Raw genomic sequence first — 72089 nt, forward strand, 5'->3', positions numbered from 1 at the left:
ACGGATACGCGTTGCGATTTACGGATTATCGTTGCGATTTACGGATACGCGTTGCGATTTACGGATACGCATTGCGATTTACGGATACGCGTTGCGATTTACGGATACGCGTTGCGATATACGGATACGCATTGCGATTTACCCATACGCGTTGCGATTTACGGATACACGTTGCGATTTACGGATACGCGTTGCGATTTATGTGTTCGCGTTGCGATTTTCATATTCGCGTTGCGATTATGGAAAATCGCAATGCGAATTTGTACTATCGCATCGCGATTTTCAAGAATCGCGTTGCGATTTTGGAAACTGATTTGCGATTCTGGGGATCGCGTTGCGATTTTTATTTCGCGTTGCGATTTTGTTGGTCATTTTGGCAAATCCAAAAAAAGTTGGTTAAAATCGTATATTATAACTTTTTTTTGGTCACTGAGGCGATTCTCTCTTCTTTTTAAATAAGATTTATATAATTTTCTATATTTTTGTCCTCTCTTTTTTCTTCTTTCATTTCAGCTCAATAAAAGTTCTTAGAGAAAATAACCTTAGTGACCAAAAATGCATTATAATATATGATTTTAACCAATTTTTTTTAGATTTGCCAAAATGACTAACTAAATCGCAATGTGATCGATAATTCGCAACGCGATCTCCGGTATCGCAAATCAGTTTCCAGATTCGCAACGCGAACTTCGACTATCGCATTGCGATTTACATATTCGCATTGTGATAGTCCAAGTTCGCGTTGCGATTTATTTCAAATTCGTTGCGATTTATTCCAAATTCGTTGCGATAGTCCAAGTTCGCGTTGCGATTTATTCCAAGTTCGTTGCGATAGTACCACGACCACGACCACGAGACGGGACTGGACGGCGGCGGCGACGGCATGCGAGAGTCCCCTTGTTCTCTATTACTCAACAAGGAAGTGGGAAAGCCAAGCCTTAAATACCATTCCCAATAGTGTTTCCAATACTATGTGGGATTGAGCATTACCAACACTTGTTCCCAATACTATGTGAGATTGAGCCTTAAATAGTGATATTATTTTTGAATGTTTTGCTTAAAATTGCAATAATCACGATTGATTGTAGATTGACTTTTAATTATGACATATTTAATCGTATAATACTAATGCAATTGGTTGCTGATTCAGTTGTTTTAAGGTGCATGATTGTTAATTGTTTCCTGAATAATCACATTGTATTGGAAACAAGTGTTGATAATGCTCAATCCCACATAGTATTGGAAATACTATTGGGAATTGTATTTAAGGCTTGGCTTTCCCACTTTCTTGATGAGTGATAGAGAACAAGGGGACTCTCGGGCGCCGCCGCCGCCGCCGTCCGTCTCGTCTCGGGTCGTGGTCGTGGTCGTTATTTAAGGCTTGGCTTTCCCACTTCCTTAATGAGTGATAGAGAACAAGGGGGACTCTCGCGCGCCGCCGCCGCCGCCGTCTGTCTTGTCTCGTCTAGGGTCGTGGTCGTGGTCATACGTGTCTTCGACACGTCCGCGCTAATACTATCTTTTTAGAGAAAATTCTTAAGAAACAAATGCAATACCACCGGTCGTTGCGATTTTGGACTATCGCAACGAATTTGGAATAAATCGCAACGCGAACTTCGACTATCGCAACGAATTTGGAAAATCGCAACGCGAACGAACTTGGACTATCGCAATGCGAATATGTAAATCGCATTGCGATAGTCGAATTTGGAAAATCGCAACGCGAACTTCGACTATTTCAATGCGAACTTGGACTATCGCAATGCGAATATGTAAATCGCAATGCGATAGTCGAAGTTCGCGTTGCGAATCTGGAAACTGATTTGCGATACCGGAGATCACATTACGAATTATCGATCGCATTGCGATTTAGTTGGTCATTTTGGCAAATCCAAAAAAAGTTGGTTAAAATCGTATATTATAAGGCATTTTTGGTCACTGATGTTATTTTCTCAAGTTCTTATAGACTTTTATTACATTAACAGAAGATATTTCGTAAAAAATGTTTTTTTGAAAAATATTTTTCACGTGATCCGTTTTACATAAAAAAATATTAATTCAGAAAATAATTTAAAATAAGCATTATTTTAGGTATTATTTTTTAGTCATATTTAGGTAGAAGAAAGACTAGGAAGATGCAACCGAAATTTTTATTCTATAAAGATATGGTTCTTGTTTGCTTAAAATAGAGATTTCAAATGTAACAGCTTTGGTGATAATAAAATGATATATAATGTTAAAATAATATTATCAACTTTGATTAAATAGTCATTTTGATTTTTATTTTTTTAGAGTACTTTAGTTCTTAATATTTTATTTTAAGATAAAAATACCTCTAATATTTGACTAAATAGGTATTTTAACCCTTATTCTTTTTGTTTGGAGTATTTTAACCCTCAAAATTTCACTTTAGGACAATTTTTTTTTATTTTGGGACGTTGATCGTTTAATAACCAAGAGTTTTCATCAATTGAAGGATCTTTTGTCCGGAAATAAAACGTTGAGAGTTAAGATGCTAGAAAGTTTAAAACAATTATTTAATCAAATATTAAGGACATATTTTTAGATGTATTGATTAATTAATTTACATAAGTGTTTACTATGGGTATTTTTTTTAGGATTTATCATCGTGTTCTATAAGAGTAATTGATTGTTTGTATACCACTTTTCTTTAGGTAATACATGGTTTGTACCACTAAACTTTCAATTGCTTCAATTATAATATTGAACTTTAGTTCTGACTTCAATTATAGCATTGAGCCCTTAATTTTAGCGACACAATGACATTGACAATTTTTTCTATCAATGTGATGATGTAGACAAAATAATGTTGTTTTGGTGTGGTTATTGATGCCCAAAATGACATCGTTTTAAGCATTCAACTTTATGGATGTATTATTAATAATAGTAAAAACTTTATGGATGTATTGCTTTGATATCAAAGTATTCACATTTAGCTCCTCTTTTTTCTCATCAATTGATTTTTCACAAAACCTACTCAAAATCAATGAAAGTTCATCTAAAATTGAGGTATGTTGTTCGTCTTTTTGAAATAATATTTTTTATAATTCGAATTTTCTAACAAATATCTTAAATTTCTTGAATCATATAAAGCTGCCAAACTCTTAAAATTGATATTTATTTTGTTTAATTTCGTCGATTTTGAGAGGTAGCTAAAAAGTTTATCGCATAAAAGTGATCTTAAAACTGATATTTGTTTTGTTTAATTTCGTCGATTTTGAGAGGTGGCTAAAAAGTTTATCGCATAAAAGTGAATCATTTAAAAGTTTTACCACTATTGATACATCTCTAAAATTCAATGTTTAAAGCAACATCGTTTTGGACATCGTTTTGGACATAAATAGTCACACCAAAATGATGACTTTTTATTCATGTCATCGCATAGTTTGGATTTTTATGATTCAATGTTATAATTGAAGAAAAAAACAATTAAAATTTAATGATATCATCGATGTATCACCTAAAATTCAATAATATCTACTATAGTTTACCCTTTAAAAAATACTATTATTTCAATTTGAGCGAAGAAAAATGGAAACTAGACATATTTGATTGGCCAAATGTCTTACCTATATTTAGTCTTATAATTAGCAATAACGGAGTGACCATGCATTTTCTGTCTTTGTCGTCTTCAACGCCACCTTTTACTCTATCTTCATATCCATCCTCTCTTTCTCCGCCGCTCTCCATTGTTGATATGTTACAATTAACACATTTTTTTCAAGTACACCCTCAATATCTTAAGAGGTCCCAAACCCCACGTTTAATATTGAAGAATCTGAAAACTTTTTTCTCTATCGCTGCAATGCATCCATTGCATTCATGGCCTTCATTGAAAATGAACCATCAATGTCTTAATGAAACCCGAAGGCCTTATCGTTGTCAAACTCGTCCAAGAACTTGAAAGCAAGCAGAATAGGCAGCACTAAATATAGAACCGAAGAGCTTCCGATTCTATCTGATTTCGATAGCCACGAGGAAGCACTAGTCGTCATGGATGGTGACCGTGATCCGATGAAATCTTCGGTATCGCTCGAGCCAGCAGAATCCAGGACGGGCAGCAACAGAGATTTGAACCAAGATCCAAGTTTTAGGCAATCTAATTTAGAGTTTTGGAGCGACAGGGGAGAGAGGAACAACGGCGGTAACGGTAGCTTCGAGTACAAGAAAGGGTGGCAAGCGGGGGAGGAATCACCGACGTGGAAGAAAATGAACGATCATCTCATGAACAGAAGGAACAACAGCAACGAGATTACATCAGAGATGGGGTTAGAGTTAGACGACCTTAAACGCGACCCGTCCTTAGCCCGAGACCCTAGAAACGTTTCTTTCGAAACCGGAGGCGTGAGTTTCAACACCCAAACGCAACAACAAGACGGAATAGTAAATGATCAGACCAACGATCAGTCCAGACGCGTATCGAATGCGTCGGCTCCTCTATCCCTCATCGGAAAATCGGGTTTGCTAGGAATGAAGAGTACCAAGTCGAGGCTTATAGACAGGTCAGAGGAAGAGGTACAATTGATGTCCGGTTTGTTAGGAAAATCCGGTCAGCTTAAGTCTGGTTACTCCGGTATGCTCGGGAAAGGATCGGAATACGAAGAAGAAGATGACCCTTTTGCAGATGATGTTTTGCCTGATGAATTCAGGAAAACCAATCTTGATGCATTCACTTGGGTTCAATTGGTGAGTCTTTTTGTTATTGTTGCGGCTTTGCTATGCAGCTTATTCATCCCTTCACTGAAAGTAATTGACCTATGGGAGCTTGCTCTATGGAAATGGTTAGTGTTCTTGCTGGTTTTGATCTGTGGACGATTGGTTTCGGGTTGGGGGATCCGAATCCTTGTCTTCTTCATCGAGATGAACTTCTTTTTAAGGAAAAGGATGCTGTATTTCGTATATGGTTTAAGAAAACCGGTCCAGAATTGCTTATGGTTAGCCCTAGTTCTTCTGGCATGGCGTTTCTTGTTTGACAAGGAAGTGGAGAGGAAAAGCATATTGCTTCAATTTGTTTCCAAAATCCTTATATGCTTGTTGGTGAGCACGTGTTTGTGGTTACTCAAGACACTGCTAGTAAAAGTAATGGCTTCATCTTTTCATGTCAGTACTTATTTCGATAGGATTCAAGATACATTGTTCAACCAATATGTGATCGCGACGCTCTCGGGTTCTCCGGTAATCGAAGCCCGAAGGATGGAAGAAGAAGATGAAAGAACCGCAGCCGAGATCAGAAAGTTGCAGAATGCCGGTGCAACCGTGCCTTCGGATCTTCGCGACGATGCCTTCCCACAACAGAGTAGTGGGATGTTGAAGAAAACATTCACCAGGTTGAAAACACTTTCTCAACAAGGTTCGTCGAAGAAAGAGGATGTCGGGATCGCATTAGAACATGTACATAAGCTCAATCAAGAGAACATCTCGGCTTGGAACATGAAGAGGTTGATGAAGATGGTCCGACACGGGACACTGACGACATTGGATGAACAAGTTATGGAGGATGATTCGGTGAAACAGATCAGAAGTGAACATGAAGCAACGGCGGCTGCCAAGAAGATTTTCCACAATGTGGCTCGCCGTGGGTCGAAGTAAGTAATTATTGGTTTAGTTTACAAAATGAAGTCGATCAAATTGAACTTGTTTAGGAACACTCTTGTTGTAACTTGTTTTGGTTGATAGATTTATCTACTTGGAGGATTTGATGAGGTTTATGGGAGAAGACGAAGCTTTAAGAACAATGGCTACCTTTGAAGACGCCTATGAGCACGGGAGAATAAGCAAAAAGTCCTTGAAGAATTGGGTGGTAACAATCTATATTGCTCCCTACGTCTACATATTGGGACATGATACAAGATAAACACCTACTTATTTTTAAAATGCATCAAAATCTTTTTAATATAATTGAACATTATTGTATCTCCTCAGTAAATTACATTTCCAATGTCATTCGTCTGTACAAGAGATCCGAAACTTCTAGAGTTTTCCCTGAGATATCTTAAGGCTCACCCAAAGATAACCCCCACTTCATATACTTGGCTATAGTACCTTGACACCACTGTTGTCAATTTCATCACCAACTAATCTACTATCTCACAGTTAAATTTATCTACCTGTAAATCCATCAGTAGTCATCAATTCTAAGACTGTCAGGAATATATATATATATATACCCGTACAAACGAAGCTGAGAGACAAGAACTTCAACCCCAGACCCACTTATCATCATCTTCTGACTCCTATCATTTTTTTTTCTTTTCTTTATATCACTACCATAATGATTCTACGTCCAATCCGGGGAAAAAATGGCCTGCAACTACCATCATTCTATATAAGACCATTAACAAAAATAGTTCAAGTCCCAAGAACTAATGATAACCTAACCAGGGATGAATGTAAAGTATTGATAATTTATTAAAAGATCGAGCAATTAACTTGTAAAGTATGATTAACTTTAGCTATTCGTTTCAGTTGAATGCCTACAGAGAACGAAAAGCCCTTGCCTTGACCCTAAACGACACAAAGACAGCAGTAAACAAGCTTCACAAGATCATAAACGTCATTGTCGGGACCATTATACTCGTAATATGGCTTGTGGTTCTGGAAATCGCTTCCTCAGAGCTTATCGTACTCTTCAGTTCCCAGCTGGTCCTCGCAGCCTTCATCTTCGGGAACACCTGCAGAACCATCTTCGAATCCATAATCTTCTTGTTCATCATTCACCCTTTCGACGTCGGCGATCGGTGTGAGATCAACGGAGTGCAGGTACAATACAAATTTAACACCATTCGTTGAATCATTTTTTGTGTGTTTATAACATGTGATCTAAACATGCATTGGTGGTTGTTTTAGCTTGTGGTGGAAGAGATGAACATTTTGACTACTGTTTTCTTGAGATACGACAACATGAAGACGGTGTTTCCCAACAGTGTTCTTTCAACGACGCCTATAGGCAACTTTTATCGAAGTCCAGACATGCTTGATCTGATTGAGTTCGTGGTCCACGTTGCTACTCCGGTCGAAAAGATTGCTCTCGTAAAGCAAAGAATAATAAAGTACGTGAAAACTTATTGGGTAAACGATACCTATTCCTTTAGTTTGGTTTTGGTCGCTCAATATTTTTTTTTTCAAAATCATATCTAACGTCAATCATCCGTCGTTAAAAAATTAATAGTGATGTTAATATTCCGCGATGAGGTAATATCACGTCATCATTGAAAAAAATATCACGTCAACTGATCTATTTATTACGTAAACCTTGTTCATCATATCATCTATGATGTCAGATCGCGGTGATAACATGAATATATTTTTGTTTTGTTTGCAGTTATATTGTTAACCGGAAGGATCATTGGTGTTCTGATCCAATGATCGTGGTAAAAGATCTGGACAAATTGAACCGGATGAAATTGGCACTTTGGGTGACTCATAAAATGAACTACCAAGACATAGGGGAGAGGTTGGAAAGGAGATCTCGACTGGCTGAAGAAATGGTCAACATCTTCAAAGAATTCGACATTCAATACCGTTTGTTTCCCGTTGACATCAACGTCTGCAACTTGCCTACCTCCTCTCGTTTCCCTTCCACATGGACCACCGCCGAAACTTCCGAACACAAAATCGATTGACGGTCAAGATTAAAACATTTAGGGTGATCAAATTAATTGTGCTAACACGATAAGGTTAAATATTTTATTTCTAGAATTAACATTAATAGTGAAATATGTGTTAGTGTAGACTGGGACGACATCAAACTCCCTCCTCTCCAAATACTTTAAATGTCGGTGAACTTGTTTTTTGACAGTTGATCGATCAATTTTGATTATTAACTTACAAAAGATTAATAAGATAATGATATGTAATACCATACTACAAATTGATCAAAATTTATCAACCACTATATAATGGTCAAAATTAATTATCTTTTCAACTAACTGGGGCTAAATTGAATTAAAAAAATTTACAATGAGTTAATTGATTTTTAAAATTTTTACTAAGGACTTAATTAAAATATTTTCATCATCTAAAATGTAAGCGTGGAAAGGTTTTTAAATATCAATATTAGACGCTAGATTTCAGTATCTAGAGGATTGAAATCAATATTTCAAAAGATCTTTGATTATCAACAGACTCACTACTAGTATTGGAGGCACTGTGCTCGTGTACACTGGCTCATCGATGGTGAAAAAATTCTTCTTCTTTTCATGCCTGTGCAAGAGGTTGACGACGTAGAAATTTCATTCAAGGCCTATACAATTATGTAGGTAGATCATCTTGACGATATACATTGGAAGATTATTGATTACTTTACACATTTATTTCGTTCGTCGAATCCAACATCACCCCCATAAAACTTCAGGTATTGATAGCCTCCCTGTAAACTTTTTCTCACCTTAAATTCCTTTGCTCAAATTCCTGGGAAATGATCACCTGCGGCAGCCTTAATATATGACTAAAAAATGCGTTATAGGTTTTGTTATTATTTTTTTAATAAAACTGGTAAAAAATTATTAGAAACATTATTATTTCTACCGGTTTTGTTATTATTGGACGCTTTACCAGTTTTGGTAACATATCCGGTAAAGTGCTACATAAAATATTATTTTTTCTACCGGGTTTTCTACCGCGTTTACCAATACCGGTAATTAACAAAATAACAAAATCGGTCGAAATAATAATATTTTAGGTAATTTTTTACCAGTTTTATTATAAAAATAATAACAAAACCGGTAGCGTCTTTCTTTAACCATATATAAAAGGTGTTGCACCGTAAAATTTCTCCAAATTCCTAGAAAGCTAGCACCCAAATGTTCCCCGATTGCATTTTGCTTAACTGTTCGTCAATTATTCGTTAATGTGTCAAATTCCTTTTCATTCTGCTTAAACTCCATGCGTTCTCATTAAGATAACGTCGCTATATATTCAACTGTTCATCGACATTCGAATTTTTCTTGTCGCCAATTATCATCGTTGTCATCGGACTCCTATTATCGATCATTCTATTATTGTCGTCTAAATCCTTGAAACTTGATTAGAGAATTAGGATTTTAAAGATTTATGAGTTAAAATTCTATGATTTTAAAATGTTTTGTGTAAAATAAAAAAAATCAAGATTTTTTTTCAAAATTTATGAATGTTATTTTTTAAAAAATGTAAATGCTATTAAAAATTAGGTCATATGTCAAATATTGGTTGATTGACTAAATTTAACTGACTTTTTTAACGGTTGTAACTGATTAAACATTTAAAATGATAACGTCAAAAATATTAGACACTTACTTTGACAAAAAAAAACTTAAGTACCTAAACAATAAAGATGTATAGTTTAAGCAATTTTTTATGATTATACCAAAGCTAGATACGCTGACGAATGCCACGTGCAAACCAATGCCACGTGCAAACCATAGTTGAACATCAAGATTCTTCCCAAAAAAAAAAACATATAAAATTGAGGAACGCCAATAGTGGATTATAGCCCCCTCCCTTGGGCTTCACTCGAACACTCGAACCTACGTGAAATCGAGTAATCTCAGTAAACCCATAAATCTACGGAAAGAGAAAGAACCTTCCGCCGGTTTCATTCTCCTTTTTTATTCTCTCTCTCTCTATGGACTCGCTCCGATTCAGTGAGTCATTAACAACATAAAAAAGCCCATTCCTTTAACTTGTTTTGACATTGATTGAGAAATTGATTGAATTTAATCTTTGTTTTTCTTTATATCAAATAATTCTCCAATTTTTCCCCTTAAATCGGCGATGGGTAGTAAAAGGCCAAGGGCGAGTGTCGATACGGCGGTGGTTGATGTTTGGCAACGGGAAGTCGGGGAACTTTCAAATAGGAAATTCGCCCACCGGCTTGCTGCGTCCGAGGTCTGATCCCCTTTTCGCACAAAACTTGTCAATATTTGTGGTATCTTCCTATTGTTTTCAGTGGGTTAATTATTACAGCTTATTTGTTGATGAAATTGAAACTGGGTAACACGAACTACATAAATTGCTGTGTTTGATTTTGGTTATCTTTGATTGATGGGTGGGTGGATTCTACTTGATTTGTGTATTTATAGCTACCATTGATCTGGATTCGAAAAACTCAATGATGGGTGACAAACAATGGAGTAATCATAAAAATGTGTTCTTTTAGAATGATTTTGTTAAAAAAATTGATCTCTTGCTTTCAATGTTCTCTTGAAGCTGAATAAATAAATAAATATTTTGGAAATTTATATTTAAAAGTTAAATTCAAACCCCCAGCATTTTTTAAATGCAATTATTTTTTATCTTATATAATATCTCATATTTTACTGAGAAACTTAGATTGTACATTTGGTGGCTTTGTGTGTTGAATGAATGGATATGCTTATCGCACTGTTTTGGCTTGTAAGTAGTGGAAAAATGTGTGAAAAGTTGAAGTCACAAATTTATATCCTTTACAAAGTCCCATGTTATATTAGGTTTTGATTTGTTAATTGGTTTATGTCCCAGGATCTTGTGCTCCGATTTGAAATTTTCAAGAAACTTGAAAAGCATCGAGGTTGTGTGAACACTGTGAGCTTTAATGCTGATGGTAACATTTTAGTCTCCGGCTCCGATGACAAGAGGATTATACTATGGGATTGGCAAACTGGGCATGCCAAGCTTACTTTCCAGTCAGGTCATGTGAGCAACGTATTCCAAGCAAAATTCATGCCTTACGCAGATGATTGTAGCTTGATTACCTGTGCTGCAGATGGACAGGTGAACTGCTTATTTAGGCATGCAGCATTTTTTTTAAATCTGTAGGATAAATTGTAGATTCTTCTGTTATATTGTAGGTGGTGATAACCAACAAAGTCCTAAAATTTTCTGTTAAACTGCAAAAATTTTATTTGCCTCCCGGATGACCATTATTGCATCAATGACTTTTTGTCTCTTAATTTATGAAGGAAAATGAGGCTTGGAGTACCAAAAGTTTTTTTAAAAAAAGTTCTAAGGAGTGAGAAGCTAATATGTAGCATGTGCTTAAGCAAAGACCACTATATAGTAAATTGAGGAATACTTATTCTAACTAAGGACTGTTTCCTAATTGTAGGTTCGATATGCTCAACTGTTGGAGCGTGGTGTTGAAACTAGTCTGCTGGCCAGACACGAGGGACAAGCTCATAAATTGGCCATTGAACCAGGAAGCCCTCATATTTTTTACACTTGTGGTCAAGATGGACTAGTGCAGCGTGTGAGTTGTGTTTTAAAACTTTATTCAGTCATATGTGGCTGAATTGGGTAAAGTTTTGAGAAGATCAATTCTAATGTCAGATTGTCTGCAATTGATTTCCCCCCTACTTTTTCTAGACCCGTTGTTCTTATGAAATGGCTACCGGCTGTATAATAGCGGTGTCTTATATAAATGAATATAATGTCAACTCCATTCTCATATTATTCTTATTCTTCTATGTTGATCTGGATATTATAATCTGATTTGTTCTATGATGATCTAGCTTCTATAACCTGATTTTTGTCTGTACTTTTGCATAGCTGACTTATAGAGCCCTTTTATACTTTGCCGTTCAGATTGATCTTAGAACTTCAGCAGCTACAAAACTTTTTACATGTCATCCAATTGATGATAGCAAGGCTTACATGCCGGTTGTTCCTCTCAATACTATTTCAATTGATCCAAGGAACCCAAATCTCTTCGCAGTTGCTGGATCAGATGAGTATACTCGCCTTTATGATATTCGCAAATATAAGTGGGATGGCTCAACTGATTTTGGTCAGCCTACAGATTATTTTTGCCCCCCTCATTTGATTGGTGACGATCAAGTTGGTATAACTGGCTTGGCCTTTTCAGATCAGAGTGAGCTTCTTGTTTCCTACAGTTATGAGTTCATTTATCTCTTTACCCAAGATATGGGATTGGGCCCCAATCCAGTTCTTCCTTCTCCATCCTATGCATGTAGTGAAGCAAGTGAAGTGGGACCTGACCACTCTGCTATGGAAGCTGATGAAAAAGCTATTCCTCAAGTTTATAAGGGACATAGAAATTGTGAGACGGTGAAGGGTGTGAGCTTCTTTGGACCCAACTCTGAGTATGTGGTTAGTGGATCCGACTGTGGTCGAATATTTATTTGGAAGAAAAAAGGTGGAGAGCTTGTTCGTGTTATGAAAGCAGATAAACATGTGGTCAACTGTATCGAGTCTCATCCTCATACTGCAGTTCTGGCTAGCAGTGGAATTGAAAACGACATCAAGATATGGACTCCAAAGGCTATTGATAAAGCTGTGCTTCCAACAAACATTGAACAGGTATGCCTTGTCCTAATCTCTTGCATTGTGATAATAATGACAATAGCAGCAGCTGCAGCAGTGCTGGTATTACTGTTTGGGTTATAAATAAGGTAGCTTAAGACTTGAAATGCATTCTTCTTTAGCACCATGGTTATTGACACTAGGATAAAACAGTGGAAACATCCCAAATGCCTGTTACAAAACGTAGTGAGCTAAGATCCAATGACAGTTTTTGTTTAGTTGTCCTTTGAGATAAATTTGTTTAATCTCTTTAGTCCATCCTTTCTTTCACTATAAAAATACTCATGTTCTCCTAGCTTTCTGTGAAAGTTAAGAAATGAGAAATCTGACAAGAAGGAAAGTTGGTAATTAGTGCCAACATTAGCTTGCTATTTTTTATTGTCTAAATTCCCACGGATTGGTTGGAAATGACAATATCCATTCTAAAGATGCATGAGAAGTAGAGGAGCTGATCTCTCTGCCATTACTTCTTTGCAAAAGGTTTCAAAACGTGGCCTCTTTCATTTGTTGCCCTTTTCTGCATTCTACGAAGATGATGATGACGACGACGACGACAATGATGATGACTTTTCTGGTGGTGGTATTGTTGAGTATTCTGATGATGAGGGTTGGGAGGAAGATGACTCTGATGATGAGGGTGTGGAGGAAGATGACTCTGATGATTATCTTGATGTTTATGATGACATTGATGATGATGATGATGTCGAAGACAACAATGATGGTGATGATTACAACAGTGAAGATGTTGAGGGTGGTGATGATAGTGATTGTAATGATGATGGTGATAACGATGATGAAAGCAATGCATGCTAAAAATTCTCTTGGCTGTTATGATGATACTGACAATTAATGATTTAAATTTTGCACTTTCTGTGTCCAGTTCAAACCAAAACCTCGGGGCTGGATGTATCGACAAATGACACCGCATGACCTGATGCTGCACTTTTTTTCATTACAAAGACAAGGGACTAGCCCAGAACAGAATGAAGAAAATGCATCGACAGTAGGCAGAGAACTTCTAGATCTTATATTGGCATTCAATTCCAACAGCGACGACGCTTCGGATTGATGGAGGGAATGGTCCAGAGGACTCTTTTAGTTGAATGGTTATGCTGTGGTAACTATGACTAGAAATTGTAAATAACATAAAACCTAAACCGGGTGGAGTTTTACAAATTTGTGTTTACTGCTGCTTTTATAATATTCGACTTTTTTTCCTCATGCATGGGGTTCTTCTACTCTGTTTATTTCATTTACTTATCAGTAGTAGCACATGACCTTTCACTGGTTTTGTAACACCTACAGACCGACGTGGGTGATCTGATCCGATCAGGGGTGTCACATTAGGGTCACCGGAACGACCCACCGTAAAAATACTATAAAATTTAAATTTTTTGTTAAAACATCTAAACTCATAAAATAATTTATAAACAAAACAGTGATTTTTAACAATATTTAAAAATAAAATAAATTTCACTCGGATATAAAAATAAAATACAATATACATGCCCCTAAACATATGCACCGTACTCCACAAGCAACGTCGGTTGAACTCTCTTATCGATATCGATAGTTGCACTGATTCAATCCTTTTAACCTGAAAAGGTAAGTAACAAAGTGAGATTTGGAAAGCTCAGTGATACAATACTACTAAATGATGCTAAAATGCATGCATATAACAGATAAATATATTTCCTTTTGATTCAGACATCTACAGACTTTTATGCCGAGCTGAGGTTCCACTGATATCTCAGATAGTACAAGACAATAAACTTTCAGTTCATAGGAAATGTTTCAGATGACTGGGTTCAGGAGATCAGAATAGGGTGTCTAGTGTGTTCCCACAAAACCAGTGAAAATGTACAAATCTTTTTAAAACAGTAGCAGTTTAAAACGTATTTTAAAAAATCATAGTAATCTCTCCAACCGAACGCCATATATAGTTCCCCAGAACTGCATAACCTAAAAGAGCACCTTGGGGCCTGAGAGCCTACCCAAGAAAGATTCTCAAGGCCGCAGAACCTACCCAAGGGTCGCATTAGGTCCATAAGGAATTACCAGTCGGTGTTAAACCTATTCAAGGAATTACCAGTAACGACTGAACCTGCCAGAGTCTTCAGTCATATCAGAGTCCCAGAGTAACCCGTATAAAAATAATTTCAGTCAGCAAACAGAGATACCATAAATCAGAGCAGTGATCAGAGATTAGAATAGAAATAAGAGAAAACATCTGTGTGGTCAGGGAACACACTAGAGATTCCATATATCATTCGGAGGTACCTGATAATCTTATCAGGCAGGGGAAACACGGATCCTCAATATATCGATAGAATGTCGGAAGTTAGAATCACTATCGAAAGAGTTCATTAGCTGACATGATCATCAGTTATTCCGAATGTGATTTATCAGGATCATATAGTATTCAAATATTTTTCGAAGGCCCTATGAAATCAGAAAGGTATTCAGAATCCTTTGCATCTGAGTTACTTGTGTTTTCAGATATGACAGGAGTAATTCCATTATTCAAGAAATCAGAGGCATTTTAGGCATTAGGTTCTAAGAGAATTCTTGGTAATTTGAGCTGATAAGGGAGAAACATAGATTCAGAGCATTTACGATTTGTGTTGATCTATAAGAATATGGAGTTAACCTGAAATGTACAAATCACATCAATGATATCTGTCAACCAGTCAAATCACACTACAACAAAAGTGTTCTGTAGCGGTGTTTGGAGAACAAACGCCACAAATTTCGGGGATATAGCGACATTTACAATTAAAACGCCACAAATTGATACTTTAGCGGCGTTTTTCCAAAAAAACACCGCAGTTGAGTGGTAATTTGGTGGCGTTTATAGCAAAAACGCCGTAATATAGTTATTTATAGTGGCGTTTTCTCAACAAACGCCGTAAAATAGTAGTACTTTAGCGGCGTTTATGAAAAAACGTCGCAACAATATTGTATATAGTGGTGTTTGTGATACAAAGGACGCTATAGAGTGATAAATTACCGGCGTTTATCAAACAAACGCCGCAAAAGGAATATTTATAGTGGCGTTTTTTCATTAAACACTGCTATAGAGTATTAATATAGCGGCGTTTGTAGTAAAAATGCCGCAATATGGTTGTTTATAGTGTCGTTTTGGGAAAACGCTACAGCAAACCTAATCAATAGTGGCGTTTATTTTAAAAACGCCGCAAAAACATGTATTGTAGTGGCATTTTTATGTAAAAACGCCACTAAAAGATAAATATATGCTCCACCCTTTTCTTCTTCCCAATCCCTAAAATCATTTCAACGTTGTTATCTTCAAAAGGGATTTCTATGGTACAACAACGGCGCTCACACGATTCCAAGCAAAGTCGTATTCTGTATGTCCCGTGACCAAATCGGCCCTCTCACCGGCGAACATTTATCTGACGATTGCACGGTTTGATCCATTCTCTCACTACTTAACTTTTTCATTTACTTTTTGTTTGTATTCTGAAAATGGGTAAAACCCTGAAAACTAACGTAATTTAGAACAATAATAGCATTCGAATAGGAAAACAATATATATACATACTGTTTTACTGGTTTACTGCTTGGGAGCAATGTTTTTTTGCTTTCGAATAGAAAAGTAATAGTTTTCGAATAGGAAAATAATACCTTTTGAAAACTTGAAAAAATGGTTCTGGTACAAACAGCAGGTGTTGCCTTGAATAAGGGAAATTATCGTTGGAATGTCCACCTAGCATATTTGCTCTAACAATGGATCAAATTATCGTTGGGAGACTATGGGTCCGAGCTTGCCGTCGAAACTCGATAATGACCCGAAAGGAACTCATATTGCTCCAAATCCTTCCATGGCCGATCTCATAATTGAAGGTAATAATCGGTGAAAGTTTCTGCCGCTATATTTTAATTTTGTACTCTAAAATTTCATAGCTCGCACGCATGTAGGATGTTCAAAGTTTATTGAGAACGATGATAGAGGAGTGGATAAATACCTGATGCTTAGAACCGAATTTGGTAACTCTGTGGCATTGAAAGAATCTTCAATTGCAAAAGCAGTATTTATCCTCAATGAAGACGACGTTGCCTCAACTGTTACTCCAAGTAAACGTTTCTATCATCTATTTAATTTTTTTTAATGTTTGATTCTGTTCGCAAGCCACTTCCAATCAAGTTTGATACTGTAGGTGGAAGGTCTTTATCTGTTTTAAGTGAAGCACTGAAGCGCGCAATGAGTCTTCTTGGTGAACCAGAGGTTGGAGATTTATTTAGTGAAATGGATGAAGTGTATCTCCATATAGAGTTTACACGGAGGAAAAACTTAATGATACATCGTCAAACAAGGAAAACAGCTTTCCTACGTCCTTTCCCCACGAAGGAGCACAACTAAATTCTAGTGAACAATATGGTGAAGACTGTTTTTGCATAACTTTAATGTTTGTAAATTTTAATGTATTTTGTTGTTAAGTACTTTTATGCATAACTTATGTTTTAATTAAAATGTCTGGTTGTTGTTAATTAGATAAAACTACATGATAGTAAAGTTAGTTTATATAGAACATAAATTAAATATTTAAAATCTGTTAATCTTATATAAACAAAGGTATTTAGCAGCGTTTGTATCCAAAAACGCCGCTATAGACCTGACCTTTTGCGCGTTTATACATAAACACCGCAATAGTGTTAATATATAGTGGAGTTTGATCATACAAACGCCGCAACAGAAAGTAATTTTGCGGAGTTTTTTACAAACGCCGCAATAGGGTTACTATAAGGACTGACATTACATAAGAATGTCGTACGATTTTATATCTTCATTTATTTATTTATAATGTTATAATCTTTAACATGTTGTCCTTCAATATATTCATTAATTAATGAGTTTTTTTATTACATATGTTTGTTTATTACTGTTGAACTATGTTTCGATATAACAATTTAAGGCAAAATGGTTTTTGGACTTGAATTGAATTTAAAAAATGTTTTTGGACTTAATTGAATTTATTCAAAGTTTTTAAAAGGTTTCAAAAATAATTCAAAATCAATTAAAATTCGGATTTGAGCCAAAAATATTTTAAGGGGTTTCAAGATTGCCCAGGGGGTATAGATTCCCCCTCAGGGGGTACAGATACCCCGGGTACAGATACCCCCCCAGGGGGTACAGATACCCCCCTGCAGGTTTTTGCCTCCGAGAAAAACAGAATGTCTAGGGGGTACCGATTCCCCCCAGGGGGTACCGATTCCCCCCTGTTCAACAGCCCAACGGTCATAATATTTGAATATTATGAAGGGGTATCGATTCCCTATGAAGGGGTACCGATTCCCTCTATTCTGGGCAACCATTTTGAGTATAAAAATCATCCCCAAACGGCTCCAAAACATCCCCAACGGCTATATACGACTTCAAACTCATTCCAAGCTATAAATACAAGCTGAGGACACTTGAAGAAGTAAGAGAACAACTATCCAAGCAATCAAACACAAGAGAAGAATTTTTCATCCTACCTTAGAGAGGTTTTCTTGTTTACTTATTTTATCCTTTTGTAAAGGGGAAAGGTTCTAGCTTATCCCGTGTAAAAGCTAGGGAAAGGTTCTAGTTTAGCCCGGAAAAACTAGGGAGTTTGTAAGGTTACTCTTTATCCTCAAAAGAAAGAACAAATTAGTGAATTTGTTGGAAAATCCTTGGTGAGGAGCTAAGGTAGTGGACGTAGACTTTGTTTGAGAAAGTCGAACCACTATAAATCGCTGTGCAATTCTCTATCTTTCAATCTCCTTACTCCCTAAACACAAAACCGTTCCGACCCCTCTTTGCAAATCGTTCCGGTTGTCGTTTCGAGCTTCCAAAAATCCCAACAATTGGTATCAGAGCCTAACTCATTAAGAAGGTTTAACCACCTTGAGACGATCCTTGAAGAAGCTCTACCAATTCCCGACACGACCGAGAAGATGGCTTCCACCTCCGGTGCTTATTATCTTGAAGAATATCCTATTATGGATTCACAACCGGTCAACAAGCCACCTTTCTTCAATGGAGCAAATTATGCACATTGGAAGAATAAGATGATGTACTTCATTCAATCATACAATCTAGGATCTTGGTACTCAATCATGGACGGTTACTCCTTTCTACCCGGCAAGTACAACGATTGGAGTAGAGAAGAGCAGAAAAATTTTCAGCTTAATTCTAAGGCTATACATATTCTATTTTGTGCTTTAGGCCCAAATGAATATGGAAGAGTCTCATCTCGTTCCAGTGCCAAAGAAATTTGGGATAAGCTCCAAGTCACTCATGAAGGAACCGACGAAGTGAGGGAATTAAAGAAAAGTCTTCTCAACCATAGCTACGAGAACTTCAAGATGAAACCCGATGAAGACATCAAAGCTATGACAGATAGATTTTCTATGATTGTCAACGGTCTCAAGGGATATGGAGAAGTAATCCCAAATGAGAAGCTTGTGAGGAAGATGATTTACTCTCTTCCAAAGGAGTGGCAATCAAAGAAGACGGCCATTATCGAAGCAAGAAACCTAAAGTCTCTCACTCTCGACGAGCTAATTGGTTCCCTTCTCACTCATGAGATGACGGTGAAGGAAGATGAAGAAAGGGAAGAGAAGAAAAACAAGAAGAAGAAGAAGAAGAATGAGGACGTAGGCATCAATGAAAGCTATCAAGATTCAAGTGATGAGGTTGATGAAGACGATGATGAAGATGAAGTAGTCAACCTATGCCTCATGGCCACTCATGAAGAAGTTGAGGTATCTTCTAACTCAAATGAATTTAATTCATTTACTTTTGATGAGTTACAAGATTCTTATAATAGGTTGTATTTGGGATTTGAGACCATGAATTCCAAATATACGAAATTAATTTCAAAACTCAAAATTAAAGATAATTTGATTTTGAAAGCAAAAGTTGATTTTGAAAATCAAAATCAAATTTTGAAAAATGATTTAGAGCTTTCAAAAATCAAAATAAATGATTTAGAAAAGAAAAATTTTGAGTTAGAAGTTAAGCTTGAAGGCTTAACAAAAGAAAAAGAATTAATTTCTAAAAATAACCTATTATGTGTAAAAATGGAAAAATGCTCACATTGCCATTTTCATGGTCATTTGGAACATACTTGTCCTTTGAAGAAAGGAAAACATTTTAAAATTAGACAAGTATGGGTTCCGAAAGGAACAAGGGGCATTGAAACTAACGTCCAAGGATCCAAAGCAATTTGGATACCAAAATCGAAATGAATGTCTCTTGTAGGTGTGTGTGAGCAATGGTGATGAAGATGATGATATTCAAGATGCTCTAGCCACACATGAAAAAGGAATGGGTAACCTCTAAGCTTAATGCTTTTAATTTTGGTTATTTGGTTGCTCATTTAATTTTAAGCATGCATGAGTTTTGATTTTAAGTAATTATGTATTATTTTTAATCTCATGTATGTTAAAAAGAAATTATGATGAACATTTTAATGTCTTAATAATTTTTCAAAATTTTTAGTTCATCATAATAAAATTTTGGTCAAAATTGGTTGTAATGCAATTGATATCTCTCTAACAATTGATATCAATTGTTCAAATACTTTGATTTTACAAATTTTAAAAATTTTTGACCTAAATTTGAATGTTTATGCATGTGGTTTAAATGAAAATGATATCTCTCTAACAATTGATATCAAAATTTTCAAATGCATAACATTTTTGGAAAACTTTATGCATATGCACTTAATTTTAACAATTGGTATTAATATCAAATTTCAACAACTGGTATTGCATAAAGTATTTTAGACTTGGATATATTGAATTTCATGTGCCTCTAACATGTTTGTTATTATTTGTAGAAATTCAATATTTTGTTTAAGTGTCATGAACTTAAAAGCTTAATTTTATTTGGAATGCATTTATTCAGGGGGAGTTTTGATTTTTCAAATGATTTTTAAAATGTCAAATTTACTACTTACTCTCCAAAGTTATTTTGAATTATTTTTGTTTATTGAATTATTTTTGATATAACAAAAAGGGGGAGAGGTTATGGTTTGAAAAATTCAATTTCTTAATGAAAAAGGAGAAAATGGGGAGCTTAACATTTTCATATGTTTTCCAACAACTAGTATCTTTTTCATTAAACGTTTTACTAAGGGGGAGTTTTGTCAAAAACAATTTTTCAAATGTTTTGTTATATCAAAAAGGGGGAGATTGTTGAACTATGTTTCGATATAACAATTTAAGGCAAAATGGTTTTTGGACTTGAATTGAATTTAAAAAATGTTTTTGGACTTAATTGAATTTATTCAAAGTTTTTAAAAGGTTTCAAAAATAATTCAAAATCAATTAAAATTCGGATTTGAGCCAAAAATATTTTAAGGGGTTTCAAGATTGCCCAGGGGGTATAGATTCCCCCCCAGGGGGTACAGATACCCCCCCCAGGGGGTACAGATACCCCCCTGCAGGTTTTTGCCTCCGAGAAAAACAGAATGTCCAGGGGGTACCGATTCCCCCCCAGGGGGTACCGATTCCCCCCCTGTTCAATAGCCCAACGGTCATAATATTTGAATATTATGAAGGGGTATCGATTCCCTATGAAGGGGTACCGATTCCCTCTATTCTGGGCAAACATTTTGAGTATAAAAATCATCCCCAAACGGCTATATACGACTTCAAACTCATTCCAAGCTATAAATACAAGCTGAGGACACTTGAAGAAGTAAGAGAACAACTATCCAAGCAATCAAACACAAGAGAAGAATTTTTCATTCTTATTTCATCTTTCTCTTGTATATATTTTGTTCTTGTGAGCTCAATCTTGTAAACACCTACCTTAGAGAGGTTTTCTTGTTTACTTATTTTATCCTTTTGTAAAGGGGAAAGGTTCTAGCTTATCCCGTGTAAAAGCTAGGGAAAGGTTCTAGTTTAGCCCGGAAAAACTAGGGAGTTTGTAAGGTTACTCTTTATCCTCAAAAGAAAGAACAAATTAGTGAATTTGTTGGAAAATCCTTGGTGAGGAGCTAAGGTAGTGGACGTAGACTTTGTTTGAGAAAGTCGAACCACTATAAATCGCTGTACAATTCTCTATCTTTCAATCTCCTTACTCCCTAAACACAAAACCGTTCCGACCCCTCTTTGAAAATCGTTCCGGTTGTCGTTTCGAGCTTCCAAAAATCCCAACAATTACATATATCATGCCGAGGAGAAAAATTATTGATTTGCGGGTTGTTCGAGCTTCTGAAGACCATGAAGAAAGAAATAACGAGGAATCAAACGCACCAGAGTCCTCCGAAGTTCCTGAAACTGTTGAAGAAGAAGTAGAAATTCAAGGTAATCTTCGAAACTTTATTTACTACTTTGTTCATTTTCAACACTGACATTTAATAATTTCTTATATAGTTGAAAATACTGGAACACGCAAGACTCGAGGATGTACAACTTTGAAGGAATTATATCAACTTTCTCTTGGGCATCGTGTCAAAGTTTCAAGAAATGATGTCGATCAACCTATTGGCCCAGAAGCACGTCTTCTAGCAGGTTACTTAGGCATAGTTGGATGTAATGCGAATCTGTTACCGATCAATTATGAGTCGTGGCGCGAAATGCCTAATAGTAACAAAAATCAGGCGTTGGATTTTGTTAAGGTAATAATGTCATTATTATTATATACTCTATACAAATTCAATACTAATGTATACTTACGATGCACACTTATTTGCTATATGGGAGAAATTTTCTTTAGATGTCTCTGACAATTATGTGAAGCAAGCGTTAGGGAAGAAATGGAGGGACCACAAGATCTCCTTAAAGAAGAAATACTTCAAGAATGATCTCAGCCTAGAAGAAAAGTTACAAACAGTCCCACCTGGAATGCTCAGGTACCAATGGGAAGATGCAGTCAGATTTTGAAGTTCACAAAAAGGACAGTTATGATGTATTTTTCATTAATAATTGTAACGAATTATAAATCATAATTAAAAGTGTTTGTTTGACATTGTAGGACCGAGAGCATGTTGGTGTTGCTAGCAGGCAACAACAAAAATTTACGCACACGGCGGGATCGAAGAGCTTTGCTTGTATAGCTAATGAGGAGGTATTATAGATTATTGACATTGTTTTTTGTATTCCATGTACATACTAACTCATAGTAATTATATTATGGTGCATTGTAGGAAAATACATCCGGTTCTAAAGTTGGTCGAATCCAACTATTCGACATGACACATACGAAGAAGGATGACACTCCTATGACTGCTGAAGCTGCATAAATTATGGTACGTTTATTGGGTAGATGTTTTAAATTTACCTGACTTTATTTATATTTGTTCCATGACATTTTTTCCATTTTAATTATTTATTCACCTTATTATTAGGAAAAATTGAGGGAGAAAAGGGCAGAGTATCACGCTACTAGTTCGAGTCAAGGTCTTGTTAATGATGATGACATTGAAAACCGATCTATTAATGACGTTTTAGGTCCTGAAAGATATGGCCGGGTGCGCTGTCAAGGATCATTTGTTACTCCCACCAAATATTTTGGATCCAGTTCATCATAGTACACGTCATCACAGTCTCAATCTTCCCAATTAGAAGTTAGTCGTTTAAAACAAAAGTTGGTTGATATGGATCAACAAATGGCTAACATGAAAGTGGAAAATAAAGCAAGGGAAGCAGCGACAACACAAAGAGAAGCAACATATCAGCAGAGATGTGAAGACTTTGAAAAACGACTGAATGATATGATGCAGATGCTATAGAAAACTCAACCTCAAAATCCACCATCATAGTTTCATTTATGTTATCAACATTATGTTAATGTTACTGAACCGTGTTTAACTGAACTTATATTACGTAAATGAAAACTTTTATTTATTATATTGGATTTGATGTTGCTTGTTATTGATATAGATTTTGATGTTATTGTTGTCATGTTTCTTGGATAATGAAACAGGTTGAAAAAATAGATTTGGGGTAATCGACAATAATTTTAATTGGTTAAATTCTGTGTTATTTAGCGGCGTTTGTAATAAAAATGCCGCAATATGTCATATATTTAGCGGCGTTTGTATCTGAAAAACGCCGCTAAATATTAACACTTTTAACGGCGTTTGTATCCTAAAAACGCCGCTATATACCAGACCTATTGCGGCGTTTGTATCCTAAAAACGCTGCTATATACCAGACCTATAGCGACACTTGTATCCTAAACACGGTGCTATATACCAGTCCTATAGCGGCGTTTGTACCCTGAAAACGCCGCTAAATACCAGATATATTGCGGTGTTTGCATAAAAAAATGTCACGAAATATCAACACTTATTGCGGCGTTTGTGAAAAAACGCCGCTAAATATTAACACATATTGCGGCGTTTTTAAGACAAACGACACTAAATATAAGTACCTATTACGGCGTTTTTTGTTAACAAACGTCGCGAACTTTAGCGGCCCTATTTTCAGCGGTGCATTTTGCGGCGTTTTTCTTAATGCCGCAAGTGTTTTTTGCGGCGCTTAAAAACTCCGCTATAGGTAAAAAAAAGCTGCAAAAGCCAGTTTTGTTGTAGTGTCATTGCACTTCCAGAGTATTCACTTTTTAACACAAACAACTCTTGTCCATTGATCATCTTCATAATCATCGATGAATGGGTCTTAGGGAGACGAACATACATTTCAATGGTTTTTATTTCATTTATACACTTCAACGTTATCAGAAAATGTCGACGTACTTGATTCGTGGTTTATAACCCTTACGGACGATATATCATGTAAGTTCATCAGCGTTTCCAGACTTATCCAAGTCACTCACTTAAACCTAAGTCATTGAAGTTACTTAGGTCATTTAGTAGTAAAGGTTACCCCGATCACTTCGGAGTTTCTAGAGTAGTTCTATCGTTTCCGAAATTCAAATACATATTGTACTTCCATTCAGTTTAACTTGGTTATATAATATAGTCATATTGACATCCGAGGTTGATTTCTTCATTTCAGAGTTGAGGATATTAGTTATTCCAGGGCTTGGGCGTGTTTCGAATCGTATTACACTTCAGGAGCATTCCAAATAAATCAGGAGTTTGATCAGTGATTCCAATATTCCAATGGATCATGATAAGTTATCAGTTCGTCTCCATTATCATAGTCATCCATATTCCTTTTTACACTTTAAGGGTATTATCGTCATTTCATTCAATTCTGTCAGTGTCATTATTTTTGATAACTTAGACTTGAAAACATTCTAGTTCCTTTAGAATTCAGAGTACATTGTTCATTTGATCACTGGAGGTTATTTTCATTACTAGGGATGTCTTGGTCCTTTTACAGTACAAGGGCAATTTCGTAATTTTACATCATAATACTATTCTTGGTAATTTCTTATCTAAATATTTTCATCATTTAATTTTTAACGAGATTAATCAGAATTTACGCGTTCTGAGATTGATTGATTTACTGATTAATTAATTGAACTGAAATTTGTTTCTGATTAGTCTACCAATTTCTTTTTCGAGCCGGTAGAATCTTATATTGTGTTCATTATTTATTCCAATTTTTGTATGAGTCCAATGATAATTAACTACACCTAATGGACCAATCATTTTCATTCATGCATTTATCATTATCAATGGGTTCCGAAAAGCATACAAAAGGTAGTAAATTATTACATCGATTTCCATGCTCCACCGATCGAACATTAAAACTCCATTCGATCGTCCTCGAACTTTAATTCAACGTCCAATAATTCATCGGATACATACCAAACGAATTTACGTCAGAAACTGAACTTAAATGAGAAACCAACTTGAATCCGAAGATAAAACTTTGAAAAAATGCTTATCGGGTGCAAATTTGGAAAAACGGAATTCGGATTCGGAATCATGACATCGAAAAACATAAAATAGGGCTTTTTAAAAAATTTGACTTTTTCGGTCAAAGACAACGGTTTGACTGATCAAAGTCAATGGTTTGGGTCGGGTCAAACGAGTCGGGCCGTTTCATCCCGGAGCATCTACACACCATCAACAAGTCATGTCAATTCAAAATTTAACCAAAATCGAAAGAAAATTAACCAAACTATAAACCTAAAACTTACCCACGGTCGGATTGGCGATGACGCATCAACAAGGAACGAAACCGGTTGAGTTTTGTGCACGTCACCGTTAAAGCCGATGGAAACAGCTGTGAACGGCAACACCGACTAGGTCGACCAGAATTCGATGAAAACAACAGTGAAATTTTGGGATTTCCATCATGTGAAAATCGTCGATTCACGGTGATATAAGGTGTTTCACAACACGACGATGCTCGGGCTTTGGTCGGGGGAGTACGACAGTTCGAACAGGGGTGGCAGTGTATTGAAGGGCGGCCGAACGACGACGAATTGAGACGATGACCGGGGGGTGTAGTTGGGGTTAAGGATTACACGAGTTTAAATTTTGGGGATTTTTGGGGGTTAACCGGGTTTTAGTTTACCAGGTAAAATTGGGAAATTCAAGGATAAATCTCTGAACTTCCCACAGGTTAAGAAACCGAACTGCAACTTTGAAAATTTTACAATTTGATCCATAAATTCTCCCTTGATACGACTTTAATTAAATACTTAAAATTATTGAAAATTTTACCCCTAAATTAGGGTGTTACAGATTTTCTTATATCTAAACCCCTGTACCGTTGCTATTGTTTTTGCCTTTGGTATTTGAAGGAGCTCTCCCTATCATCAAACTTTGAACCAAGGCAACCGTCTGTCCAACAAAAGGAAAAAATGTTTTATGCACAAAACTACAAACGACTTTAAAAAACAACGATGTTATCTTGTCATTGTCCTTATTGTCCTAGATTAATAGAAGAACAAAAAAAACAATGGATTGCAATTTGATAAGTATATTGACATATATAGCAGTGTAACATATTAGAAAGTTCATATCAAAGTAATTGCTATGCAAATAATACTAAAGCCAGGGGAATGAAATGGTGCTTCTTCCGAAACCGGAGAGTATTTCAACATTGTTTTTGTTGCTCCTCTTTCGAGATATACTTATCTAACGCGTATTCGACCGATTTGACAAGTCCAAACATTTCAACATAAGAAACTCTTTACAGAAAATCACCATGGTCGCAGGAAAAATTCAAGGAATATGGCCAAAAACATTTCCTCGACGCTGAAGCTACCAAAGGCATCAGCAAAAAGGAGGAAGCCACACTGAACCAGCAAAAATGTCAAGTGATTGGTTCAAGAAATTAATGAGAGAGCACAAGCTAGAGGCGTTGTTGTCGCCTTTTTCATCGACTTCTTTTATGCTTGCAAGGGGTCGATACCCAGGTATTATTGTCCCGGCCAGATACAACACGGTAGGGCTACCTTTCGGCCTTTGTTTCGGAGGATTAAAGGACGCCGACCCGACCCTGATCAAGATAGGATATACCTTCGCGCAAGCTACTAAGATCAGGAAGCCTCCTTCGTTGAAGTACTGAAGTTCATTAGTGATGACCATTAAGCTTGGTAGAAACAATAGGGTTATCCACCCGTGTCAAATTTGGTTCAGCGAAGACCATGCTTAATGGTTCATGTACCCTACGTCAATTATAGTCAAATCTTAAATTCTTTCATTCTACGAACTGAGGATAACATTTACATATTTTATAAATATTATAATATATTAAATAATAATAATAATAATCGAATAGTATAATTACTCATGTAATTATACAAATCATCATTCTTGTCCTTAAAAAATAGAGAAACGTATAATTAGAGCCTTTAATTACATTAATCGAGCGGAACTCATAAATCAAAATATCCCTCATCTATATAATTACATGTAATTACATTCAATTTCTATTTGATTTTCCGAACACACTTCTCATATATATGATTAATTTTTAATTTTTAATAATATAATTATTAAAAAATAAGACAAGATAAAATTTATAAATACAGAACAAGTTCTTAAATTCTATGCATCCTTGAACTTCTTTTAACACTACAACAAACCTAAAGGAAAAGCGCCACAGAAACCTAACATGGTAGGATTATTCTTAGAAGTTAGAAATACTATATTATTGGATTCGAAAGTGGATATTATATTTAAAAATAATCTTTTATATATATTGGAAATATATACAAATATCAAACATGAATTTTTATGCTGAATAGTTACAAAATGATATTCGTTTAGAATCTTTTTAACCATTAACAACACACACCATAAAGACGCAGCTGTTCGAATCCAGAATCTCTAGGAGAACAACATTCCCTCTTACCACGGGGTTACTTGATGAATTTTAAACATAAATTTTTAAAAGAATAAAAAAATATAATTAAAAAATAAATGTTGCACCAAATAACGTGAATAATTTATTCTAATTAATTATCCAATGATTAATGATAATGAGAGTGCATAAAGTTTGATGGGAAAATGATAATTGATGCCAATCATTGAAAACCTCTGCTCATTCTATCATATAAATTAAAAAAGAGAGAAGGCATTGTTAATTCACATATCAAAAGGCATAAAAGAAGGTTGGTGCATCTTATTAGTATATAAAATAGGTTAATTAAACACTAAGGTATGGAATCAGAATTGAAGTTAGCTGAGATTACTAGAATGATTGATCCCAAAACACAGCCGTTTCACAGCTCAACAATTTGACAATTTTCATTCACACCATATTATCTCAATTGCTTTCAATTCTGCTCACCCAAACAGTGCTACTAACAATAATAATATATATAGAGTCAAAATAATTTTGGATCATATCAATTTGGATTTTTAAAATTTTACTCACCATTTATATTAGAGGCCAGTCTTGAATTCAAATCATTTCGTGTTTGAATTATTTTAAATTTTACTTATCAATTTGGGTCGTGTTTGAAGATTTAATAAAAATAGGTGTTTCTCTTTAATAAAAAATTCTTTAGGTATCAAATCGTATTTTGAGTTATAGTTTAGGCACTAAAAAGTGCATTAAGCCTAACTTTTTATAATAAATCAAAGTTAGAATTTGAGTTCGTGTCTATCAAATTTGATTTTCTAGTCCGAGTATATTTCATATACACACACGTTATTATTATCGGATAAATTTGCAGATATATTAGTTTTTCACCTTAAATAAATAAATTCTTAAGAATTTTGAATAGAAATAGTAGGAAAAATCGAATTCGATAGGCTTTGACCTAATTCAATATGATTGAGTTGTATTTGTTTTATAAAATTTAGGTTTCCGGGTGGGGATGAGTATTCTCTTAATTTTGACCGGGTCAAGTTTAGAGAGAATTCGTCTTGTCCTAGGATAATTACGAAAAATATATTTTTATGTATTTATATTATTAATTAGGTTTTGGTAAAATTATATGTAAAAAATTAACATATAAGGTACTAGAATTATGGTATTAAATAAAAAAATTAATTTAATTTTATGTTATTGAATTGAATAAATTAATATTTATTTAATTATTTTTCTGTTTTGACAAAAGAAATATGAAAAAAATGGAAATTATGCTAAATCGAGTAGGGTTTTAGTTGTCTTTTTAATTAAATTTTTGAACCAATTTAAAATAGATAAAAATATTTTTAAATTCAAATCAAATTTTATTATTATAGTATTTGGATTAAGTTAGAAACTGTTAAAAAAAACCCCACAATCTCTGATTCTGAGGCCCTCCCTTCACGTAAACGAGTTGCTCAATCCAGCGCAACAAAAGGTTTTTTTTTTTTCATGAGAAGATAGTACAAACTTGAATAAATTAATGAATAATGGACAATAAAACAAAGGGTAGAGTACACGAATGGTCCATCAATTATAGTGTGTTGCTTTGTTGAGTCCTCCAATTATTAAAAGTTACAAATAGTCTCCTAACTATAGAACACTACTTTGTTGAGTCCCTCGACTATTAAAAGTTATAAATCGACTATTTATATGTTCCAAACTCATTATTCTTTGTTAAAAAATTAATGATCGTCTGAATTGGATGTAACATGTTGATTGAGATATGATAGAATCACATTTTAATTAATTATGTCTAACGGCACCGTCGTTGCTTTCAAGCATTGGCTCAACGTCATAATGTTTCAAACACTAGCTCGGTGACATAATGTAAACAAAGAATCGATCCACAAAATATAGCTTGAGTAATTTTGAGATTAGATTTTATCATATCCTAGTGAGCAAGTTAATGTCCATCTCAAACGACAGACAATTTTGTAACGAAAAAAGACGAGTTTGAAATATATGAATAGTCGAGTGACTATTTTATAGTTTTTAATAGTTGGGGGACTCAAAAAAGTAACGCCTTATATTCAAGGGATCATTTTGTAACTTTTAATAATTAAGGACTCAATAAAATAACACCCTAAAATAAAATAATAAAAAAACCAGAAATGTGTGTGGATTGTTTCGATTTACAAGTAAACGAGTCTGGTTGACAAATGAGGCAAGCCAAGGCCCTCAATGCAAATACATTATTGGCTCTTTTGGCTTTCGTATGCCATAGCACATGCATCCATTAGATTATATATGCTCAGCTAGGTTAACAGACATTTTCGGTACTCTACCAACATTATCAACTACCATCCATTTTCCACATTTTTTAACGTAATTTTCAGTTGCAATTTAAACTCATTGTTTTTAATTATCGGAATTTAATCTATTAATCGATTAATCCAAATCAGATATTATATAGGCTCATTTATAAAGACGATCTTCTCAACTTAGTTTATTTCATTTGTAATGTCATAATTCGAAGCCTTAAACTTAAAGAATTTAATATATCATTCCATCGGACCTATCGGTGAGAACATATTTTTTAATATTTGATTTGCCAACCTTGCACCGATGTGAAAGTTCCAATGCTATATATAAAAGCCTCAAAGTTTTTGGACGATAACCAATACAAAACATAAACTCGTTGAGGAAGAAAGAAAATGGAAGCAAAGGCATCACCGAAGAGAGAATTCAAGCAGTTGAGAACTCGAAACCAGAAAGCTTTACGAAGCAGTTTGTTGGAAGTCATCGCGAAGGCTAACAATGGCGGTAGCGCCGTCGTTTCTCACGTCGACAACGATGGAGTTTTGAGGGTGAAGATCGTTGTGAGGAAGCAAGATTTGAAACAAATGCTGGGAAAAATTAATGCCGGCTGCCGTGGTAATAAGGTTAGTGCAAATTATCTGTGGCCGCCGCCGCTGTCTGTCGAAGAACGGTTAAACCTTCTTCGAAGAAAACATCTTATGAAAGCATCGAACGCAGCTAAGAAGAGCCGCCATTGTTGGAGTCCTGAGCTTCAAAGCATCCCGGAAGAATGAAGAAGAGATTGGAATATTTGTTTAACTTTAACATGTAGATACTTTAAAACTTTAAGTTCGAGTCTCATTTAACATAATTAAATAATGTGAAAATTTAACTATTTTATTCTGATTTAATTTTCATCATATGATTATAGGTAATTTTTTACTCTGATTTTTAATTTGAGTGTATGTGGTATATGATATTTCAAGTTATATAATTATTGGATGTGTTATTCATGACTGTATTTATAACTCTTCGATAAAAAATTGACATTTTGTGAATTATATTTCAATGTTTGTCTAATTTTTTTCATGTGCATTTGATTGTCATTCTAAAGAGCTTATTTATTTCCTTTGAATTTAGCAACAACACTGCATTGGCTCTGCAATTTGAGAAAGAGGGAGTACAAGTATCTAATTTAATCCGATATAGAGTATTTTTATGCTTTAATGAACAAAGCCCAAACTTATTTTTAAATTAATAAAAGATGGAGTACAAGTATCTAATAAAAGTATTTTCAAAGTTTACTCGTATTTTAAATTTAAGGTAAAGTACATAAACGATCTCCCATTATAGGGTATTACATTGTTGAGTCTCTCGACTATTAAAAATTATAAAATAATCCTCCGACCATAGGACGTCGCTTTGTTGAATCCATCTACTATTAAAATTATAATATGATCACCTGACTATCATAAGTTTCAACTTCATCTTTTTCTGTTAAAAATACTGACAACAATATGAGTTGGACGTTAACATGTTGACTGTGATGATAACAAATAATCTAAAAATTTTAAACGACTATCACATATCAACCAATAAGTTAACATCCAACTCAAATTGTCATCAAATTTTTAACAATAAAAAAATGAATTTGAAACATATCGACCACGTGTCTATATTTGCTTATATGTGAATCACAGCTCCAATACAGTCTGATAATGCACAAACTATACCGACGGTGTTGATGCTGATAAACATCTCTGAAGAACCACAAATTCTGTAGAACAATGACAAGCTCGGACAACGACGACGTTCTTATACTTGATAATTTGAAAGTTTATCCTTAACAGTTGGCTCCAAAGCAGACATACATTGGTCCCACGCCCCATTCCTAAGCATCTGCAACAACATTTATTCACTTGACTCGGTAAATGAACATACTCCAATGCATGCTATAATTATGTATCCTTAAAAATATAAACCACCGAAAAGCACTCAAGTTCCCTTGTTTACTGGATAAATAAAAATGAATAACAGAGAAGAAAAAATCAATCAATAAAAATGAACTAAACAAGAGTTTCACAGCCATAGGGTGGTAACCTATATGATTGCAGAAGAAAAAAGGACCGTTCACAGAAATATAAGACGCAAACAGGACTGCCTACATGTTTGTAACCCTGCAAGACCTGAAAATTTTCATTATGTAGTTCTTCGTTCCTTACTTCCTACAGACAGAAAAAAGTCAAAAGATCAAACTTTAGTTTAACATACACATCCCTAAAAATACATTTAATAACAGAATCCTTACATGCCAACTTGCAATAGCTTTACACATGAAAACAAGTGAACTCAGAGCCCCTGATGGATTTGCCCTGACCTGGAAAAGCGTACATCCAAGAACAGATTAGTTTATTGATTCACTGTTGATTAACATCAATACAAAAACAGATGCATACCACTGCACATAGACCTCGGAAGGCATCCTCTTTTTCAATATCATCTCGTATCCTGACAAAGTTATTTGTCAAATGAATTGACAGAAAGCTTGCTAATAAAGTAGAATTCGGATTCTGCTCTAATGAGTGTATTTAATGGATTGACCCAAACAGGAACTTAGCTATACATCAAACCAACAAGTACAATTGACAAGAACAAATTATACTTACATAGACAAAGCAATACACCATGATTGCATGAAATGCTCCATGTGTAGTAATACAAGATCTGAACAGACCCATGCAAGTCTCCCTAGAGTAATTGCACTATTTTCAACAAGCGACTTGTTGAGCCCCTGCTAATCATTCAGAGATGAGATTATGGAATCAAAATGACTAATACAAGAACTAACATACAACAAATAATTATGCATATACCAGCATGCATGCTAACAGACTTCAACAAAAAGGGAATATTACCTCTGCATGTTGGAGGATCAGAACCAAACACGAGATCACTGACACGACAATTGGAGAAATTTCTTGACGTACCTGAAATTAAAAAGGCGAGTAGTAAAAAATAGGATTCAAAGCACCCAAGGGGGAATCAACTTATGAAGGCATGTCAATAAAACGGTATATAATCTAATTTTAACATGATGCAGAATGCAGAAAATACATACCTTAATTGCTAGCTCGCAGATAGCCCAGCATGCATTATTTGCTACTGAAATGGTTTCCTTTATCTTGGGAGTATTCTGCATTGGACATATACTATGTAAAAATGTAAATATGATAAACGGAAATAAGGAATCCCAAAATGAGTCCTTACCAGTTGCTTTGCTGCTATATCAAGAAACTCAGACAAACGAGGATGCAAATGAACAGGGCACACCTAATCAAAGTCAACATTTGAATACAGTTAACATACACTACCTAAACACTATAAAAATATAATAAGTTTGAAGTTGCTCAGCTAGGACCATGTTTAAGGCTTATCTAATAAGAGATTTGCAAGCTTATTGTCCTTAAAGGAAGAAAGGAGATGTTTTATTCAGTCTATAGCTCTAAACTAGCATAATTGGTGGGTTCATTTTGAACGTACTCTCGCAAGGTCGCCAAGAAGTGCAAAGGCACTTTGTCGAACATTAGATGCATCATCCATGCAACACTGCAGAAGCAAGTTCCTCAAATCGCTCTGTGAAGCCTGCATATAATAGGTCGATGGGAGCAAAACAAACATCACAGGTCACATTGCACGTATCAAAAATTATATAGTTGAGGGAAATATCCAGTTTGCACACTAAATATCAGGAACAAACGGACAAGTCCTCAAAACATAGGTACAATGACAATTAATCTATTAAACATCAAGGAAGGAAGTATAATTTTTTAAGGGATATATGGTATAAGGAAGTTTCCATAAATAATAGTCCATTGGCTCATTACATTCATCCATGTGTTCTCTGCAATTGCCCACTTCAGTTCAAGATACGAAAAAAGGGTGCAAGGAGAAAGCAAGTACCAAACTCTCTATTCCACTACCAAGTCCCGCTGTTAGTCCAGAGAGCAAATCAAGCGCACATACAGTGAACCCCTTATCATACTGAACCCCAGCTGAAACAGGATCAACCTGCAATACAAATTCCATCAATTTCTTCAAAAGACTAAAACTCAAAAAAAGTAAATAGATCACTGAAATAACCATATATGGCGTGAACATTATGCAAAGAGAAAACCAGATTCCATGAATTATCATGCAGTGAAGAAGGGGCTCAGTTGCTTTGACGTTCGGCCACAGGTGGGTGTAACATTACTATGCAAATAGAAAATAAGATTGAAAAACCATGTGGTGGTGTATCAAAAGTACATGCAAAAATTTCACCGTTGGATAATATAGCACATCCATATATTGATTTCTCTCTACATCTATTTTAAGTTTATGCTTCTCAAATCAAATAAATTCAAACATATATTGTTAACGCGACACAAGTTTAAAGGAAAGCACTGTACTTGACATGACATATATCACACAAGGAAATTTCAGATAGTCTTGGCTAAGCGTTTCGATCCCCAAAACCAAGCACATAATAACATGACAGAACAGAACATGAATTAAACAAATAATCAAGGCACTAGTCGATATGCTGCTTGATTGAGTAGATCAATTACAGTGGACAAAATATCTATAAAAGCATCAGTCAACCATGAAGGGGAAAGCACAAATGAACAAATTGAGGTTGGAAAATAAAATCAACCTAAATTGTTGATTAGTAGAGAAGTAAAAGAGAACTCTATAAAATCCTTGGCCAATTGTTGACTCTGGATGATATTTATGCACCTTTGGAATACAGGAGGAGCGAATTGAGAGAACCCAGTACCCAATGCCTGAAAAAGTAAAAAAAATAATCCCAGTGTTAACTTTATTAATAGAGTGTACAGTAATCTTGTTCAAATATATAATCCAATATCATGTTGAAGAATGCTATGGCTCTAATCTGACAGCAGATTAAAAAATCATGCAGATTAGACTGACCCTAAGATTAATAAGAAGTTCAAGTCTGTGCACACTCCCATCTTCTATGTTACAGTATGCAGAGGAAGAAAAAGGCAAACACCATTATGCCAAAAACAACATCCTGAAGGGAAACCTCAGATGCTCAATGAGTAGATTGAAGAAAAACCAGCAACAGATGTAACTAGAACAGAACAGACATTTCGTTTTGTGATTCACCGCCCCAGACCACACAACAAAGGCATACCCCAGAGCCATGCCTTTTTGTAATTATATTATACTTATCATGTTGAAATATCAACCTAGGTACTCCCAATATCATAATTTCAAGTACCTCACATCAAGATCACTGATTGTTTTAACTTATACAGTTGTTCTCTTCTATTTGCAGTACGCATTACAACTCTTATCAGAGGATAGAGTGGACGGTGGGTCAAAGCAGCAAAGGCAACGTAATTACAGCTAGAGCTGGGCATATGGGCTAAGGCCCGCGGGCTACCAGTTTAACCCGTGATCCGTGCGTGCTTCGGGCCTCAAAAATTAAAGACTGTTTAAATTACGGACTTTTTAGCCCGGACCGTTAAATCCGCGGGTTTAATGGGTATAACCGCGGGCTACCCGTTAAACCCGCTAAAGGCCGCTTAATTTAAAATTTATAAAATTTTAGAGAAAATAAACTTAAAGAATTTTATAGAAAAAGAAAATAAATTACTTATAAATATGATGTTACTTATAACTATTGTAGTTCTTAAATTTATTAGGGCGTTTGTCATAATTTTACTGTTGCTTGATATTTTTTTCATTTAAATATACATCATTATCATTTTGGTATTTAAAGTTTTTTTTATTTAATTTTGACCTTTATTTTTTTCATGAAATATGTTATCCATTTTGTTATTTAATTATAAAAAGTCACATGATATTCTAATAATATATCACATGACACGTAATATTTGAACAAATTAATGACTTATATTTTATCAATTTTAGTATAATTGTATCTTTCAAATTTACTCTTATACTGTAAGTATTTTATTTTATATTTTCATATTATGTTTTAGTATTTCTCTAAAGTATCTATAAAATACAATTATTATAAACACTTGACAACTTTCTTGTTAGATTTGTATAATGTTTGACTTTTTTGAATTTTTATGTTTGAATTTCTACTTTCAGACACTTCTTTGTATTCATATTATAGCCTTGAATAATCGTGTTTTATAAAAGTATAATGTGGTTATTGTTTTATTTGTTTTTCAATTTGGTGATATAAGTGAATATTATTTTTTTAATTTGAGTTTAAGTAATTATATCATTATATATATATTAATGATTAAAAAATTAAAAAATATTATTTTATAATCATTTTCGGCTATTTAAAATAAAATTTAAATATTATTTATTATTTTGACAGTGCTACCTTCATTTTCAAGTTGCTCGATCATTTTTAAAGGTAGTAAGTTAAAACATTATTTTTTATTGTATTTAAAACATTTAAAATTATTTTTATTAAACGGGCCGCGGGTAAACTCGTTTAGCCTGCGGGTTAAATGGACGGGCTACGGACCTTAAAATTCAAAACCGTTTATGAATGCGGGCTTTTTAGCCCGCTCTGTTTAAGCCCACACCGTCAAAACCCGCGGGCTAAACGGGCGGGTAGCCCGTATACCACCTCTAATTACAGCCAACTCTATATCAGTTTAAAGCCTCTTCCAAAACACTGTTACATGTAAGTATCAATTTATTGCGGACCTCAGCTAAAATAAAAGGTTAAATACAAACCAAAACATCAAGATTGAAAGACAATAACACATCTGTCCTTAAAAAATTATAAATAAAAAAGTCAGAAAATCGTAAATCATAGTCAAACATCGTAAGAAAATTATCTCCGAATACAAATTACATATCTAAATTTATCTGAGGACCCAAAGTATGGCAGATTAGCATAATAAATAAAGTATTAAACAAAAAAAACAAAAAAATAATAAAACAATTTATAGAAAAGATTGAAAACGTTCTAAAAGGTAGAAAAAAAGTGTACCATGAAAATATGCCATAAAACACAAAAGAACTTTAATCCTTACTTTTTAATTTTAGGATAAAATGATATTTAGTTGGACAGAAATTGTTAGTTAACTAATAGTTAACACTTGGTGTCGTAATAAGTCTTATATGTCTAAAGTGATAATGTGACATAAGTCATATGTATATATACATATGTAAGTGATGAGATAACACATAGTATGTGTTTAATGTGATGACATGACATATGTCACATATACATAAGTGATGTTGTGACATATGTCATGTGTGTGACATATGTCATGTGTACATATGTGATTTTGTGGCATATGATGCATATACATAAGTGATTACGTGACATATAACATGTATGCCTAAATGGTGACGTGATATATGATATATCATCACTTTAAACATTATGGATTTGTCATATCAACTATAGATGTTGATCATTAGTTAATTAACGGTTTTCATCTAATCCATGAATATTTTATTTCTGAAAAATAAAAATTAAAGTGATTATTTTAATTATATAAATTCATTTTATGACGATTAACTATACTTTAAGTTATTCAGATTCATATATATTCGATGTTATTCATATTTAAATAATTCGAATAGACTCAATCAACAATCAGTTGGTCTAGTGAGACAAAGTTAATATATTCTTTAAGCAAAGTCAGATGTTCGAATCCTAACGTTTACGAATGAAGTAAATTGGGTTGGGAGGGTCGCCTCGCCGCGAATGCATTAGCTAAACTATACATGCTGAGAGACTTCTTTATGCGAATGTTTGATATTGTTTTAACCTCAATCCAACCTTCACTCAGACGAGACATTTTAGGTCTTCCATGTGTTAAACTATCTAGTAGTTAGATAAGACTTTCTTCTTTCATTCAAAATAATAAGAAGAAGAAAATGAAGGTTCAAATATCATAAATGATTTTGGCAATGTCCTTCCTCCTCTGTCATGCATTTTCTAGCACAACTTTTAAGGGCCAAATGTCCTGATGCATACACAATCCGTTCCCACACGCTTTTCTTTGGTTTTATGGTTAGAGACAGACATAATTTTATATTCAGCTTACATTCATTGACGTAATGAGTAAAGCTTCTCAAAGTGAAAAATGTGGTTCCGGATCCGGTATAGATGGTAAGTGTAGAGAAATGCGGCCACCGTCACCGCCGAAAACGATACCAAGTTCAACTTCCAGAAATGCTGAAACCCAGAGAATCCTTAATTTGCATCAATCATATAAAGCAAGCAAGCAGGGATGATTATGAACGCTTCTTAATTTGAAGCTAAAATTCTAGGAAGAATTTTACCTGTGGATTGGATATTACTATTCCCATTACATAAGCCATTAAGTCAAAGGTAGACTGCAGTGAGTTTTGAACTCCTCCCACAATGCAACGATCGGATTCAGGAACATGATCCTGTGTTAGCATAAAACAAAATGCAGTAACACCAAAAGAAGAAGAGAGGATTTAATCATATATGGTACCTGCATTTGTTGGATGACGGATAAGTCGAACATCCACAAACCGAGCCTAGAGGTAGCAACTCCGGCCATCAGCATATATGCTGATAACTGGCTGTTTTTGATCCATATTGAAGCCACACATACCAGCAGGCAAGTCCACTGAATCAAACCTCAAAAGACAAATAAGATCTCTTGGTCTGTTTTCTGTATGGAGTATCAAAAAGAACTTAAGTGTACAATGGCTAGTGTTGTTTATACCTGAGACCAGACAGACCATAATCCGGTTCTGAGCGTCGAAATATGAGATTGAAGCACAGGGTACAAAACCGTTGCTGCTATTCCAATTGAAGCACTGATTCCACGAGCTATTCCGATTACATATGCAGGAATCCCTTTCCATTGCAAGACTGCCGTCATCAAAGTCCCGAAACTGAAGAAAATACCATTCACCGAGTCCCAATGTTCAATTACTTACTTTCGTTACTTCTCTGAGTTCAAAGCTCAGACAAAAGTAGAATTCATAAGCACTCACCTTAGGACAGTGAAAAACAACAAAGCTAAAGCAACTCCTGCTAAAACGACATCTTGCTGCAAATATACTTTCCATGCATCGATGTAGGGAACCTTCGAGATCCACTCAATGATTCTCCTTGCAGAGCTTTTGCCAGAGGATGCTGCATTCTCTCCTTCATTTAACAAAGAATTATTTCTTTCTTGAGAAGTTGATATGGTGTCTTCCACTTGATCACTTGGTGAAACTCTTGAAATCAGCCTTCGGCTGCTGTTTATGCCTAAAGCCGGGATCCCATTGTATACCGACATAAAAAGCCAATATTCCACCCATACGGTTATAGTTGTCCACAACGCAAATGCCATAGCGGATGCTTTTAGTGATACGAAGCTGATAATGAGGCCGCTTATAACTGGTGCCACTAACTTGCAGGTTAAGTCAATTCGTCTAATAACCGAGTTCATATCAGTGAGTAAACTAGGAGGATTGCCTTCTGATATTACTACCAACCTGTTATTGAAAAACAAAACAACTTCACTAACCATATTTTACAACTCAAACGGATAGAATTGAAAAAATTGAGATGACAAAAAATATTGAAACACAGAATTTTAGAAAGAAAGAAAGAAAAAAAAACTTTAAATATGAATGGATGGTAGAAAAAAGCATGCTCAATTACCATTCTCTTTCAACCAGGATGGTACCAGCTAATGTTGAAAGCACACCGACAGCTCCAGAGATGTTTGTCAATATCACCAGGGCGATGAAAGCAACGATGTTCGTGAACTTCAGGCTTGGAAATACCAGTAAGGCCATTACTGAACCTCCAGCAATTATGAAGGAGAGATTCTGGGTTACCAACCATAGTTGAAGAACCTGCCAACATAATTTTACATGTTTAGCCACTCTATTTATATAGCAGTTATTCGGAAATCAACAGCAGGTTCAACATGCTCGGTGAAATGAGTTCGTGAAAACCAACAATCAGCAACTTTTTCTTGTTGTTTGATAATTTGATTGGCTTGATGTTCACAAAAAGGGAGATTACATGGAAAGTGGAAACTGAACCTGAAATATTAAATTCAATCTAAAGCAAACCTTTGCATATGTCAGCCTATCCACCCATCGTCCAATGATGGGACCAAATAAAGCAGAAGAGGATGATTCCACAACACCATAGATAGCAACAAGGAGTAAAGAATCAGGCCAAACACTGATCATATATAAACCCACAGAGAATTCCCACATTCTGCAAACAATGAAAAGAACTCAAATTAATGAATCAAACAATAGTTCCTCTATAGTGGGTGTAATAATTGATATAAACAATACAAAAAATCAGTGACCGCTGAAGAAATTAGGAAATCAAGAGTTCGTTTTAGTCATGAAAAATCAATATGAAAGAAAGCCTTTTTTTAAAACGGGTTTTAAATCTATATCGTGAAAATCAATAAAGAAATGAAAGAGGAACCTGGCGCCCCATCTAGCAAGGAAATGAGCAGAGTATAGGTAGTTGAGAAGAAATGAAGGCGGAAGTAGTTGTCTTTGGTGATAAGGAAGCAAGGTTGTTGTATCCATTGACGATCATATGTATAAATTTGCATCAGTTGCTTGTTCTTATCATCTTTTTTCCTTCTGGGATTGAAGGAATTTCCTAATACCATAGGGATAAATGTACGCATTGATGATTATTAAATGGATTAATGAATACAACAGTAGGCGATGGTGTGGTTGCTGAATTAGTCAAACGCTGATCTGAGATCATAGACTTCTTAGTAAATTATTAATACTATCAATTTGACAACGCACCAATGAAATCTGAATATATCATATTCAAAACAATCTATAATATACATATATACAATCTATTGAGTTTTCGTCTGGGGAGAATCTTTTTGTTTTTTTCCTTCAGAGGACAGAGGGAAAATGATACTAAAATGTAAAAATCCCATCAATGCATCCGCCATGGAGTGAAATTGTAGGTTAAATTCTAATTTTTGTCCCTCTACTATGCTCAAATTTGTGATATAAATGTTATTTATTTTTAGGCTTAATATAAAAATAAGTGTTCAAACTATATCATTTTTCTTATTTAGGCGCCTTAATTTTTTTTGGTCAACATAGGTGTCTAATGTTACAAACGTTGTCATTTTAAATACCTTGGTCGTAACAGCCACTAAAAAGTCTGTTAAGTGATACATATCATATTTATAGAATTTTGAAAATTTTATTTAAAATAAAAAATTAAAATTATATATATTTTTTTAAAAACCCTCAAAATTTTCTCAAATCTTAAAAAAATTCCAAAACATTAAAATTTTTAATTTCAAACCCCTAATACCGGCCATTATCGTTGCCGCCATGGTCCTGGTCGCCGCCATCGACGAACAGCCACCCCAGTAATCGGTCGTCATCCAAAAACCCTAAATTCTTAAACTTAAATCCTTAAATCCCTAAAATTCAAAGTATTCAAATCCCTAAAAATATCTTGAATCATTTTGATCGAATGCTTGGCCGACCAAAACAATAAGACAATATCTGCAATCTTTTGCAAAATGGGGGGAAGGGGATGTTGGAGAAAAAGTGGAGGGGGAAGAGGTGTCACTTAACAGATTTTTTTAACGGTTGTTATAATCAAGACTCTTAAAATGATAATGTTTGTAATGTTGGACAATCATATTGACAAAAAAATAATTTAGACATCTATATAAAAAAATTGTACAAATTAGATATTTTTTATATTAAGCCTTATTTTTATAAGGACTGCCCTCATTAATTATTTATGTGGATGTTTTTCTTAATAACACACATCATGCTATCATATTATATAATTTATTTTGTGTTTTAAGTTTTTGAGGGGGAAAACAATATTAGCATCTTAATCGAAATAGTTAATCGTAATTTTTCATACTTTTGAGAAAAACTAAAATAATTAACTGTTTAATCTAACTAAAGACGTTATAGAAATAGAAGATCAAATTATACAATACAAGAACTAAATCTTAAATTTGTATATAGTGCTTTTATAAAGCTAATTTCCCAAGTAAAATATTATATATGTTTTCTCTTTGGATAAAATACACAAATGAATTCTGAGGACCAGACTGCTATGGACCAGGTGTGATGCAGGGGATCCGAGACAGATGATGCTGAGCTGTCAGATTGCACGTTGATGGCGCTGAGATACCATGAGTTGGCAGATCAGCGCAAAGGCGGGAATTGATTGTGACATGTTCCTCATTGGGGTCGTTTTGAGTATGTTTCAGTCTTTTGGCCATAACTTTGGCTACAGGTGTCAGAATCGCGCATAAGATCCCAATCCGGAAAGCTATTTTCGACGCCATGTGGCCTTTTTTTCAACCTCAAATTCTGCCGTTTTCCCCTCCGAATCACTAGATTTAGTTATTTTTTACTATTTATGGTATATTTCGATTGTTAATTAGGAAGTCAATTTAAATCCGATTTAGACCGGATTTTTGGGAGATTGCTTATTTTATTTCGAATTTCAATTTTGAGTGATTTTCGGGATTTTGCTATTTTTGGCAAAATTCGAATAAAGACGATTTTTTTGCTATAACAGTCCGGCTTGTGGACTGCTTTTTGGATGTTTTTGATTTTATAATATTTTATTAAACCCTAGAGATTTTTTTTCTCTGGTTTTTGGGCGAATTTTCTCTTGTAAATCGTCTGTCGGAGCTAGCCTACAGGATAATCACTATTCTGTCTGGCGTCAAGGTGCCACGGATGAATTAGCACTGTTCTTCAAGCCTTTTCTTCATCATTTTTGTTGTTTTTCAGCAGCCTGGTCAGAATCAGAATCAAGTGAGACACCAAAAGAAAAGAAATTCAACAAGAGGACGATAGTTAAATATATAACACATGGCCGGTTTAAGAGGTACAACCAGCAATGGATTGTGTAGATCCCCAGTAACACTTCCTGTAGCAGCAATCTCCAAAGAAAAAAATAATAAAATAGAAGTTCAAGAAGAAAATAGAACAACAAAAATAAAATAAAATCACACAAAAGAACTTCACTTACAGCTGCTTCTCTAGTAGCCATGACTACTAGAGCAGACCCTTTTTTCTTTGAGCTTTTAATTACAATATCCTCCACATCTCCAAATCTGGAAAACAATTGCCTTAGCTTCTCCCAACCTTGTCTTGATTCAAGCCCAAACCCCAGCCTGCTCGCACCTTTATTTGCGTGCATCGCACGTATCCTCGCAATCTCCTCTTTCAATTCTCTCTTCTTCCTTTTTAGCCATCATGACAGGATCTGGAGCGAAAGAAGCACATTCTCTATCTTCTAAATCCGACATCATTTTCCTTCTCTTTGAGTCTTGCTGAGCAAAACGACGTTGCTGTTCAAGTTTCACCCGAAGGAGATCATCAAAGAGCTTGCGGGCTTTTTCATCAACAAGAATTTCGTACGAGGATTTGAGCTTTATGAAATTTTCATGGGCATTAAGATCATCTTTTCGTTTATCAGGATGAATATCACGGGCTTTTTCTCTATAAGCCTTGGTACTTTCTTTTGCCGTCAAATTGACTCCTTCCTCACCAGAAGGTAAACCCAGGACGCTGTAATGGTCAACTTCCATAGCTGAATCTAATTCAAAGGAAATGAAATCAGTAAAGTGTTTCAAAGATGAATCTAATTTCAAACAAAATACAAGTCGGTAACAACATTTCAACTAGTGGAAGTACAGCTATGCTTTGGCCTCTATTTCGCTGTTACAGTGCCTTCAGCCACCCACTAAAGACCGCAATAGCAGTGTGAACAAATTTCACATCAATAGCAGCACGTTAGTTTAGCATGCATCATGGATATCTTTAAAATTAGGCATACTATCATGCTATTGAATTCTTAAGAACTTTGCAGCCCTGTGAATGAAAGAGAGGAGAATACAATTACTTTACATTTATGGGTTTTGGTAAAGTGTGGCCAAATTAAGATACTCTTTAAAATTGGTTAATTTTCTGTTTATAGTAATAATTTTATGTTGAATGCAATAGTTGATAACTTTATTGATGATTGCCGATAAACTGAGTAAAGATATTACTTAAAAGCATGCATAACGATCCTTGGATATAAACCTGAAAGGAATTATTCGATCGAGAACCATCCTGGTTGATTTGTTTTCTCCTGAGCTATGTGAAGCTTGCATTATGATCTGACGTAGAAACAGTTGGATTGAATCATTTCCTATTGGTAGATACTTATGGCGTGATAAGCATACTTATGCGATAGCTCAGCACAAACATCATAGGAGCATATATGAGGAGGCTGATGCAAACAAGCGGAGAAAGCGATATGCCAGACCTCTTATTGATCTGCAGATGATGATATATTACCATGAAGGAATGGAGCCATGGAGTTTGAAGAAAAATACTATAAGCGGTATGAAGGGATACACATTTTTCTTACATGAAATCTAAAGTATAGCCTCTTTTATTTGTTCATCTGAGTTCATAAAGAATGTGTAGTATTGGGGCAATAGTTCTGTCAATGCAAGCTAATATTTTTTGATAACCAAATGCATATGTGCCTGAGGGAGCCATAATCATAAGGGAACATATTGCACTCAATAATTTGTTCAACTGCTTGTGCTTCAACGAGGTCATTCTCTTCACACCAAGAGACCAGCTGAGCTTCGGCTACGTTGTTTACAGGTTAAGGGGCTTGTTTAAGTTCTTTATGTTCCGGAATTGCGAGTGCTATTCACTTTTCGTCTTGCACCCACATACTCGGGAGCATTCTTCTAAAGTAGAGTGGGTTAAGAATTTGAGCGAGTTTAAGGGAAGCGGTAGTAGCATGAAAGAGAGTGGAGGAGAATTCGGCTTGTGGACTCCATATCCGAAGATCCTTGATTCGGTTATCATACCACCGGTGGTAAGAATGTCAAAAGCAGGCTGAGGTTTTCTCAGTAGCTATCTCGAATTGTCTTTCAAGCTTGAAACGATTATCGAATTATATCTTTTATGGATCCATCACTGCTTAAGACGGATGGCCTTGTATAAATCACTGTATGATGATTGAGAACACTGCAATAAGCGAGTGAAATAAGTACATAGGTCCATGCAAGTTAGAAAAGGAAGTAAATTAATTATTTTTTTAACAGAGAGATAAAAATGATCATTTTGCTTGTTTTTCTATGTTCATTTTGAAAAAGTATAGGATCAAAATGAGTCTCGTGTATGGTACAGGGACTCATAGGAGTATTTTTACCAAAAACCGAAGAGGAAGTTACAAAAGTTGCACGAATTAATAGGTCTCCACAGAAAAGAAACATCCCGTTATTAGTATTACATTGACCTTATTTTCTGTTGTCTGGAAAATATCAGAGCTTTTCTGTTGTTTTTGTTCGAAAATGGCTGCATCCACAGTCTCCGTCCGGCCTAAACGTCTCAGTCCCAGCTCCCCCATTCCCAGATCGGCAGTGTGCACTGCTCCCTAACTAGGAGCGAACAAGACTACTTGAAAAAATTAAAATTTTCAATTCGACTTGTTATAAATAGAACTCGAATAACTCAAAAGTTAAGAATTAGTGAGTTGACTTTCAAAATCAATTTGAATCCCTCGGTTATACATTAGAACGAAAACATGGAAACATAACTAAATTTACCTAAGCGAGCTGATGACACATGATATGCAATAATATACAAGTAGAAACTATATCAAACTCATTACACCTAAGATTCTAAAAAACCTCTTAGCTTAGCTGTGTCATCTGCTACCATTTTCTTCAACCCGGGAGCCCTCGATATACGACATATTCCCCACTTTTTCAGCATTTTCACTTAGAGTCACGAGTTCATTGTAGATTTTCATAGAAGCCTGGGAGAATTCAATTAAGGACTCGAAAACAATTAGAAAATCCAGTCTGAACCCCATTCAATGTGATTCTCTGTGTTTCTTGCATGTAATTGTGGTGTTTCTCCCTTTCTACATCCAACATCTTCTTCATCATATCCAACTGATCTTTCTTGAACCTGGTTTCTGCTTCTGGTATGCCATGGTCCTTCTATCAAGTTTTTTTGCCATACCATCAATTTTCCTCTTCTGTTGCTGTTCTCACAGTTCCTTCACGTCCTTAGAAAAACTTTTCAATGAAAAGGTGACCGCCTTATCCGGTAGCTCCTCCATGGAAGCTAACCAATGATAACATATCACAAGAAGTGGAGGCCCATTACCTCCATGTGGTGCACCAGAGCTCCTCCCCCTGGAATAAAATTCAACTTCAGGAACCAAGAACTTAGTTAGCCAACCATGAAGAGCTTGAATGTATGCTCTTTGAGATGCAACATACTCGGTAAAGCAAGTACGCCAATTTCGAAGCTCGGCTTCAAGTTGAAGCGTAGCAAGTCGGTGAGTATCTTTGTAGAACTTTCCAAACGAAGGGCAGGCGAATGATTTCACTTCAGAAAATATTTTGTTTTGGGTTTCATGAGATTCAAGCATAACTTTCCAGGTTCGTGTTAGGCTGCATCAAAGGAAAGGTTGAATCAAAATCCGAAGTTTAGATGAAAATGTTGATTTTATGAAGATTCTTTTACCTACCCTTTTAACAGTTCAATAATTTGAGGCAGTAGTTCTTCATCTCTGAGTTTCTGAATTCTCTTCGAGATTGATTCGGCACTTCGAATCGCAATCAAGATTTGGGCATACAAATCCTTTACTGCAGCTCTGGTTTTATCCATTGTAAGCTCATCATATCCCTTAACATCCTGGGTTCTTAGTCGAGAACATTTTCTCTCGTCAATTTTCCTTGTGCTATCACCTGCCTAGTGAAATACTTGACTAATTATGTTTGAATATGTGTTAGAACACGAGCACTATTAAGAACTTAAAAAGAAGCCTGAGTTATTACTACTTCACCCATTACCTAAAACCCAGAATTCTTTGTAAGAACAAACCATTAACTTCACAAAAATTAAGATTAATTGCTACTTTTTTACCTTAACTTCATCGTAAAGATTCTTTTCCCAAGCATAAAGTCTTCCTAGTGTTAATGAATGACTCCCTGAATCCATTCCTCCATATTGATCAGAAAGATCAGTCTTATATTCTGTCCATGTTGAACTTTTTGAACCGGATGCCACAAGACTTACATGATTGAGGCTTAGACAAAGTGGACCGATGCCATGTAACAGCCTGGATGATTTTAGTTGAGTTCTCTGCAAGAAAATTTGCAGAGCCATTGATTACTTGTTACAATATGGACATTAAGACCATCAAATAATGCTAAGGACCATGCTATTCGAACTCGCAATGAGTAGGATGGGACACGGGTATGTTAGACCCACATGTGCAAATGCAGGGCATGAAGACTCAAAGATTTTGAACAAAAAAAGCTAGCCTGAGATTACCCCTTCCCCCTTTTCTCCTCATTTCTGGAAAAATACTCATAAACTGGAGGTGAACCTACAAGTTTCAAGCAGAATGTAACTTCAAATGTAAACTTGAACAGTTTTTGTTGAACAAGAAAAAACTAACTAAACATACATTATTAAAGCTTGAGTAAAGCTCATATTCACCTTTAATTCCCACCAAACCAGACTGCAAATGAACCATATTAGCTTCCAACATTCTTGACACATCTTTACCAGAATCATAAGCCCTGATGAAATAATCCTCAATATCTTCCAAGGTTTCTAAAAGTTCCCTCCCTTTATATGGGCTATCAATCACTGTGATCCTTTTTTGTTCTCCTTGGCTCACATGCGTCTGTTCCTTCACTTTCAACAGACCACTTTCAATCTCCTCATGCTCCCTCTTACTATCTTTCTCTTCAACAATGACAACTTTCTTCTCTTCCTCTTTTGTGTCCCCTTCCTCTTCTAGCTTCGGTATCCCTTCCTGTTCCCTCACCGTTCTTTAAGTATCCTCGGAACACCTGTTGTATCCACTTATAATCTCCGGTCCAGCAGCATAAACGGATTAAAAAAGTCCCAGCCAAAATCCCTTTGCGGTGATGGCATTGGTGGTGGCATTTGCATATAAAAGTACCCACAAAGTTGTTATTGTTGTTGTTCTTCTTCTTCTTCTTCTTCTCTTACCACCTCTTGTTCAGTCACTTCCTCTGAAAATCCAGAGCTTGTTGAAGAACCACAAAACTCACAAGCAATGGCTTCATGGGTGGTCGACTCTAAAGGTCTTTGATGAAGCAACATTGGGTTGGTCATCACGTTTAAGTCCGTGGCCGGTGGCGTAGGCGGACAAGGTGGAGGAAAAGTGATGAGAAAAGGTGAAGCAGGTGAAGAATGGCGAGCTACAAAGAACTTAAAGGCAGCTGACACCGCATAAAGAGCCTGACCGTACCTAAAATGTGCTTCTGCAAGTGCATATCTTCTATCTACAGCTAACATTATAAGGCGTTTCCTTTCTCTACAAATTGACACAACCTCTTCTTCTTCCTCTAGTTTTGAAGCAACACTACCCATTTCCCTTTGCTAAAGCCTGGGGAGTGGGGAGTGTTTTGCTTTTCTTCTTTTTTTCTCCTGGTTTCAATAGGCGTAGAAGCTACTAACTTTTGAATATATGGAGATAGGGTAAAGAAAGGTAATCTTTTGTAGGAATCTAAGCAATCTTTTCTGATAAAAAGGACGGGCTCTAACAAAAATGGAAGAAAAAGAATTGAGTTGGATTTTTTCAGGGTTTTGAAACAGGGAAAAATGTAGCTTTATGAGGAGTTTTAGAACCCGCTGAAGTACTGTAATCTAAATATAAATGCATTTGTTAAGATTAGTTGCTTTATTAACACTTATTAGCAAAGCTTAAACCATGTTTAGTTTTGGATAATAGATAACTGTAATGAAGAGAAAGGGCAAGTAGAACAGTAAATGGCAGAGTTAAATGGGCACTGGAAAGAGATTAGAGTCGGTAAGGTAAAGTAAACAAGGTAGGGGCTCGAGAAGGGGGGAGAGAGAGAGAGAGATTGGTGTAAAACAATGGCAAAACCACTCTCTATTTTATCTTTTTCAGGGCAATAAAAACATTAAAAATATATTATTATTTCCATTTTAAGCAGACATATTTCCTTTGGGCAGTCTGGTGAGTTAAAAAGAACAGTTGATGGATAGTGACCACACCACTGCAAACACCCCAGACAGCCAGAGAAGGTAAGAGAGTTCTGTCTTTTGCTTAGATGTATGTACTGGATGAATCTTTTTCGTATTATATAATGTTTTATGTTAGATTCTGTATTATATTAAGCTTATATTAAGTCTTTAATGAGTTATTAAGCGGGGGGGATTTACAAAAGCAGAAGATTTAAGCTTGACTGTACTTGTCTTTACTGCTACTGACAAATCTCTTTAACAAAGATTGTTTTCTTGGCAATTGGTGAAAAACATTATATTTTTTTGCAAGGATTTAGAGTTCTGAGTGGTGATGCTTTAGAAAAAGAAGGTTCTTGTTTGGTCCATAAATGAATAATGTTATGCCAAAAAACTACTGAGAAATCCACATTAAGTTGCGGGTTATAATTAGCCTGTGTTATACAAAGGTGTCATCACCTTCACTCTCTCTTTTTTTTGGTGAAGAAAAAAAAAGAATCCTCTTACATGTGTTGGCACATATAATGTACTTCACAAAATATAAAGATGAGATTATTGGATTTCAGTTTGGGAAAACAAAAGAAAGTACAGATGACAATGTTGCTGACATTTCAAGTCAGTATATATTGTTGTTAGCACAATCCTAACACAAACTCTTTGTAACTCACTTTTCATTTGGTTTTTTTGTCACCCACTGCTATTGACATTGCATTGAGGGAGCAGTTGTAAATGTTGTGGGTATCAAAATTCGACTCTATTACTTGATTTGGTACTAAAAACCTTACTCAACTCGATCCGACTTAACTAATTAAAAAAAATTATTTGACTCCACTTATCAAATACCCTTTACATATGCAAAGGAATTCATGTTAGTGGTGTTTTGGTGGGTTTTGCTTAGTTTATTGATTGATTCTGAGGATTGAGGCTCAATGGCTTTGAGAATGGAGTCATGGTGTAGGGTTGGGGAAGACAAATATAATGATGGGAAAGGGGCTATTTGGTGTGGGTTTAGCGAGAATATGGCTTGACACAATCTGACAAATGTTATTCCCACCTCGGGAATTGCCTACTTCCTCCATTTGCCCCATAAAATATTGTATTCTACCTTGGAATACAACAAGAAATCAAAATACCTAACGACACTATTCAAACAGAGAGTTGAAGGCTTCTTTGTTTCTTCTTTCTGTGGAGAAGATAGTTAAAAGTATTATACAAACTCAACCTGGTTTCAGTTCATGTCCCAACCACCATTATTTTATAGCGTTAATATAAACTAATGAGATGTTATGTTTTAAAGGATGATTATATGAATTAATATATATATAATATTGTTTAACAGGACAGGTTACAAAATGAGCCATTTTGAAGCATTAGGAAACCTGACATGAAACATGAAGTTGTTCTTCACTGATCAGTGCGTACAACAAGCCAGGGCTTTTACATAATCATTGATGGAAAGCTTGAGAGCCCGACATTCAAGTTGTTCAACAGTGTACTAATAAATGCACCAGATGAAGAACAAAAACAGACTATTACATAGACTTTTAAGGGAACTATTCTCAGGTAAATTCAAACTATACTCATCATCACCTTGTATTCCTTTCTAGTTCTCTTTTGAGTGTTTCGACACGGATGCGAAATGCAAATTGTACTAGTTTCTAGTTAAAAGTTACAAGTGTACATTAAAGAATCGAAGGCTTATTCCTTTTGTCACTTTCCGGCATCATCAGGTACTGCCGACTTCGGTTGGCATGGCACCAGGAGCTAGTGTACTAGGAGGCAAGGTAACTACTCTGCCTCGAACAGATAGATTAGGAGCCTTAATGGAGGTAGCCTTGCTCACGAGGTTTGAGTTAAGAAACACCACGATTACTGTTATGTCATCGTGGAAATGGCGACGGACGCCGCGGTCTATCTTCTTCAGGTCAGAATACCTCATTTCTCTCTTCTTTGCTGCCTCTTGTAGAGCAGTTTTTACCAACCTCTTTGCAATTCCCTGCAAGTAGACCAAAGCCAATAAAATGTTAATTTTTTCTGTTCTTTCGGAATCCTTATTTTAGGATGAAATTCTATATTCTATAATCAAATGAAAGTTTCAGAGGGATAAGAGAAAAGATTACAGTTCATGACATTAAACATTGAGGCGGAAACTTACACTTCGTGGATGATTCTGAACTATGCCAACAGCTTCTTGATTGCTTAGGTGCTCCCAGAGCCCATCAGACGCAAATATCACAAACTGATCATGTGGCTGCAGCTGGTGCACTAATATCGATGGATCTGCACTCAATATTGGCTTTTTGAAAGGTTCGCGGAGGCGGAATTTAGGATATAAAGGCTCTCTGTTGAACTCGGCCTTTTTCAAATATATATCACCAATAGATCTGGAAATCTGAAAGGTTGAGAATTCTATCAATAAAATTCTCAAGAAAAAGAAAAGGGAGGGCATAACATACTATGGAAAACCATATCAACAAAATTACAACTCTGAACTGCTAGACAGAGAGCATGCACTAAACTTTAGATCGCAAAGCTTTTCGGCAGCAGCCGATAGCACGATTTTTCACCTTCCATCATCTTTCTTAATTACCAATATTCTCATAGTCATAAATATTTCTTATTTCCTTTTCATCTTTTAGCTTTACAGAAAACCCAAGCATCCAACCGGAGTCGAAAATTATAATCGGTAATTCTTTCCCTCGATAGCTCCACCCTGTATCTATATATAGGAAGAGAAGATACCATGCAGCATTTATAATCTTTCTAAAGATCAAAACCCTTCATTCGCTTGAACATTGTCCTCGACTTGTAATCATAAAAATACATTTTCGCTCCAAAAACACTAAGGACATGCTTTTATTTCTTCTTTGAAAAGCATAAGCACATAAAAACTTTCCCAGGTTCATGCTTCTTCCCTAATCATGTATAATAGAATAAACTTTTCAAAAATTTATAACTAGCATACTCGATATTTCTCAACTTGAACAAGAACTGGTTCGAGCTCTCTATGAGTCTGCAGCACAGATAAACAAAACTAATACTTGCTCCTTTGTTTATACGGTTATTCTTGTAGAAAAATGAGATGTAAGCTTCAGATAAGAAGCGAGTCTTATTTCATCTTTTTTCTACCTAACCACTTATGACAGCTATGAAAATAGTATCGCAGTTTACAAGTTGATGTTATTACCTAAACGATATTAGCAGTTAATTACTCAAAATAAAAATCGTTACCACTTAACATAGTGAAACTTACCTGTATGATACCTTTTACACGCCACACATCGTGCTTCAAGACTACAATTTGTGGGTCATCAGGGTGCAATGATTGCAGCTCCTGTCTCACAGACTCTATGCACGCATTATGCTCGGCTGAGAGCTGAATGGCTAGAACCTCTCCTGTTGCTTTCACAGCTCTACCCAAAACAGCACGTGAGTCACCGAGGTTGGCGACATAAAGGGTTCCACCACAGATAACACCAGTCAGGCAACAGGATCCAACAGCTGCAATTTGTGGTTTCATAGGCCACTGTTTGGTAACAAGAGACAAAAAACCCTCTTCTGTTGCTTGATACGCTTTTCGTATTACATCAGCTGACATCATCTGTTGCTCTGATGTGAACCCTGATCATAACAAATTTTACAGAATAACAAACATCATCAGCAAAAAAGTGCAAGATAAAACTATCAAAGATAAAATTGGCCTCTACAGCTATAAGTAAGCAGTGAGACACAAAATAACAAAAGGACAATGAGGACAAGAAACCATATCCAGGGCTGCAACAAGTTCACCAAGTAATTCCTTCAATCATTTCATCATATCCAAAACAACTGCCTATTGAATATTTCTTTCATCTACTTAATCGGTACATAGAGCTTAACACGAATTTGACCTAGCAAAGGCCTTTTACTTACGTTTAAGATGTTGAAAGAGATGATCATTGATGTAACGCGAAGTCTCTGGCCCCCCATGCCCGTCATACACACCAACAAAAGTAACATAGGGACCGCACTCATGTGAACTCAAACAACCAGACTCAAGCTGGCTCTGATCCTCAAGTAAATTGTTGGCCTGAACCACTGCCATCGAGAACTCACCACTAAAGTGTTGCCCCGAGTCCTTGTACCACAAAAGCCCATCTTGGCGACCTCCAGCATCTGAGCTTGTGGGAATGTGTCGATCTGCCCTTGGCCGAAAACAGGCTCTCAAGAAGTTCATAAACCCAGATAACATCCCTCATCTCCTCCAAAAGACCCTCCAAATTCTCTACATGTAAATAAGCACTGAACACAACTAGGACTTACCTACTTTGCTTCTCGACGCGATACCGGAACACTACAGCAACACATACAACAAAGCACACCAAAAGGTTAACAATACTGCACTATGAAATTACAACTCAAAAGCAACCAAATCAAGCAAATCTCAAGCAGAAGTTAGTATCTTTCACTACTCCTCAAGCCTTGATAATAGAATAAACTTGATAACTATATAATCAACAGCTAGCAGAGTAATAATTATGTACAAGAAGCTCCCTTATTATAGATTGTTTCAGTGTAAAAGAGGAAAGTTGGTTCTTATAGAAAGCCATTATTATACCTCTGCTGGACAAATCAACAAAAACATGAAGGGCTTTTTAAAACAACAGAATCGGTCAAAGCACAATTTCCCCCCTAACAAAGTAGTTGGTCAGCCATTAGGATATCCAGAAGGTCTAAAGTTTCACATTGAGAACTTTAAACAAGAATGTTTCACATAACCCTTAAAACCCATCAATCATCATAATTCAACTCATGATTCCCACACTAAAAATTAATAAGAAAAAGAAGCTCACCTTTTTTTCTTTATTTGACCACTTTGACTTTAAACTCTGAAAGGAGGATCTGGAAACAGAAAAGGAAAAAGCTTCATGCGAGCTTCAAAACCAGAATCAGTAGATCTATGGATCAATCACGTCAAACGAGAGGAAAAACAAAAACAAAACTTGGGTTTTGGTTGGTTTCAGCTAGTGATGAGATAACTAGAGCGGAACAAGAATAGAACATAACAGAGAAATTGAAATGGATGAGTTTTTTACTTCATTGTTTTTCAAAAGGGAAGGTCTTTTTTATATGTAGGGGTTTGGCCCCAACAACATATAAAAAAATATATATATTTCTTTCCTTTTTCCTCTCCTATTATTATTATTATTATTTTCTCCCTCTCTCTCTCTCTCTCCCTCCCTCTCTCTCTCTCTCCCTCCCTCTCTCTCTCTCCCTCTCTCTCTCCCTCTCTCTCCCTCTCTCTCTCTCTCCCCTTCTAATTCTCAACAGACAAGACCCATAAAAAAACTAACAATGGAGAGCTAGAAGCCAGCAAAGCAGTGGTCCATCTTTGGGCTCCGCACCTTAATCTGGCAATAGAGGAGGAAAAAAAACTCAAAACTCAAACAAAAAAGAAGCCGATGAGTAATGGAGTCAATGGAAATCAAGTTACAAGGAAGATATATTACTTTTTTTCTCATTATTTTTTTAAAAATTTAATATATTAACCATAGATTAACTAGAAATATAAATTGATACGAAAAGAGTATTTTAAAAATAATAATGTAATATATTATTTTAGTTGATGTAGTCCGACTATAAGACACTCTTTTGATGAGTCAATCGATTATTAAAAATTATAAAATAATCATTCAATTATTAGTATATTTTAAAATCGTTATTTTTCGTTAAAAAATTAACATTTGTCCAAGTTGGAGATTAACTTGTCGACTTAGATATGATATAATCATATTTTAATGATGTCTACTGGCGCTGTCATTTTTTTAAGCACTGACTCACCAACATAATATTTTAAACACTAGTTCAACGACATAATATAAACAGATATTCAGTCTACAAAATATAACTAAAACGATTCTAGGATCATATTTAGTCATATCGCAGGCAATAAGTTACCATCCATCTCAAACGTTGCTAATTTTTTAACGAAAAATAACGAGTTTGGAATATATGAATAATCGGTGATCATTTTATAACTTTTATAATTAGAGGACTCAACAAAGTAGTGTCTAATAATTAAAGGATCACTTTATAACTTTTAATAATTAGATGACTCAACAAAACAATATCTTATAATCAAGGATAATTTGTATTTGTTACTCTTAACTCTTTAATTAATTACTCAAATTGCGTTAACAAACCCTAATCATATTCTTGTTATTTTATTGCATTACTGTCGTTTAGTGATGAGTATTGATTTATTATATTGAGTTGCGTTTGGTTCGCACAGAAAATTATTACTTAGGATAATAATTATTTTTAGAATTACATTCTTACGTTTGGTGTATAGAAAATATTATTATCAAGGAATATTATTTTTTCAATAATAACATTTTTTATTAAAATTATGAGAATATTTTTAGGTATTACACAATTTTCACCACTTTAGACAATAACATCCTTGGACTAATTAATTATTTTTATAATGATCCATATAAATTTTTATATTTTTCGTGGTTTACTCAAAATTATAAATATAATAATAATATAAAAAGAGTTTGATTTACTAAAATATTAATAAATTTAAGAATTTAAAAATATTTTATATTTTTAATATTTAATATTTAATATATTAATTATTTATAATTTTATAGGATAAAAATAATATTATTGTAAAAATATAATTATTTAAAATAATATTTAACTTTTAAAAAATTGATCTTATATATTGAAAAACAATATCTTTATCCACTCAATATCATAATATTATTTTTTTCATTATTATGTTATATCTTATATAAATAAATATGATACTTATGAAAATTGTTTTAAAAAATAGATTTAACATACTAATTATAGTAATTATATATTAAATGTATTTTTCTCAAAATTTAGATAATATAATGATTAAAATATTTTTATGAATTTTCATTCAAGTATTTATAATTTAATGTTAAAGTTTAACTTAAAAAAATACATCACAATGATAATTTAATAAAATATATATTCAAGTAATCTTATATTCATCTGGTCAAACGTTATAATCTTATACTCCTACTAATAATATTACATTTCAGTAATATTATTCTAAAAATAATAATATTACATTTCGTAAATCAAACTTCCCGAAAGATAGAAAGAACACTTCCACTTATAACTACTCGGATTACATCCAATAGAATTGTAATGGTATTAACCACACTTACATAAAACAATAGTACAGGCTCGAAAGGAATCTTGTTATTGATATCAATGCTACTCCATCCATCCTTAGTGGATATGTACTTTATTTTCATTGAATATGCACCATCACTTCACTTCAACTCCGAACCCCCACATTTCAGACAAATTCAGGTGGTTCTAATATGCGGGTGAGAAATTTAAAATTAATTTGTATTGGATTTCGATTTAAAATGATATTTTATCTGAAATTGTTAATAAATTCAATTATAATTGAAAATGTTATATAATAATATGTTTTAATTTAAAATATTATTATATATACTCTAAAAAGTTACAGAATTGATAATAATTTTAGTTACAGGCGAGAATGTTATATGAGTTATTTGAAAGTAAATTTTTAAGGTACAATGAGAATAGTTATGTAATTTACATGATTTACAATGGAGAATGTAATATTTTCCATTTTAACTTAAAATGTTACCAAATTTATTCTAAAGAGTTTTGCACTTAGTAAGTTTTTATGTTATAATCGATCAATTTTTTTAGCTTTACATTAACCGATTATATTTTTGAGTCCCGATAAATTTTGATTAAATAAGTTTACTGTATGTAAATTTATATATTTTTTAATCAAATGTATTTTATTTATGTCAGAAAATATAAAAAATAAAGTTCCAACATCCTTCACTTCAATAATTTTGATATTTTCCATAGAAAAATAGACCCTAACTGACATCATAACCCAGAAAACAAGTCAGCATGAAACTATGAAACGTATATCATATATTATAAGACTCATATTATCATCCACCCAATGTGCAATGCTACTTCTCCGATGGTGGAAATACTGTTGGGTCGTCCATTTTCCCATGTCAATTTTTAATATGATATATTTTTTATAATAAATTAAATTAATATATATTTAAATAATTAAAAAAATATGAATTTGATAAGATAATGACTTGACGTATAAAATGTTTGAGAAATTATTTTCTCAACTATGATTGAATGAACAGTGTATGAGGAGATGATCGGATCACATGGCATCTTAAGGAATATGTTTGATCTTTCTTATGCCGCATGTATTATAAATGCAAACTTTAGTAGAGTACTAACTCATAAGATACCGTATCTTCCAGACATCTTCTCAAAGACGTTGGGTGATTCGGTCGTCTTCCCCCAAACATTATCCATTCCATCCTATTTGAAAAATAATTTCCCATACACTACATATGAACTTTTCCCCCCACCATAATATCGAAGGAATTTTGTCTATTTAAATTCATGACTTTCAATATATTATATACTTATAATTATAATTTTTAGAAATTATTATTTAATTTTTAAATTCATGAACGGATCTATGTGACAAATCAAATTTGCATGGTTAAATAAAAAAATTTATGCACATTGTTTTAACTAACCAGTTGTATTAAAAATATGGTGTTGTCTAATATAATAAGGAATCTTTATCAACGACACTTTTGAATTTTTATCCTAGCTTTTATTCCAATGCATTTAATTAATTGATTGATTAACAGTTAAACCTGTTTGATTAACAATGACTTAATGCTTCTGGAAATGAGCTTCCCCTATTGTGTTGAGTGAAAATTATATTTTAATTAGATTGGATTAATCTCTATGTTGAATATTGGCTACAATGGTGGACGAAGTTGGGTCAAAAGAAAAAAGAGATATATCTCTTTACCTAACATTTAAATTAAATGCGTGAGAAAGGACGGTTCAATGTCTTTGATTTGACATATATATAGTTTTCATTTTAATTTGTTGAATCCCTACCTGGCCAAGTAACTATATAAACGTAATTTTTAATAATAACATAATTTTGAGTAAATACATTTAGTTGGTTGATTAAAGTGTTAATCTTTATTTTTTTATATTTTTTTAGATTATGGATCTTAGACCCACTACCAGCATTTTTCTTCCTTTCATCCAGAATTTTCTCTTCCTCTTCCCTATAAGTTAAGATTATGTTTAAAATTTATCAAAAATAAATAAAACTCCAAAAATGATAGATTTTTACATCTAAATTTAAAAGTAAAATGTGTAATTTTTATTTTTATTTTATTAATCTAAGGGCGATTATAATATAGTATTTGTTCGAAAGACTCTGAACCCATTTGACAATAATAACTCAAACGCCCCTAACATAAGATGTGCTCGTACCTGGGATCTCTAAGGATAATTACTATCCCTTCAACCGGCAAAATATATTAATGAAAATGATATTTTCATTCAATTCATTTATGTTGATTAAGTATTAGTTTAATTAATATAATTTTTATTATAAAATTTGTGTGATTGCAAGTTTGAGTGTGCTAAAGAGCTAAGAGTAATTATTTTTTGTTAAACTTGTAATTTGAGAGAAAATGAAAAATTATCTTATTTCCATACTCCATAAGTTTACAATCAGTATATATATATACACAACTATTCAATCTAACCACTTAACTAACTCAAAACCGTTTCTAACTAATCAATAACAAAAAAACAGATTACAAACTCAACACTCCCCCTCAAGTTGGATGTTGAAAAACATTTTCAACTCCTTACTTGGATAGCAAATAACTATGTTGTTGATGTCCCAAAGCCTTTGTCATGATGTCTGCAAGCTGTTCATGTGTGAAAACATGTTCTGTCTGAATTAAACCTTATTGTATTTTTTTCTCTCACGAAATGACAGTCGATTTCAATATGCTTTGTCCTTTCATGATACATAGGATTAGCTGCTATCTGAATTGCAGCTTTGTTATCACAATAAAGTTTCACAGGTTTCAAGCCTTTTATACTAAACTCTGCAAGTAAACCTTGCAGCCATACCAACTCAGAAGTAACCACTGCCATAGCTCTATATTCTGCTTCTGCTGAAGATCTAGCCACAACATTTTGTTTCTTTGATTTCCATGAAACCAGTGAGTCACCAATCTTGATACATAACCCTATCACATATTTTCTTAACATTGGACATGATCCCCAATCTGAATCACATTAGGCTGAATTTTGATGGCCTGAAGAAGATTTTAACAAAACTCCCTGTCCTGGTTTTTTCTTAACATACCTTACTACTCTTCAGGCTGCCTCCATGTGTGATCTCTTAGGTTGCTGCATAAATTGACTAAGAAGATTTACTGCATATGTAATGTCAAGTCTAGTATATGTCAAGTAAATCAACTTTTCAATAAGCCTTTGGTAAACTGACTTTTCAACCTGATTGTGTTCATCTTCATTAGTCTGATGCACAACTCTATCATAATCTACAGTAGTCAGCTTCAAATTCTACTATAGAGGAGTATCAGTAGACTTTGCTTTCTCCAAACCAGTTTCCTTGATTAATTAGAGTGCATACTTCCTTTGATTCAAAAGTATACCTTCCTTTGACCTCAATACCTCGATTCCCAAAAAATACTTTAGCTCCCCCAAATCCTTCATCTTAAAATGGCTATTCAACATTTGTTTTAATTCAACAATCAACTCATTACTATCACCTGTAATAACCAAGTCATCAACATATACCAACAACAAAGCCATTTTACCTTGTTGCTTCTTGATGAACAATGAGTAGTCATATTTGCTTTGAACATAACCAATCGAAACCAATGCTTCTGTTAATTTCAGATTCCACTGCCTGGAGGCTTGCTTAAGACCATATAATGATTTTTGTAGTCTACATACAACCTTCTCCCCCTGACTGCAAAAACCTTCTAGAAGCTGCATATAGACTTCCTCAGAGAGATCTCCTTGCAAAAAAGCATTGAATACATCCATTTGCAACAGTGGCCATTGGAAGATAGAAGCAATAGCTAAAATGGTTCGAATGGTAACCATTTTGACCACAGGAGAAAAGTATCAACAAAGTCAATTCCCTCCTGTTGATTATAACCTTTAGCAACCAAGCGAGCTTTATATCTCTCAACCTCACATGATGCTTTGTACTTAACTCTATAAACCCACTTACATCCAATAGGAACTTTTCCTGGTGGTAATGGAACAAGAGACCAAGTTCTATTAGACTCCAATGCATGGATTTCCTCTTTCATTGCTTGAACCCAAAGTGGATTTTGAATAGCCTCAGAATAAGATTGAGGCTCAGAAATTTGAGAGATGGAAGACAATAATACTTGAGTATGAATTGGTAAGTGAGAATAAGAAAGTTCACTGAAATTTGAGGAAGAAGACTGACAAGTGCAAACAAAATTGTTTAACCAAGTAGGAGGTTTTGAAACTCTAGAGGATTTCCTAGAAGGGACAGGTGCACTTATTGAAGCAGAAGACTGATCTGGAATTTGAGAAGAGTGTTCTTCACCAACAGTACCCAACTCAGTAGGATTACTATGAAGGGAGCCAGAATGTGGAGAACTTGGAGTATTTAGAATCAAGAAATCATCATCAGAAACAAATGTATTAGATGGGAACAAAACAGGATCAGAACTATAAAAGGAAGAAGATGGATGAAAAGGAAAATGAGTTTCATGAAGCTTAACATCCCTACTAATGAATATTTTTTTAGAATCAAGGTTAAATAGTAAGTAACCCTTTTGGGTTGGAGAGTATCCCAAAAAAACAGAAGCAAAAGCTCTAGCATCAAACTTATCATGAGGAGTAAGATTTATGGCAAAACAGAGGCACCCAAATACCCTAAAATGGTCATAAGAAAGAGGTTTATTGTATAGTAATTCAAAAGGAGTTTTCCAAGATAAGACTGAAGATGACAACCTATTGATAATATAACAGGCAACTAACACACATTCTCCCCAAAACTTAAAAGGAACTCGTGACTGAAACCGAAGAGCCCGAGCAACTTCTAAAAGATGCCTATGTTTACGTTCTGCAACCCCATTCTATTGAGGAGTACTTATACAATAACTCTGATGAATAATTCCCAAGGATTCAAACAAGGGAGAACATTCATAATTAAAGAATTCACGACCATTATCACTACGAACAACTTTAACCGAAACAGAAAATTGGTTCTGAACCATTAAGAGAAAGGTTCGAAGACAAGAAATATAATCATTCTTAAGCTTCAATAAGTACACCCAAGACATCCTAGTGTAGTCATCTACAATAGTCAAGAAAAAACGTTGACCAGCATGAGTAGAAATTCGATAAGGCCCCCACAAATCAATGTGAATTAATGTGAAAGGAGTAGTGGTCCTAGAATTGCTAATTGGAAATAGAAGCCTAGACTGCCGAGCTAAAGGACAGATAGAACAGTTTTGAATAGATTCTTGATGCAAATTTGCATTATGAAACATAGGTAATTTTTTTAATTGAGAAGCTGGAACATGTCCTAAACGAGCATGCCAAAGAGTTATTTTATTTGCATCAACATATTTACAAGTGTTTAAAAGAATTTCAGAACTAACTAAAGGTTTACATGCATCAGCAGAAACAGAAAAAACAGAATTGGGAGGGAACCTAAGCATGTAAAGACCTCTAAATTCTTTACCAATCACTCTCATCATGCCATTGTAAAGATCCTGCAATATGCAAAGATCAGGATAGAAAAGAACATCACATTTCAACTCATGAGCCAACTTTGGAACAGAAATTAGATTATGAGTAAAGTGAGGCACATGAAGTATATTAGACAGTTGAAGACCAATAGGAAATCTAACAGAACCTATATGTGTGACAACAAGAGATTTTCCATTAGGCAATTGAACATATTTAACTGTGGATGTACAGGGCACAGGATCAATCATGCAATTAAAGTCTGATAAAATATGGTCAGTTGCTCCAGAATCCATTCAATTGAATCATAAGCAAGAGAACAGAAAGTACCTGCCAAATTCACAGAGGAATTTGAACTAGAACTCGGAGCTGAAGCCTGATTCAGAAGCCCCAAAAGTTACTGATATTATTCAGTAGTGAAGACTGGTGGTGCTGGATTAATTACCTCACGATCAGAGTGAGCCACCATGGCAGCTTGAGAACCCTTCTTCTTGTTGAACTTGAAGTCAGGTGGAAAGCCAATAAGGCGATAGCAATTCTCCTTTTTATGGCCCTTCACCTTGCAGTGATCACAGGTTCCATTGAACCTTCGACGGTTGCCAGGAGCATTGGAGTTTCCAGAAGCATTGGAATACAATGCTGTAGTTTCCAGGAGATGAACGACGCCAGATAGCTGAAGGCGATGGGCTTCTTCTTGACTTATCATCGAGTAGGCACTGTTGACTGAAGGTAAGGGCTGCATCAACAACAGTTGGCTTCTAATAGCAGTATATGAATCGTTCAGCCCCATCAAGAATTGGAATAACTTCTGTTGAGCAACATGCCTTAAATTTGACTGAGCACTTGCACAGGCACAGTTCGAAGACGGTACGAGTGCATCATACTCGTCCCATAGAAGCTTCAGCCGTGAGAAATACGCAGAAATGGACAGCTCACCTTGTACCATCGTTGTAATCTCACGATGAAGGAAAAAGATTCGTGAACCGTCGACCTTGTCAAATCGTTCCTTGAGATCAGCCCAGACGAACGCAGCGCTTGAAGCGAAGACGATTCCAGCAGACAACTCCTTGCTCACAGAATTGAGGATCCATGAAAGCACAAGAGCGTTGCATCTATCCCATTGTGCTTGTAAAGGAGGCTGAAAATCGTCGCGGTAACAAATTCCATCGATGAATCCTAATTTGTTTTTGGCGATGAGAGCGATTCGCATCGATCGACTCCAGATTATGTAGTTATCTGGCCCAGACAGTTGATGTGAGATCAAGATCGTGCCCGGAGTGTCTGAATGGTGAAGATACAGTGGATGATTGAAATCAACAAGCGTTGATTCTGTCATTGGAACCGTCGTTGAAGGCATCCTGAAAGCGACGAGGCTGTGGAAATGTGAAGGCGGCAATGTTGTAAAATAAGATGGAAAGGGAAAAAAATGAGCCCAAGTAGAAAACAGGGCCAGCAGAAACGGACTAGCCTAATACCATGTTAAACTTGTAATTTGAGAGAAAATGAAAAATTATCTTATTTCCATACTCCCATAAGTTTACAATCAGTATATATATATACACAACTATTCAATCTAACCACTTAACTAACTCAAAACCGTTTCTAACTAATCAATAACAGAAAAAACATATTACAAACTCAACATTTTTTATTCCGGAGTTGAAGGTTTTAGGTAGTTTAGTTTAGTTTTTTTATATAAAATAAAAATCGTTAATTTTATTAAAAATAAAAAAATATTCAAATTATAATGAAAGTTTATAATAACAATAGTAAACTAAAACACATAATAAGAAAAATTTTCTATAATCATTAACATAAGAAACTATCCACTTAAGATCACACAAAGATCGTATAAGGAAAATGTTAAAATATAACCAAATAAATTTGAATAAAAGATGGATACGAACAAATCTGATGTATTGACAAACAAATTATAAAAGGGATCAAACTATTGAAAGACCACTGACAAACCGCAAATCAGAATCGTGTATCCAAATTCAATTTAAGGGTCCAAAGCAGAAAAGATAAGCATGATACCATATGAGCGTCATCTTGATCAGTTGTGGCGATGTCAAATCTATTCTTGAAAAAAAGATGAACAAAAATAACGATAAAACGATTGAAAATGTGCCAAAAGGCAGAGGAAACGTGCCGTAAAGGCAGAAGAAAGCGTGTCATAAAGGTATAATTATTAAAAATTAAAAACAAGAAAAATATAAAATATACTACATAATAAAATAAAGAAAAACAATGAATACCAACAATCGACTATCAATAGTAAGGCTGATACCACCGTCGGTTACAAGGATGAAGATGAAAAAAGACTTACGGCAACACAAGAAAAAGAGAGATAGTTTAGTTATTATAATTTATACTATTTTATGCTTTCGATAGGAATATTATTTTTTATATTTTTAATAAATAAGTAATAAATTAATTTTACTTGAAAATTCTTAATCATCACATGGCTTGTTTTAAAAAAGTATTTTCTTATGAATTTTTAACATGTTTTATTTTTACTCATTTTTCTAATTATAAATTTAGATTCATACTATTTATTTATGTCTTGACAAACTATTTTGAAATTCATACAAGCAATTAAATTTTTTATTGTGTTAATACCATGTAACCAAACATGACACTGTCGTAAGATAAATTTTGATCAGTTTAAATTTTACACAAGAATGTGATATAAATATGTCACGTTTAATAATAAAAAAAATATAATTGATCCAATAGAATGATTTGTTAGATTTTTAACTAATATTTAATCTGTAAACATTAACATTGTTTAATCTTTTAAACATTTTAGCCAAATATTTTCATGCTTTAAAACCATTCATACCAAATAAAAGTCATTCGTAAATAGAATAAAAACGTTTATACAAAATTGGAGCTTCGAATATCAAACAGAAATGTACATGTACTCAAATAGTGTGAGATATTTGAAAAGTTATTACGTCATAGATGATCTCTACTTAAATAATATGAAATTTATTAAACTGTTATAAAATAATAATTAAATTTATCAAATTATTATGAAAACGATCGTTAAATTTTATCGAGTAATTATAAAATGATCATTAAATTTATCAAGTATTTACATTTATTATAACTTCACAATGATAATTCCGTAATAATTTGATAAATTTAATAATCAATTTTGTAATTTTTAAAAGTTTAGTGAAGTTTAATGAACTCTGTTATACTTTAGCCTAAAACTATTAAAGAAATATGAGCAAATGAAACAAAGGCAGCAGATGGTTATGCAATAATGTCCGATGAGCGCTTATCTCAATCACTAGATTGATCAAATTAGGAGATTGACAATTCGGATAATGTTCTTGGGCTCCATCAAAACCAACGTTAAAAGATCTTGCCTTTCAACTCTCTCAAGGTTGAAAACAATGTACTTAGTCTAGGTTCTGTAACATTATTAATGCAGTGGACCATCTCCCTTGTTCGAACTATATATATATATAGAATATTAGGTTTAAATAGCGAAAACCTTCCCTAGAAGTGCTTCCATCTTCTGAATTTTCATCGAAAAAACAAATAATTTGACCAATGACTTGTAATTCTAGACTGAGTTTTTGACTGCTGAGACACGATAATATGTTGAAAGCTATGTTTCTAGCACTTTCTTCATGTTATTTTTTTTATTGTTTGTAGTCTTGTACGTAGTTGAATTTTTTTTACCATTAGGGCTGTTGATGTTTTTTTTTGGATATCGAGGGTAATATGTAATATTTAGGTTTAGATGGTTTACTCTTTCTGATTTGAATTTAGAGTTACGGAAAATAATTTTTTTGTGATGGAAATCATAGAGGATCGGTTGGTAAGAAATATAATGAAAAAAAGAACAGTTCCGAAGGTTTGATCCCATTTTTTGATCTTACACGGTAGTTTATATATTGACCCTTATTACATGTAGGTGTTAGGCTTAGGGTACAAATAGCAAACAAATTATTACGGTCGTCATACAATAAATTTAATCTTAGTAGATCTCATAGGTCTACCAATAATTCTGTCAAAAGGATTGTGGTCGACTCGGGGATATAGAACTCTAAAAATCTCAATTAATGAAATGACTTCTTCGGAGATTTTGATAGACAGAGTTGTCGCTCACAGATAAGTATCTCTGAAGGTATAATAATTGAGCTATCACTCATTGAGGGATATCTCCAAAGGTGTAACAACTGAGTTATCATTCACATATAAATATCTATGAAGATATAACGAGTTATCTTTGACAAAACCTTTACGATTTTTAAATTAATTTTTTAAATATATTTTGATATTTCTGTCAGAAGGCATATATCGAATCTTTTTAATGTAAATTTGTATTTGTTACATGATTTTATTGAACATTGCATTGAAAGCAACGTTTTGAGCCCTTTCCATGTGAAAGATCAACAGCCTGCCGTCAATGTTATTGGTGACGCATGCTGTGATCGATGCATGAATATATACCATATTGAGATTTAATAATATATAATTGAAATTAATAATATATAATTGCATTTGATTATAGTCATCGCCATCTTAACTCTTTAAGTTTATATATAAATACGATAAATATGTCATTTCAATTAAACGTATTACATGACACATTTGGAAACCCAAATTTGAAAAATGACATTCCAAGATCCCTCGACCCTGAAAATAGGGGCCCAAATTCCTATATATATAGAGATTATTTATATGAGTATGAACTCAAATTTTTGACTTAAACGTATTGCATGACACATTTACATTTCGACTCATGTTTGAAAATAGCATTCAAAGATGACATCAGTATCTAAAAGAGAAGTCCAAGTGCCACCAAGATGTGCATAAAATGGACACATTGAAATATTCATTTTTATATATTTTATTAAAAAAGCACACTAAATTAAATTACGTCACACTAAATGGAAGTTCGAATCAAATTGTAAATTCATAGAAGAGGGACCAAAAAGAAAATAAAAATGTGTCTATTGAATGTCTCGTAATACAAAGAAGAATCATTGCCAATTTCAGATTCGGGGAAGCTTTGACTTCCTAGATTATTCTTTATTACTTTTTTACAAAAATAAATAAATAATGGAATAAAACCAAATTGACTAATATTCAATATTTTCTATATGCCATACTTGGACCTTATGCGGTTCAGGTTCTATTCGGGGAATGTTTCATTTATAAAATTAATTATGTATCTATTATATTATTTAATTAGATAGTCGAACTAGTAAAATTAATTAAGAAGACTTTTTGATGACTGTTAATTTATTAATATGACTGTTAATCTTTTTGATATATTATCTTTAATTTATCAACATAATAATAACATTTTATTGTTTGTTTGGTAGCTGATCGCCTTCATCCAAATTATTATACGGAAAATTCAAAAAAAATCTTAAAAAAAGTAAGCATGAAATGCATGTATTCATTCATTCAATATTATGTCACGTAAATAATGGTAGACTAACATATGGTTAAGAGAGCACTAGTATTATAAACAATGCTTATTGATTGTTGTTTTGAATTTTTTTTTTAAAAGAACCCTTCAAACTCCAAAGAGATTTGTTATTATTAAAGTGGCTATGGAAAATTGCATCGTTATACTTTACTGTTGCACTATATTTTTTTAAAATATTAAATTTGCTTGTGGAACATGGTCACATAAATTTAATATCGTTTAAGAAATTAAGGTATTTTTTAATTAACCATTGGTATTTGATCTATTGATCGACTAATTCAATTGGGTTCTGCAGAGGCAATGATAACCCTCCCAACCCAATTTGCTCCATTCGCAAATGTCATGGTTCGAACTTCTAAACTTGCTTAAGGAATATATTGTCTCTTCCCACTGGACCAACTAGTTGTCGGTGAATTAAGGTATTATTTTTTTTGGTACACAAAAGTTTAGATCAGGGTAGCTCCCCCAATCCAGGGGCAGGGCATACCTAAGACCTAATTGAGATTTACATAAGACTTTACAGATTGCCCACCAAGAGTGACGGTGGTGGGATTCGAACTGACCTTACAAACTCAAATTCTTTAATTAAGGTATTATTTAATAAAACTATTTTGTAATTATATTAGATTTTATCACGTGGATAATGTATATGAATAAAAACATTTTATGTATAAATATATTTATTAAAATCATTTGAACATATAAATAATTGGAGTGATAACTGATTTTTATATAAATTTATTAATTACATTTTCAAATTTCAAGTAATGATCATAATTATTTTAAAAATATATAAAAACACGAAAAGACAAAAATATTTTATACTAATATTATGTATCATTTAGAAAAAATATTCTAATATTTTTTAATTAATATTATAACATTTTTTAAACTAAATTAACATCTAATTAACCAAAAAAAACAATATCAGTTCAATCATTAATTTTATATATAGTATATGTATCAAAATATAGATAAATTATGAATTATGAATAAATATTCAAAGAATCGGTCTTATTAAGTTGGGTGAACAAATGGTAATTTGAACAAAAATGTACAAATGTTAACCCAATTGCATATAATAAATTTGGACTTTGTATTTGATGTATGGTTAATATATTTATATATTATAGTAAATCGGAATTTTGTATTGGTTTTTTTAAATTAAAACATATTATATATATTAAGTCTTTAACTAATTTAAATTTATAAGCATGAAGAAGTGATAATTTGACTTTTGCTGAACTCTCTAGTTGATACATAGATGTATCTGATCGAAATAGATAATATATATTAGACATAGACAGCTAAATCTTTTAGCTAAATTTTCGGGTTATCTTATGTTTATGATTTCAGTTTGGAGCTCGCACTTCAAACATATGTGAGTTTTGTAATAACAGAAAAAAAATCTTTTATTTGGTTCATAGCAATCAAAATATATAAAAAAAATCCTGAGATAATCTTATATTAACTTTAATTCTACCCGAGATATCAGAGATCAAATTATAAATGTACTTAATTTCTGTAAATTTATTATATTAGATATTATAATTGATATGTTTTCTTTGATTTTAAAAATTAAGAGAGAGACACACAAATCAAGTTACTTCAATTGTTAGAGGAACTGTTGTTATCCCTAGAGGTTCCATATTCGACCATAGATGTCATAGATTTGAGCACCAGAAATTATAAAGGTATTTGAACTTTCATTATTCAATGATTGAGAATATTTAAAACAAATATCAAATCGCTTTAATTTAATAAAAAAATTGAGAGAGAGAGATTGAAAGCGGTCCAAGCTCACAATTAACATGACAAGTTTAGCCCAACGTTAGCAGCCTAATGTCTAAGAGCCATTAAAATTGACAATACAATTTGGGCTTCATACGTGTTCCACTATCACGTCAATTTCTGGCAGCAAGAACCAAATAATGCACAATTCCAATTTTTATTATTTAATTTTTTTAAATTTGTGAGAAAGCAGCCATACTTCAAGAATTCATGCACACTCTTTATTCAATCAAAGAAGATAAAGTGAATCACTTTTCCTGTACATCTTATATAGCAACCTTTACAATGCTTAAAAAACTTCTTAACAACATTCTATTATACAACTAAGAATAACAAACCTATAACCAACTAGCTTCTAGACTATTTCTAGAATCATCTCATCATCCAATGCACGAGCATGCATGGGAGCATGCATGGATCTGCTGTGCAGTAACTCTCAACATTCTCCCTGCTTTCTCAACCTTCTTGATGAAAAGATGAACACTTGAAACGAAAGTGCGATACATCCTTCTGTTCGACTTAAATCGGAAGTGTCGATGCTTCCTTCTGTTCGATTTGAATCGGAAGTGCCGATGCTTCCTTCCGTTCGACTTGAATCGGAAGTGTCGATGCTTTCTTTCGTTCTTCTTATTCACATTCATTTCTTTCTTCTTCATCCTCTTATACAAGGTTCCTTGACACATTTTTTTGACACTTTGAGATAGAAGCAACAAATCATGATGATGCACAATCCAAAATAACCAGCAATGCAACACCATGCAACACATCCATACGAAACTAGTTCTAAAACAACAAAAGCAATTAAAAAAACCTTTTGAACTGCAAACAGAGCTCAACTACAACTCCTTAGCGCTTCTTCTTGTGTGCTTTTGCACCACTGGATTTTGATGGGGTAACCAATAGATAGACGAAAAGAGCCACAATTGATATCACAGAGGTTTGAGATCCATACTTAGCCAGCAATCTCTTGGCCCAGTCAAACTTCTTCTCGGGAGGTATTTCGGCGAGGATAGCTAATGGCAAGAGCGAAGTTGAATATGCTTCCTGTGAAGCAGCCTTTGTGGGAATACGGAAAGTGATAATTGTAGGGGACCATAGAACATTCATTGTCTTTTGGCCTCTAATTCAAATAAAAGTGACAGAACATCACCAGCATCAAGTTTCTCCCATGATTGTGAAATATTACCACTGATGACATCAAATGCATCTTGAGGCCAGCTATGATCCACGAGACTCCCATCATATGCTGTGAGAAGCCTTGATTGTAGATGTCGATGGAGACGGACACGCGTTCAGTGCCGGATTTGAGTCTGGTGAGCGATGCCTTCTTGTGAGTGATGACAAAGGGGGAGTCACCAGCGGCGGTGGCTGTTGATATCAAGAAAAGAGCAATGAATGTATTGAGCAGTACATTTGCCTTTAGCTTCGCCATGAATCTACAAGAGTTGATGTTTATTTTTCTTTTCCCCTTCATTTTCAGGTAAAACACCTTGGAATCGCTGATTCCAGCAGCCATAACAAGCTTCTCGTCAAGGAGCTTCAATTCCGGCGCAAATCTATGACAAATCGGTCTCGATCTTGGCCCTGTAGTCGTTGATGAAAGAACTGAGAAGGAGGCGACAGAGGAAACTTTGAAGCGATTGAGGAACCCGATCAAAAAACGGAATGGAAATAGCGGAAGAAAGATGACGTCGGGATCTTTGGCGAATGATATCATGTGAGAAAACAACCATACTTAAAGAATTCATGCATACTCTTTATTCAATCAAAGAAGATGAAGTGAAGTCTCACGTTTCCTGTACATCATCTTATATAGCAACCTTTACAATGCTTAAAAAATTGCTTAACAACATTATGTTATACAGCTAAGAATAACAAACCTATAACCAACTAGCTTCTAGACTATTTCTAGAATTATCTTACCATCCAATGCACAAGCATGCATGGGAGCATGCATGGATATGCTATTCAGTAACTCTCAACAAAATTGAAAACGAATAATTTAAGATAAATAAATTTAGTTTGATCTTGATATTGAAAAATTATTAAACTTGAGCTTTTATGGGCGAAATCATTGACATATTTAAGAATAAATGTAAAATTTTATGATAAAAGATGAGCTTTTAAAGTTTTACCGAAGATAAAAATACATAAAAAAATATTAAAAATATGATATTTTGAAATTTTCATACCCTTTCTATCTATGTGGACATCTCTATTTCAAATAAAATAAAAAGCACACACTTTCTATTTTTACACTTTATTTGAAATAGTTTATCCATGTTTATGGTTGTTTTGTAGTTTGTTGTTGTATAGACCTGATAGTATTTGACGTGACATTAAAAGATATGGTTATATATTAATTATAATAATAATATGATTTTTTACCCAAATATCATGTTTTGAGAAATAATTTTTTAAAATAGTCTAATTCTATCATTATTTTTTAAAATAGGATTGAGATATTTTGTTGAAAGTTATTTTTTTAATAAAAATCACTAGTTTTATTAAAATTAAAAAAAAATGAAATATCTAAAATTACAATGAATGTTTACAATCATAATCGCAATATGAACATATAATAAAGATATTTTTCTATAATTATTCTCACAAGGAACTGACAACTTAAGATCATACAAAGATCATATAAGGAAAATGTTAAAAAACTAATCAAATAAACTTGAACAAAAGATAGATAAGAACATATAAATCTGCATCGTTGAAAAAAATCACAAAAAAAAAAGATCAAACTACTAAAAGATCACTAACAATCAGCAAATCAGAGTTGACTGACATGAGAAAATTATCTACAAACTCATCCAATATGAGGGTTCAAAATAGGAAAGATTAACATGATAACAAATAAGCGTCATTTTGATCAGTTGTTATGATATCAAAACCAACCCAGAGAAAGAAGATAAACGAAAACAATAGCTAAATGATTGAAAACATGTCAAAAGACAGAAGAAAACGTACCACAAAGACAAAATTATTAAAAACTAAAAAAAATAAAAGGTGTGATATAAGAAAATAAAGAAAAAAAAATAAGAAATATCGATTACGACAACCATCATCAAAACTGATGATATCGCTTATCAACTAAAAATGAAGAAAAATTAAGTCCGCTTTTAGGGATTTTAAAAGTTAATTAAGAAATATATGCAAATCTTCAATACAAATTAATAGTAAAATATATTTTGTTGAAAGCTTGACTTTAAGTAGAAATGAATTTCACATGATTTTTGCCCTATTATATAGTTCGGATATGAGTGGTGATTGAAGTCCATGATTGAGTCAACATTACATGAACTTTGTTATAGTCATAATTGAAATTTTCACAAATGTATTGAAAATTTTCGGCTTCTTTTAGTGATAACAAAATCATGGTATTGGATACCGCATTGAAGAA

General features: G+C 34.1%; 5 protein-coding genes and 3 pseudogenes across 5 annotated transcripts; 2 read left to right on the forward strand and 6 right to left on the reverse strand.

Moving 5' to 3' along the window:
* The first annotated feature begins 3628 nt into the window (after positions 1 to 3628).
* LOC120179351 (mechanosensitive ion channel protein 6-like) lies at positions 3629 to 7643 on the forward strand. The gene is made up of 6 exons (XM_039184974.1): positions 3629 to 3745; positions 3892 to 5606; positions 5698 to 5821; positions 6487 to 6780; positions 6868 to 7070; positions 7343 to 7643. Exons 1-6 carry the CDS (start codon positions 3629 to 3631, stop codon positions 7641 to 7643), a joined length of 2754 nt encoding a protein of 917 aa, XP_039040905.1.
* A 1904-nt stretch (positions 7644 to 9547) lies between these two features.
* LOC120179349 lies at positions 9548 to 13532 on the forward strand (annotated as a pseudogene).
* An 18031-nt stretch (positions 13533 to 31563) lies between these two features.
* LOC120179353 (transportin-1-like) lies at positions 31564 to 34971 on the reverse strand. Its single transcript, XM_039184975.1, has 12 exons — positions 34914 to 34971; positions 34540 to 34586; positions 33724 to 33831; positions 33304 to 33405; positions 33031 to 33093; positions 32882 to 32956; positions 32679 to 32750; positions 32430 to 32554; positions 32220 to 32271; positions 32072 to 32140; positions 31929 to 31988; positions 31564 to 31662 (listed from the first exon to the last, which is right to left on the reverse strand). The coding sequence occupies exons 1-12, from the start codon at positions 34969 to 34971 to the stop codon at positions 31579 to 31581; spliced, it is 915 nt and encodes a 304-aa protein (XP_039040906.1). The 3' UTR covers positions 31564 to 31578.
* Positions 34972 to 37718: 2747 nt separating this feature from the next.
* Positions 37719 to 40323, reverse strand: LOC120179313 (solute carrier family 40 member 2-like). The gene is made up of 8 exons (XM_039184942.1): positions 40202 to 40323; positions 39829 to 39979; positions 39410 to 39606; positions 38752 to 39240; positions 38478 to 38649; positions 38241 to 38378; positions 38062 to 38172; positions 37719 to 37954 (listed from the first exon to the last, which is right to left on the reverse strand). Exons 1-8 carry the CDS (start codon positions 40306 to 40308, stop codon positions 37826 to 37828), a joined length of 1494 nt encoding a protein of 497 aa, XP_039040873.1. The 5' UTR covers positions 40309 to 40323; the 3' UTR covers positions 37719 to 37825.
* A 2169-nt stretch (positions 40324 to 42492) lies between these two features.
* LOC120179354 lies at positions 42493 to 43425 on the reverse strand (annotated as a pseudogene).
* A 2380-nt stretch (positions 43426 to 45805) lies between these two features.
* Positions 45806 to 46794, reverse strand: LOC120179355 (protein ROLLING AND ERECT LEAF 2-like). Its single transcript, XM_039184976.1, has 3 exons — positions 46690 to 46794; positions 46292 to 46515; positions 45806 to 46214 (listed from the first exon to the last, which is right to left on the reverse strand). The coding sequence occupies exons 1-3, from the start codon at positions 46762 to 46764 to the stop codon at positions 45806 to 45808; spliced, it is 708 nt and encodes a 235-aa protein (XP_039040907.1). The 5' UTR covers positions 46765 to 46794.
* A 3378-nt stretch (positions 46795 to 50172) lies between these two features.
* On the reverse strand, positions 50173 to 53861 carry LOC120179314 (probable protein phosphatase 2C 46). Its single transcript, XM_039184943.1, has 5 exons — positions 53622 to 53861; positions 52702 to 53122; positions 52043 to 52410; positions 50945 to 51181; positions 50173 to 50785 (listed from the first exon to the last, which is right to left on the reverse strand). Exons 2-5 carry the CDS (start codon positions 53018 to 53020, stop codon positions 50516 to 50518), a joined length of 1194 nt encoding a protein of 397 aa, XP_039040874.1. The 5' UTR covers positions 53021 to 53122; positions 53622 to 53861; the 3' UTR covers positions 50173 to 50515.
* A 15665-nt stretch (positions 53862 to 69526) lies between these two features.
* Positions 69527 to 70112, reverse strand: LOC120179298 (annotated as a pseudogene).
* Positions 70113 to 72089: the final 1977 nt, after the last annotated feature.

This window comes from Hibiscus syriacus, unplaced genomic scaffold (genome assembly GCF_006381635.1).
Source record: "Hibiscus syriacus cultivar Baekdansim isolate YM2019G1 unplaced genomic scaffold, ASM638163v2 tig00112411_pilon, whole genome shotgun sequence".
In the NCBI taxonomy this organism is placed as follows: domain Eukaryota; kingdom Viridiplantae; phylum Streptophyta; class Magnoliopsida; order Malvales; family Malvaceae; genus Hibiscus; species Hibiscus syriacus.

Coding starts and splice junctions, on each gene's coding strand:
- LOC120179351 (XM_039184974.1), top strand. CDS start 3,629: ATGCATTTTCTGTCTTTGTCGTCTTCAACGCCACCTTTTACTCTATCT. Junction 3,746..3,891: donor AATTAACACATTTTTTTCAA/GTACACCCTCAA, acceptor TGAAACCCGAAG/GCCTTATCGTTGTCAAACTC. Junction 6,781..6,867: donor GTGAGATCAACGGAGTGCAG/GTACAATACAAA, acceptor TGGTTGTTTTAG/CTTGTGGTGGAAGAGATGAA.
- LOC120179353 (XM_039184975.1), bottom strand. CDS start 34,971: ATGGCTCTGGGGTATGCCTTTGTTGTGTGGTCTGGGGCGGTGAATCAC. Junction 33,406..33,723: donor GTAGTGGAATAGAGAGTTTG/GTACTTGCTTTC, acceptor TATTATATGCAG/GCTTCACAGAGCGATTTGAG. Junction 32,751..32,881: donor TCTGCGAGCTAGCAATTAAG/GTATGTATTTTC, acceptor TTTTAATTTCAG/GTACGTCAAGAAATTTCTCC.
- LOC120179313 (XM_039184942.1), bottom strand. CDS start 40,308: ATGGATACAACAACCTTGCTTCCTTATCACCAAAGACAACTACTTCCG. Junction 39,607..39,828: donor ATAGGCTGACATATGCAAAG/GTTTGCTTTAGA, acceptor TTATGTTGGCAG/GTTCTTCAACTATGGTTGGT. Junction 38,173..38,240: donor CCGTCATCCAACAAATGCAG/GTACCATATATG, acceptor ATGCTAACACAG/GATCATGTTCCTGAATCCGA.
- LOC120179355 (XM_039184976.1), bottom strand. CDS start 46,764: ATGGATTCAGGGAGTCATTCATTAACACTAGGAAGACTTTATGCTTGG. Junction 46,516..46,689: donor ATCTTTACGATGAAGTTAAG/GTAAAAAAGTAG, acceptor GTATTTCACTAG/GCAGGTGATAGCACAAGGAA. Junction 46,215..46,291: donor ATTATTGAACTGTTAAAAGG/GTAGGTAAAAGA, acceptor CCTTTGATGCAG/CCTAACACGAACCTGGAAAG.
- LOC120179314 (XM_039184943.1), bottom strand. CDS start 53,020: ATGTTATCTGGGTTTATGAACTTCTTGAGAGCCTGTTTTCGGCCAAGG. Junction 52,411..52,701: donor TCTCTTTCAACATCTTAAAC/GTAAGTAAAAGG, acceptor TGTTATGATCAG/GGTTCACATCAGAGCAACAG. Junction 50,786..50,944: donor TTCAGAATCATCCACGAAGT/GTAAGTTTCCGC, acceptor GTCTACTTGCAG/GGAATTGCAAAGAGGTTGGT.